General features: G+C 43.1%; 1 protein-coding gene across 2 annotated transcripts; it reads right to left on the reverse strand.

Annotated features, from left to right (window-relative positions):
- Nucleotides 1–35,238: 35,238 nt before the first annotated feature.
- Nucleotides 35,239–37,505, reverse strand: LRATD1 (LRAT domain containing 1). Of its 2 annotated transcripts, none has more exons than XM_032353277.1 (2): nucleotides 37,401–37,505; nucleotides 35,239–36,431 (listed from the first exon to the last, which is right to left on the reverse strand). In XM_032353277.1, the coding sequence occupies exon 2, from the start codon at nucleotides 36,393–36,395 to the stop codon at nucleotides 35,517–35,519; it is 879 nt and encodes a 292-aa protein (XP_032209168.1). In that variant the 5' UTR covers nucleotides 36,396–36,431; nucleotides 37,401–37,505; the 3' UTR covers nucleotides 35,239–35,516. The 2 variants fall into 2 exon arrangements, with proteins under 2 accessions (XP_032209168.1, XP_032209167.1); XM_032353276.1 differs by having other exon boundaries at nucleotides 37,331–37,412.
- Nucleotides 37,506–72,089: the final 34,584 nt, after the last annotated feature.

Raw genomic sequence — 72,089 nt, forward strand, 5'->3', positions numbered from 1 at the left:
ACTGAGCCACGCAGGTGCCCCAAGAGAGAGTATGTGCAACTGCGTCAGTAGCGCTGGGCAGGGGTCGGCAGAGGGAACAGAGGATGAAGCACATTTGGATCTCATCCAAGCCAGCTGCAGCTTTGTTGGTCCACATCTTCCTCACTCAAGCTCACATTTTCATCTTGACTCCTATGTGTTTCTCAAATAGTTCTAAAGCACTTTCACATGATTCTCTGTTGAGGATTGTTTCTTATTCAGAATTGGCTGAAATGTTCTCTCTATTTCTTTGGCCTTCATTGCCAAAAGAACTGGTCTGCAAACTTTCCAATGCTCTGTGCCTGGCACAAGGCTTTCCATCGATCTACCCGTGTTTTTGGCATGTTTTGCTCTGCGAATTATTCTATATATTCACAGAACCCATTCTCCAAGGAGGCTCTGGTCTAGATGGATAGGGAGAATAGGCAAATTCAATAAAGCTAACTTTCCAGAAATAAGAAGTCACAGTGGATACAGGGAGATGGCATGTGAGTGCTGTGAAAATTAAAATATGAAAGAGCTAGGGCTAGATGAGTCCTAGGATGTATCATCTTACCAGCCCAGGTTGCATCTGAGGTATAGGTGGGCCCAGGGTAATTTCAAAGGAATGATTACAAAAGTTTGAGGCCAATCTTGTCCTCTTTTGCTATTTTTGCTATCTTTGTGAAATTAAGCATAGAATTTACACTCTCAGTCTTTAATATTTTATCTGTTATCTGATGCTTAATATTTCATCATTGTCAAATGATGCAAACCCTTACATACCACACTGGGTCTGAAATGGTGGCCTGAAATAATATAAAAACAAATACTTTGGAAAATCCCAGAAAAGTATACAATTTTCAGAATTAATCATTGTTCTTATTTGAAGTATTATAAAGCATTTGGAAAAATATATTCCAAACTTTTACAAAGCTATATATTATTATTATTTTATTATCATGTAACAAATTCAGTTTTAGAGAATTACTTTCTACATTTTCATAGCACTGGACCAGTAAGATGACATTGTTCTTATCCATTATTTAATTTGATCTAGTTGACATGTAGAAGGCTTAATGATCTGGACAGAATGGTAGGAGCATCTCTCCTAGTAATTTCCTTAGGGATGGGCAGGGTCCACTCAGCACAATGGACAAGACATGGAAACTAAGTCATCTGCCATTCTGTGTTGAGTGGAACACCAGGCACCAGTTCCCAATGCCTGAGGAGAATTCCCACCACATGGAGGATAGCAAAGATCCTCACCGTGGCAGCCATTAGGAATTTAAGTCCACATTTCTTCCTCCTGCGTCTTTGTATTGGAAGTGACCAAGGAAAACAAAATGCAGTCACAAACTGAGTGGAACGAGCTTTACCCACATGGGAAAGAGCTAGAGCCAGATCAGCTTTGGTAATGGGGGTTGGTCCCCCATGGTCAGCAGGTCCCCCCAGGAAGGCAATACATGGCAACTAGCTTGCATATATCCCTCTCACAATGCAATGGAAGGAGCTCTCTGCTTATGCTATAAAGTGTGGGCTACTGGAAGCAGGGTGGTGGTCAGGGCCATTGATGCGCATGTTTAACCAGAACAAAAGAACACTGGTTGAGCCTGCAACAAGGAAAGATAGCCCCAGGCAAGGTGATAAGCCTGGCACAGACAGTGTGGGCTCTTTATCTCTTGGCTCTTCCAGACCCAAGGCCCATTCTTTTGTGTCTGAGTGAAGGGCAAAAGACTGTGTATGAGACTGTATTTTCTAACGCTCGGATAATGCAGACTGCACTGCACACCCCTATCTGCCTTAGCATGTGGGTGCTTATAGAGTGGGTGTGAGGAATGGAAGAGCAGAGATTATAGGTCCGCAAGTCAATCTTGGATTGAGCCTTTGTCTCCCTTGCAGAGTGTGGAGAACAAATATGCTTGCCCATGACTGGGTCTTAACCACTCCCTCTCACTTCTTTTTTAAAGGGCTGACCTCAGGGTTTAGGGGCAATAATATTATAGCAGCGGGGTATACTCGATCAAGTCATAACTACATTGCTCTTAAACTTTGACAAGAAAACACTGGGGGTGTTACTGCCTGTTAGCCCAGTAGGGCATGGTAACACTAGGAGTTAATAGTACAGCATAACAAAGTAAAGAGATACTAATAAAAAGTTACTTAAAAGGGCTGTCTAAATGGGGTGTCTGGGTGGTACAGTCAGCGGAGCCTCCAACCCTTAGTTTCTCGTCGGGTCATGATCTTGAGGTCTTGAGATCGAGCCCCCTGTTGAGCCCTCATCCAGCTCTGTGCTCAGCAGGGAGTCTGCTAGAGGTTCTCTCTCTCTCTGCCTGCTCCCCTCGCTTATTCTCTCTCTCATATAAATAAATCTTATAAAAAAGTACTGTCTAAATAATTCCTATGCTTGAATGGATATAAGTATAGGTGCATATTAGAAACCTTGTAAAAATAGCACAAAGGGAAAGATAGAGAAAGGAACCAAAGCTGTACTCATAGTGAAGTCAATAATATTGACAATTTAATTGTTTCAAAGATCCAAATGCTTTAGTGGAGCATGAAATTTGGGGAATTTTAGTAAGTACAGGAACAGTAACATTGAAGAAATTATAGGGGAGAAAAGGCAATGATAAGGAGAAAGGACTTAATTTAGAAAATGAAAGGTAAAATTGGTAAATTCAAAACACAGTTTTACAAATTTAGACTAAGAGTAAATCATAGGAAGCTCTATGCTAACACATTTGATCATCTCATTTTAAAACAAGCTAATTTTCTGTGAAAATGTGAATAACTAAAAGTGATTCCAGAAGAGTGAAAAACCTGAATAAACCATGGAATTGAAAAAAAAATTGGAAAATTCATGCCTTTAAGTGATGCCAGGCTTGGACAGTTTTACATATTTTATCGTTTCATGGAATAATTCGTATGCTATTAAAATTATTCCAAAGCAAGGGAAAGACAGAAATAGTTACAAATTTATTTCACTAAAACCTGACAATGACTGCACAGAAAAGGGAGCCAGAATCTCCCCTGCAATTCTGAAAATAGATGGGGGGGGGGTTGTAAAATGTCCAGAAAATGAAATCTAGAATTGTATTTAATGATTAGTATAGTGTGACTGTATAAGTTTTATTCTTGAGACAAAAAATTATATAAAACGAGTTGTATTGTTTTAATACATCTTATTGATGTATTAGAGAAGGAACATTTTTAATCATCTGTAAAAGTTCCATGAAGTCATTTAATGAAATGTATCACCCACCCATTCCAGATTAATGAGAGAAAGAAGTAAACATCCAACCATTTGTAGTGAAGTGGGTTTATAAAGACACTTCCTAAATGTTACAGAGAATATCAAAATCAAGAATTAATGGAATACTAATGTTGAATCATTGCAGGTATTTCTATTAAATTTAGGAACAAGTCAAACTTTTTTTTAAAGGCCATTATTGTACCTTTTCAAAAAGCTTTAGGCAGTTCAATAATATATGCAGCAGACATAAGAAAAGAGAAGTAAAATGATCATTGGTAGAAGATATATGATTGCTCATATAGTAAACAAAAAAATTAATTATCTTGGATATCCAGGAGAATTAACAACCTATTTAAATGAATGCAAGTTTAGTAATGTGACTGGATTTTAAAAACACAAAGATGAAGTGCTTAAAGATACCAGATATGACTATATAGAAATTACTAGGGAGAAAAATAAGATTACAATAGAAAAAATATTACTGACCCTTTAACATATCATAGGAATAACAAGAAATATGGAAGGCCAAATGAAGTAACCAAAAATATTGTCATGAAGGAGACATGAATAATGGAAAGCCATTTTATGTCCTTGGTTGGAGGGAATAAAATAGTTAATTATAGGTTTAATAATATCCTAAGTTTTAAAATTCAGTGGATTATATTGAAAATTAAGAGTGATTCTAATCTAGAAGAACAGGCACATGGAAAAGGAAGTTTTGAGGTTGGGGGATATCTTGACTATTTTTCCTACTAGATGTTAAAACATATTTGAAAATGACAATGATTAAAACAACGTGCTATGAATGACTCCTTCAAACGGATGCCACACACAAACTGGCTAATTTGAGGAGAGTTAAATAAAAGGACTGTTTATAAAAGGGTGGGCAGATCTTAGAGAAAGCAGAAAGGAATTATGCAGTACTCCAGGCCAGCAAGGGTGAAGAGTCCTCAGGCCTAAAGGGGAGGGGGGAGGGAGCAGTTATAAAACCAAAGCAGTAGCCAGGAAGGACATGGGACAGGAGCTGAGTCCTTCAGCAGAGGGGCAGACTAACTCTGGTCACATGACCAGGAGGAAGACATGTCAACCCATACTCCATCCGGACTCCTCCTTCCTCTGTCTCCCCAGATATCTCCCAGCCAGGGGCCAGGGAGCAAAGAAGCATGTTGATGCCATCCACAGAGGTCAGCAGATAGGGAAGAGATCAAAGTGGACATAGTGGGATCGAGAGAGCTTATCTTGAATGCCAAGTGAAGATATCACACTAAATGCCAAAATTTACAATGAGCCAAAATACATAGTCTTGAAATAAGACTCTAAAATATTCATTTAATCAGTCAGTCAACAGAAATTCATGAGTGCCCACTCACTGCACATGGTCATTAGTATAAGTCAATAAGAAAAGCAAGATTATTCAATGGATGGCCTGGAAAATTGAGTAGCTCTTTTAAAAAATTAGATCAGTGTCTGTGTACCACTAGGCAAATAGACTCATTTACCACTCACTCCCATTTCTTTCTAGCTTGGCTTCTTGTGCCTTAGAGACTGAGAAGCCCGAACCCACAGGCTGTATAACACAGCAGTTAAGAGCACGGATTCTGGAGCTTTGTCAGCCTGGGTACAAATTCTACCTCTGCCATCCATAAGCTGTTTGGTACTGGATGATTATCTTCTGTGTCTCTGTTTTCTCACATGCAAAATGGGGATTCAATCATTCCTGCCTTGTAGGAGATTGTAAAAATTAGGAAATACTGGTAAAAGCACCCAGAGCAATGTCTGGCATGCAGTAAGTGTGGCATCATGTTAACTACCACTATTTGCATTCTCATACTCCCTTACAGCTAGCATGTCACCCAGGAGACATAACTATGTGTTGTTAGGAACACAGAAACGGGCATCATGAAGTGGCAGCCTTGCTAAGAAGCTGGGTCTCATGGCAGAGATGCTTGATAGTTCTGGGTTCCCTGTGGGGGGCAGGGGCAGTTCTGCTCTGTAGTCCCCAGCACTCAACAATAGTGAATTTCCCCTCTATGCTCCCATGATGCTGTGATACAACTGGGAATTTTTTTGTCTATCTGTGTTGCTGTCAACTGTTGGCACCCTAGCCCTCCTGATAATTCAGTGAATTAACTTGAATTTCTTAGTAAATCTCTCTCTGCTTTAAGTTGCTCAACTGGATCTGTTGTCTGCCCAGTACATATCATTGCCTCTGGTCAAAATAAAACTATGATAATTGAGTATTTGATTATAGAAAGTAAAGCCATTTAGAAAACAATCAGACAATGAATGTCAGCTCTTACATGACCTCAGCTTAGGGAGGGGGTAACTATAAATATAAAATTATACACTGGAAGAAAATCTGAAGAGAGAAGTTTGACAATAGTTTATATGTTAGAGGTCATAACTAGAATTAAAATACATATTGAAGATCAAGAAGAAGATTTCAATAAATACAACAGTGTATACAATAAATATAACAACTTTTAACACATTAGAGTTTATGTAAAATATAAGGGACAGATTAAAGCAGTAATAAACATGAATCTAAAAGACATGCTCATGGGTTAGAAGAACAAATATTGTTAAAATGTCTATGCTCCCTAGAGCAATCTATATATTTGATGGAATCCCTATCAAAATACCACCAACTTTTTCACAGAGCTGGAATAAATAATCCTAAAATTTGTATGGAACCAGAAAGACCCCCAAATAGCCAAAGGAGTGTTGAACACCGAAGCTGGTGACATTAGAACCCCAGACTTCAAGCTGTATTACAGGGCTATAATCAACAAGACAGTATGGAACTTGCACAAAAGCACAGAGATCAATGAAACAGAATAGAGAGCCCAGAAATAAACCTTCAACTCTATGGTCAACTAATCTTCAAAAAAGCAGGAAAGAATATGCAATGGAAAAGATAGTTTCTTCAGCAAATGGTGTTGGGAAATTGGATAGTCAAACACAGAAGAATGAAACGACCGTTTCCTTACACCTTACACAAAAACAGACAAAATGGAAGAAAGATCTCAGTGTGATACAGGAATCCATCAAAATACTAGAGGAGAACACAGGCAACAACCTCACTGACCTTGGCCACAGCAACTTCTTGCCAGACACGTCTCCAAAGGCAAAGGGTAACAAAGGCAAAAATGAACCTTTGCGACTTCATCAAGATGAAAAGCTTTTGCACAGCAAAGGCGACAGTTGACAAAACCAAATGACAACCAAAAAAAGGGAGAAGATATTTGCAAATGTTTTATCAGACAAAGGGCTAGTAACCAAGATCTATAAAGAACTTATCAAACTCACCACCCAAAGAACAAATACTCCAATCAAGAAATGGGCAAAAGATATGAACAGACATTTTTCCAAAGAAGACATCCAAATGGCCAACAGACACATGGAAAAATGCTCAGCACCACTTGTCATCAGGGAAATACAAATCAAAACCATGGTGAGATACCACCTCACACCAGTCAGGATGGCTAAAATTAGCAAGTCAGGAAATTACAGATGTTGGTGAGGCTGTGGAGAAAAAGGAACCTCTTACACTTCTGGTGGAAATGTAAGCTGGTGCAGCCATTCTGGAAAATAGTATGAAGGTTCCTCAAAATGTTGAAAATAGGGGCGCCTGGGTGGCTCAGTGGGTTAAAGCCTCTGCCTTCAGCTCAGGTCATGATCCCAGGGTCCTGGGATAGAGCCCCACATTGGGTTCTCTGCTCAGCAGGGAGCCTTCTTCCCCCACCCCCCTCTGCCTACCTCTCTGCCTACTTGTGATCTCTGTCAAATAAATAAATAAAATCTTCAAAAAAAATGTTGAAAATAGAGTACCCTATGACCCAGCAATTGTACTACTAAGTGGTAGCCCCTAAGATACAAATGTAGTGATCTGAAGGGGCACCTGCATTCCAATGTTTATAGCAGAAATGTCCATAATAGCTAAACTATGGAAAGAGCCCAGATTTCCATCAACAGATGAATGGATAAAGAAGATGTGGTATATATATGCAATGGAATACTACTCAGCCCTCAAAAAAATTAAAATCTTGTCATTTGCAATAATGTGGATGGAACTAGAGGGTATTATGCTAAACAAAATAAGTCAGTCAGAGAAAGACAATATGATTTCACTCATATGTGAAATTCAAGAAACAAAACAGGGGGCAGCTGGGTGGCTCAGTGGGTTAAGGCCTCTGCCTTTGGCTCGGGTCATGATCTCAGGGTCCTGGGATCGAGCCCCGAATTGAGCTCTCTGCTCAGCGGAGAGCCTGCTTCCTCCTCTCTCTTTGCCTGCCTCTCTGCCTACTTGTATTCTCTGTCTGTCAAATAGATAAATAAAATCTTAAAAAAAAAAAGAAAGAAAGAAAAGAAAAGAAAAAAAACAGAGGAGCATGGGGAAAAGAGGAAAAAATAAGATGAAATCAGAGAGGGAGACAAAGCATAAGAGACTCTTAATTATGAGAAACAAACTGAGGGTTGCTGGAGGGGTGGGGGTGATGGACATTAAGGAGGGTGCTTGATGTAATGAGCACTGGGTATTATATAAGACTGATGAATTACTTACCTCTACCTCTGAAACCAGTAATATGTTATATGTTAACTAATTGAATTTAAATAAAAATTTAAAAATAATTAAAAAATAAAAGACTATCAAATGATTTCTATCAAGATAAACACAATATATAAAATGTATTTATTGGTACCTTAAAGGTGCAACTTAGAGCAACATGTCCTTTTTCTGCTTTGCCAAATTGGCAAAGGGAAATAAAAAAGGATTTATCCTTATCCTGGCAAGGACATAGTCACTCATTCTCTGTTGGTGGGTATATAAATTGATAAAATTATTCTGGAGACAATTTGGTAATATTTACCAAGGCTTTATGCGTCGTACTCCTGGCTTTAAAAGTAGGCCATTCAGCCATTCTTCAGGCTCTGGCTGGTAGATAGAAAACAGCTCAAAACCAAAATGTATTTCAGGCGGTCACCACAGCCCCTCACTGTGGCTCTCTGCAGCTATCAGAGCTTTCAACACCTACTGTGGATCTGAGAGTTTTGGACCCTCAGATATGCCAAACTGTTCAGATCTCTCCAGTTTTCAGATTAGATTTGACATCTCATCCAATCCTAAATGCCACATGATGCAGTCGCCCCCATTGTCTGCCTCAGTCACAGGATGTCCCCTCCATTTCCGGCATACACAGACACAGCTTCATCTTCCATGACGAGCCGGCCACCCAGTGGGCTGAGGATCTCTCCACCCTTCTTTATCCTCCTACTGCTAGGCAAGGAATATTTGAGCAGCTCTCCGTCTTGACCCAAAGTTGAGTGATTTTTGCATGGAGACTGGGTGTGGTGCATAAACAATGAATGCTGGAACACTGGAAATAAGTAAAATAAAATGGAAAAAAAAAGTTGATATATAAACTTTCCAAATAAGCCTAACCAAAGAAGACTCTTACATGCTAAGTGGTGTTTTTTCCTTATTTAATATTATTGTCTGACTGAATCACTTATGAGCGATCTCTTCTTGGCCACTTTCAAAGGGTAATTTTTTTAACTATATTTTCCATACCTTCTTCCTAAGCTTTTTAGGTGATTACCATTCCACTCAAATATTTTTTTGATTCCCTCCTGCTCCGGAGAAGGAAAATTTTTTTCCCTTCTCATAAATGAATCCGCGGATTTTGTTAAGTCATTGCTGTAGCAATTTTGAAATTTCCTATCTTCATTTTCTCCAAATTTTGATCAAAATAAGAGTTGTTCTTAAATGGAGAAAATAATGGAATAGGCACTTTTGTAACTTCTCTGTTCCTCACTGTAGCTCCACTTAATACAGGCCATTTTGTAATGGTTAATTCTCTGTAGAAATCAATATGAATTTTGAAGAGATGGTGAATGGGTTAGATTAAATGGTGAGTGCAGGCAGCGGCAAGGGGGCTTCAAGTTCTCATTTGAGCACCTTTAATAGCCTTTCTGAAGGACTATATTGGCTGTCCTAGGGGAGAGGCAGCAGCTGGACATTTATCTGGAGACTACCCAGTGTAGAGGTTCAAATAGGAGAAAAATCCCTTACAGATGACTTAACCTTATTTTCCTAATTGCCTAAAAAAATAAGTAAATAACCCAGGGGAAAAAAATGTATATCTGGGTAAAATCAGCTTCTTTGAACTATAGTAAAATTCTTACATGTTACAAATCACAATAGCTAGCCCAGATTGGTTTTTATCTAGGTTTTTACTGAGTAAACATAAATATAAGCCATTAAACAATGAAGAGGCAAATAAAGTGATAAAACTAATTTACAGTCAGCCAGACTATGCAAAACAGGGGTCTGTTCGTTATTGCTAGAGAAATGTTAAGTTCAGTCAACAAAAGTTTGGCAATTTGTGTGTCACTCACTGTGGGCATTAAGGGTTTTCATAAGATGATTGACAACATATGAGGAAGGAGAGAGCAGGGAGAACTATATTGCAGTTTTTGTTACAGTTGAGATGGGCGTAGAGTGTTATCAGAGTGGAGGAGGGTGGTGACCAAGCCTCTGGGGAATTCTGCAACATTTTATAGATGACATTTGAGTTTGGAGGTAGAGCAGGAGGAGTCCATCCAGAGTATAAAAAAAGAAGTTCACTAAGAGGACAGGAATGCGGGAGAGTAGAAATGTCAAGAGCAATGGTAGAGCAGCAAGAAAGGCGTCTTACTGTAGTAAATGGATTGTAGTGGTCCAGCCTCTTAAAGAGCTACTGAGCGAATTAGACACATACAAAATGGACCCAAACACTGTACCCAATAGTGTCATCCTTAGAAGAGTATTTCAAGGAAATAATGCAAAAGAAGAAAAAAACCCAAGATGTGCAAAGCTATTGATAGAAGGTATTTATAATAATAATAATTAGTTATTGGGGCATCTGGGTAGCTCAGTGGGTTAAAGCCTCTGCCTTCAGCTCAGGTCATGATCCCAGGGTCCTGGGATCGAGCCCTGCGTCAGGCTTTCTGCTCGGCGGGGAGCCTGCTTCCTCCTCTCTCTCTGCCTGCTTCTCTGCCTACTTGTGATCTCTGTCTAATAAATAAAATAAACAAACAAAATTTTAAAATAATAATAATATAATAGTAATAATTAGTTATTATAATTATATTATTATATAATATGTTATATAATAATATATTATTAAAATATGAGGAAAGAGTTCAAAATACTACTCAGAAAACTTTTAAACAAACAAGTATTGTAAAATAAAGAGTATGCAGTTTCATTAGAAATAAAAAAAAATTGTCTTACATGTGTCAAAGATGGTATGCCCATTATGAGTATAATTGTATAAAACCTAAAACAGAAGGATTAAAGACAGGAAAGAATGAAAGACATTGCCAAAGTAGGGAGTGAAAATAAATTCCTTTGTTTTTATGTACAAGGTTTTACAGTGGTTTAATAGTAAATATTTTAAATAGTTGTTACAGTCCACAAAAAAAGAAACCAATATGAAATTCTAAACTTCTGGACTTGGACTTGTACATTGAGTCTAAATTTCCCAGTTATGGTAACAGTCAATTATTAGTTGACTATAAACATGATGTGCATATGAGGTATTCCCCAAAGTACACTCTGTTGCTTATAAGTGGTTTTAGTAGATTTCATAGGATTCAAATCACACAGTGTAAATTCTCTTTCCACACTGGAATTAAGCTAGAAATCAGAAGCAATAAGGTATCTTGAGAATACTTGAAAACTAAGGAACATCCTTCTAAATGACCCTTGAGCCAAGGAAAAAGAGTAATAATCCCTATAAATTTCTTACTAGATTCATCAAAGCAAAAAAAGGACAGAAAACACAAATTATCAGGAGTGAAAGGGGCGACATCACTACAGAGTCTATAGACACTCACAGACAATAGATATACATTATAAAAACTTAATGCCGATGAAGAAACAGCTTATCAAAATGGACATATTCCTTGAAAATCTTCAAAGTCTATTGTAATGCACAGTCAATGTGCTAATTTCTAATCAAAAGGATGCCACATATTCATAACCGACCGGTGTCAGACCATTTTTCCAGGCCCTCCCACAATACCTCCAAACTTCTCTTATGTCCTCTTGACCTAAAATCTTTAAAGGCTCTAGTTTGGCCACAGGATAATGTCCTGTTTTTTAAATTTGAAACACACACACACACACACACACACACACACACACACACAGGCACACCAGCCCACACACACACATGCACGCATGAGCACGTGCTTAAGGACCCATCCTTCCTGACTTATCCTGCCTCCTTTGTTTTCATTCTCTTCTGTATCTTATGTTTATTTAAGTACAAATTTTATTTTATTTCATTTTATTTTTAAAGATTTTATTTATTTATTTGACAGACAGAGATCACAAGTAGGCAGAGAGGCAGACAGGGAGAGAGTGAGAGGAGGAAGCAGGCTCCCTACTGAGCAGAGAGCCCGATGTGGGGCTCGATCCCAGGACGCTGGGATCATGACCTGAGCGGAAGGCAGCGGCTTTAACCCACTTAGCTACCCAGGCGCCCCTAAGTACCAATTTTGATTCTAAAGTGTATGTTTTTCATATTTCAACAACTCTGATATTGGGGTATGTTTTTTGATCAATGGAATTGTGCAACTAATTTGCACATTGTTTTTGTCCTAGTGGTACCTATACTAATAATGTAATCCCCATAGATATTATGATTCTTTCATGACTCTTTGATTAAACACATAGAATTTTGTCTTACTTCTTTTTCTCTATTTTATATAACTTATGATCCTGAACTTCCAGCAATTATCACTAATACAGATTCTCTGTTTCAAATTCTCCTTAACCAAAAATTATTATTTATTGAGCATCAACTATGTGATAAGCTCTATGCCATGTGCTTTGCTTCCTGCCTTTTATATTTTGTGACCACTTGGTAAATTGGGTTTTATCAAGGCTCATAGAGGTCAGCTGAATTCCACAAAGGTCACACGAGTCGCTAAAACATGGCAAAGGAGAAAAGAGCACAAGTCCATTTGTTCCTAAATCCTTTGCCTTTACTAGGTCACCATCATTCCTTTCCCAACAGTGTCCCATTACTCGTCACATTAGGCATACTGTTCTCAGAGTTCTTACTGTAACTATCTTGCCATATTGTAATGACTTTGCTTTCATGCCTTTCTGATTTATGAGGTCATGAAATATTTTATTCCTAGTTGCTGAAGACTTAGCAGAGTGCCCATAGCAATACCAAAGAGTAAATATTTTGACAAATACTTTAATAGATACTTAATAAAGAGTAAATATTTTAATTTTAATAAATAATGAGTAAATATTTTAATAGTAGATACTTTAATACATTTACTAGTGAATATCTTCACTTTAATAGTAAATATTTAGGGAAGGTTTCCTTAGCAATGGGATTTTCCTGGCCATTATGCTTCTTCCAACCCCACACAGCAGGAGGTGGTATCCGGGACATTAGAAAATCACATGAGCTGAAGACAGAACCTATGGGCTAGAATTTAGAAGCCTAAACTCTAAGACAGCGACAACAAATGGCTGTGATCCCTGCACTTACTCTTCCCTATCACTAGTTTGTCAGCGTCTTGGGTTCAGAAGGATTCTGAGGCTGTACTAGTCTGGTGAGACGTGCAGGCAGGGTGCATACCTGTGTTGTCTGTCTTTCCTGGGCAGAAGCAGGGAGAGGGGCAGCCTTCCCGTGATTGAAAAGATCTAGTTCTATCTCTCCTCAAAGCCTCTGCAGTTGCTGTTCCCTCAGTTTGGAAGGGTCTTCCTCTAGACAGCCTCTCTGTCACTTTATTCAGTGCTCTGTTCAAATATCGATTCGCCAGAGAGCCATGCCCATTCATTCAAAGACAGCATTTTTCCCACCCCACCCTCCCATCACTCGCAGTACTTTTTCATGCTTTATTATTGTTTCTTGCACTTATGGGTATTTGGCGTCATAGTGTCTATGTTTGTTTATCACTATTGTTTGTCTTCCCCTACATGAGCTCAGGTGGCAAAGGGCAGAGACTTTGTTCTGCTCACCAGGCAGCCAGAGAGTACCCACCACATACTTCATGTTGAGTCTGTAACCAGTTCTGAGAGCAGGAGCCTCTCTGCCTTTTCCTCCCATGGCAGTAACAGCAGACAGGAAGTATGAGAAAAGATGCCCATGTCCTTAAAGAATTTACTATGTTTAAGGTTGGTCAGTTCTGTAAATAACAGAGTGTTGGTCTATACCGCATCTCTAATCCTTTGTAATTATTTGTTTCCTTTCTAACCCTCACACTTCTAGTCCACCTCTCTCTTGCCTGGTCTTTACCATTAGAAACGTTTTCTGTTCCAACAAGAGAGATTTTCAAAACACATTAAACTATCCACTCTAAAGAACCACTTTCCTTATTTTCTTACTGGATGATTTTAATGATTTCAGATGATTAACCCCTACATTTTAAATTGCTCTTTTCCTCAACCATTTCCTCTGGCTTCTCTGAAAACAGACCACCAAGCAGTCCAGCCTATGGTAACTTAACCCATATCTCAAGGTCAGCATGAGGAGCAGCCCTGATGTTGGATGATCTTTCCTTCATTGTTGGGCCTCCTGAAAGATGCGGAGCCAAGTTAGAGAAGAAAAGCAGTCCTGTCGTTAACATCAAACTTAAAAACTGTAGGAAAAACAATAGTCCAGTTACCCCGTTTACTGTCCCTATCATAGACTCACTCCAGTCATGGTGAGCAGTTCCAGTAACACATACATATACATATACATATACAAGGACATATACAAGGAGTATATTAGTTAGAATATAGTTTCTGTACCTTGGGACAAAAATCCAAAGTAACAGGGGTTTATACAAGAGAAAATTAGTTTGCGTTTTCCTAAAGGTGTAAGCTTCTGTGGCAGCTGAGACCTATAAATCCTTCGGGAACCAGGGCCCCTGTTATCTGATCTTCTGGAATGCCTCTTCAACATTTCCAGGGATTTGTCTCTATCTATACTGCAGGGCTGCTCTCTGCCTCCTCTACATTCCAGCCAGCAGGCAAGAGAAAACAGAGACAGAAGGATGTGCTGATGTCCTTTAATAGCACAAAGAAGATGGTGGGCATGTCATTTCTTCTCCCACCTCATTTGACAGAACTCAGTCACTTGAACACATGTGGGCAACAAGGCAGACTTTGGCATATAGTGTTTCTTCTTGGAAGCCACATAAACATCTAAGTGTGAGACCTGCTCTTGCTCTGGAAATTGGGAATTGTTAATGGGCATTCAGTGAACAGGATCTGTCATAGGAAGAGAGGGTGGGCTTTTTCCAGAGTCTGCAGTGCCATCCCTATATAAGGAGCCATCAGCGGATTATTTGAAATTCTTCCCATTGATTTCCCTATGGTCTGGTCAGTGTGATGTAGCCGTGATTTTGAAGACAACCAACTGGTCATTTAAGAGGAATCACTAGAAACTGTTACTTTGGTTTATAGTTCCAGAAATATATGCTCATAAATTTATGCCAAACACTATCGAAAGTTTGATACACAAATCAGATAAAGAATGTAATTTACAATGAGAAAAATAATGATTGATTGGCACAGGCAGTCTGTGTTACAATCATCTGGGAAGCTCGTAGAAAAGCCAAAGGATAATTGGGACAATGTTGGTCGAATATAAAGAAAAACAGGGGCCAGCTAGTCCTCCCATTCAATAAGAGTTCATCAGAAAGAAGAAATGCAGGTGACTTCCTGGACGCTCTTACAGTACATCACCAGAACTGGAGAGTGTGTAAAGATCACTTAATTCAGTCTGCCATTTTTAGAAATTAGGAACAGAAGTTCCAAGTGGGGAAATGCCTTGCTGAAAAAAATCTCCTAGCTCATTAGAGGCAGAACCAGAGCAAAACCAAAACAAGCCAAAATAAAACAAATCCCATTTCCAATAGAAGCGAGTGTCTTTTCCAGTTTAATTTACACCTCATTTAATTCATTGTTTCATTTATTTAGCTATTCATTAAGCAAGCTTAAACACTAAAAAAAAAAAAAAAAAATACTTAAGAGGAGAAAAACACAACCCTCCAATGACCACAATTACCACTGGGATTAAGAAGTAGCAGACCACCAGCCCCTCAGAGTTCTTCCTAATGCTCTTCCCATTCTCTGCTCCTCACCCAAAAGTAGCCACTGTCCTTATAGATAACACCATAGATTAGTTTGCCTGTTTTTATTTATTTTTATTTTTTCAAAGACTTTATTTGAGAGAGAGAAAGCACGAGCCGGGAAGAGGGGCAGAGGGAGAGGGAAAAGCAGACTCCCCACTGAGCAGGGAGCCCGATGTGGAACTCTATTCCAGGACTCTGAGATCATGACCTGAGCCAAAGGCAGACACTTAACTGACTGCCCCTGGTTTACCTGCTTTTATTTTTTTATTTTATTTATTTATTTTTAAGATTTTGTTTATCTATCTGACAGACAGAGATCACAAGTAGGCAGAGAGGCTGGCAGAGAGAAAGAGAGAGGAGGAAACAGGCTCCCCACCGAGCAGAGAACCCAAAATGGGGCTTGATCCCAGGACCTGGAGACCATGACCTGAGCTGAAGGCAGAGGCTTTAACCCACTGAGCCACCCAGGTGCCCCTACCTGCTTTTAAATGAAAAATATATACTCTTCCGTTCTACATCACGTTAGTGAGATTTATCTGTATTATTATTGCATGTAAGCATAATTCACTGACTTCTATTGTTGTAGAGGATGCCGCTATATGAACAGCACGAATTACTTATCCACTCTTCTGCTGATGGTGGTTTGAGTTGTTCCAGCTACTATCAGTATTCTTGTACACACCTTTTCTTACACCTATATTTGCATTTCTAGAGCCTTATCCCTGTGTGGAATTGCTGGGTCACAGTGTATATTTCCAAACTTAGTAGAAACTGAAATTATCCAAAGGGCTTGTATCAATTTAAATGCCTTCCAGTAGAGGGTGCGAGTTCCAGGAGCTTGACAGACTCACCAGCACTGGGTGTAGTCAGTCTTTCTCATTTTATCTTGGGGTTGGTGGATAGCATGAAGACAATTTCCTCAACTTCGAAGAGTTTCTACTAAAAGTCTACAGCAAACATGATATTTAAGGTTGAAATTTCGAAGCTCTTCTGTTCAATACTTGTTAATATTATTTCTAATTAATCTTAATACTGGATGTTCTAGTCAGTGCTGTAAAACAAATGAAATGAAATGAATAAGAGTATTTAAGAAAGTTAGGAAAATAGTGAAAGATGATCAGTTCTACTGGCTATTAACATCACAATATATGGCCCTAATAATGTATAAAGTATAGACCTGAAGCATTAAAAGGCACAGACCATTGAAAAATAATATAAAATTAAGAAATAAGGGTGCCTGGGTGGCTCAATCAGTGAAGCAGCCCACTCTTGATTACAGCTCAGGTCATGATCTCAGGGTCATGAGATTGAGACCTCCTGTGGGGCTCTGTGCTCAGCATTGGAGTCTGCTTGAGATTTTCTCTCCCTTTGCCCTCCCCCATTCATGTGCATGCATGTGCACATGCGCTCCCTCTCTCAAATAAAATCTTTCTTGTTAAATAAGAAGAGTGGCTCGAAATCATCCATGTTTAAGAATATGCAAAAGGAAACAACCATAACATATCACTTTGCTGCTATCATAGTCGGAAAAGTAGCAAGTTGGATCATGCCCAGTGTTGGTGGAGGGTGTGGATATGGGAACTTGTGTGCTCTGCTGTAGAGAGTACAAACCAGAGAAATCACTCAGGGAAACAACTAGACAGTGCTTGATTCAGTCCAGTGAGACAGATGTCTGCCCTGACACCCAGCAGTCTCTCTCTGAATGTGTATCGCCACAGATCCATAAGGGGCAGGAACTGGGAAGTTCCTCCCCGAAATGTTGTAGAACTAAAGGCAACCTGTGGGGGGTCTACTAGGTAGTAAAGAGAGAAGCATAACAGCATGACGCACAGAAGAGAATGTCCCCCAGCACTCAGGAGTCAAGGATTAGATCTACACAGAGCAATATGGAGAGATCTTAAAAACAGTGTTGGCTGAACAAAGTAAGAAACCATATGAGGGGCACTGGGGTGGCTCAGTGGGTTAAAGCCTCTGCCTTCGGCTCCGGTCATGATCCCAAGGTCCTGGGATCGAGCCCCACATCGGGCTCTCTGCTCAGTGGGGAGTCTGCTTCCCCCTCTCTCTCTCTGCCTGCCTCTCTGCCTACTTGTGATCTCTATCTGTCAAATAAATAAATAAAATCTTAAAAAAAAAAAAAGAAACCATATGAGATGCATTGCACAGGGTCATCTGTGTATATTTAAGATATGTGCACACAACATAAAAATGCGTGCTTATATGACCACATGCAAAGAAAAGACTATATAGCAAGCATATATCAGTCTCCTATGGTGAGAGAAGGGGTAAAAAGAATGAAGATGGAAATAAAAGAAAATCCATCAGTAAAGAATGGGAAGTTCCATGGATCCGTGATGATGATGTACACTGAACAAAAGCATAGGGTACATTCATCCTCCACAGCTGAGCACTCTGAATGTCCTTGAGTGAAATTGTGCATCTCTGTGTGTGTGTGTTTGTGTGTGTGTGTGTTCTGAAATTGTTCATATCCATTTACCTAATAAGTCCATCTCCAGAAATATATTTTAAGAAGTAACTCAAAATATAGAAAACGTGTCTACCCAAAGATATTCATTGCAGCATGATTTTCAGTACTAAACAGTATAAACAATGTAAATATTAACAATAAAGATAACGATTAAATAAACCATGGCATATGCTTTTAATATAATACTTTGCAAGCATTAAACTGATGTTTACATGGAGTTCGTATTGGCATTGCTGATGCTTATTGCGTAGCAAGAAGTAAAATATGCGATATAAAATGTGATTGATATAAATACAGCTAAAATAGAGACATGCATTGAAATATTATCAGAAGAAAATACATATAAGTGAATAGTGGCTTTATATGAGTGGTAGGACTTTAGACAATGTTTTTCTTTTTTTCCTGCATTTTTCAAATGTAATTTAATGAATAGTTATTACTTTCAAAAATGTAAGACAAATTATACCAAAAAAAGAGCAAGCATTGTTCCCAGTTTAAATGCAAATTTCCTAAGAAATATGACCAATTATGAGCTGTCAGTACTTTTCCTGAGCACAGGAAAACAACAAATTATGAGGCCTCCCGAGCTCCTGGAGCTAGGAAACAGCTCCGGTTTCTTTGGGGTGAATAACAGGATGTCAAACTGGATTCTTTGACTAAGTCATAACTAGAAAAGAGGTTGGTGAGAACTAGAAAAAATCCACTACAGAGGGCGAAGAGCTCGTTTAGATGACTCTGAAGCACACAGTGAGGAAGTACAAAGAGATCGGGATCTTTGAGAGGACGCTGGTGGACTCTGAGTGCTCCCCACCCCCCACCACCAAGAGGTAGGGCAGAGCAATCCTGCCTTCCCTCACACCTGGCAAGAAAGGCTTCAGGAAACCCTTGCAGAGCTCCACGGATGGGCCGTTAGGATTCCTTCCCATGACTGTCCCACTTATAGGCTTCGTCTACAATAAGGACACCTGAATGTCTTTCTTGCATCAGATCTCATACATTTCCTGATCTCTTCACCAGCCTTTCTCCACCTTCCTCTCCACATAGGCCATCCTGTCCATGTGTACCTGTGCTCCCTACACACACACACACACACACACACACACACCCCCCACACAAATGCTCTAGAGGAATTGGGATCTGTAATTAGGAAGAAAAGAAGAGGAGACAGGGCAGGCTGTCTACAGCTGTTCCCATTTGGAAGAGGCAAGGACTGTCACCTGTAATAGAGTTGGATATTGGCTCTTTCAAGGGTCTGGGTTTTCCAGCTACCAACTGAGACTTTGTTTTGAGCTTAGCATGACAGTAGGACTTTGTTATCTAAGAGAGAAGAGAAAAGGTCAGGGACTTGCCTCACTTTATCCAGTGACAGGGGAGAAACTACCCTTCATGAGTGCACGTAGGAATAAAAAAAAAGATGCTTTTGATTTTATGACTTGATGCCAATTACGTGTGTACTTCCCTGACAGTATGGCAGTTTGGCGGATGGCTTTCTTGAGTGTGAATACTGGAGGCATCTGGGTGGAGACTACTTGGAATCCTGGGGCAAGATCCAAGGTCAAAACTATAATCCCAAGATTTTGGCTTTTCTACTCTAATTCTTTCATGAATGTTTGGCAGAGTTCTGCAGAGGTTACCTGATGTGTGAAGGGACAGATTGAATCCAAAGCAGACATGAGAATCCAGTCATCTGCTGTTTAGCCAGAAGAAATCTGAAAAAATGTAGAACAGCACTGCTCTTCTTACTTTTCTTTTTTGAAAACAGTTTTTTTTTTTTTTAATAAAATTATTGTTGGGGCTCCGGGGTGGCTCAGTGGGTTAAAGCCTCTGCCTTCAGCTCAGGTCATGATCCCAGGGTCTAGGGATCGAGCCCCCATTGGGCTCTCTGCTCAGCAGGGAGCCAGCTTCCCCCAACCCCTCTGCCTGCCTCTCTGCCTACTTGTGATCTCTGTCTGTCAAATAAATAAATAAAATCTTTAAAAAAATTATTGTTTATGTAACATGTAATGTATTTGTTATTGGTGTTTTAAATACCTAATTTTTTTTCTAAATGTCACTGTTAATGCTATCATGGCAAATATTGATAGGCATAGCTTACATCGACAAAAGCTCAGTGGGCTCCCCAGTAATTTATAGGAAGCCAAAGACCAGGAAGGTTGAAAATTACTGTGCTAATGAACTAGGCAGGTATTTCCAAAGGGGAGAGTCTAAGAAAGAGATACCTTTACAGATTGAGGAATACAATATGTATAAAAGTTTCCTCTTTTAAAAATCTGAGTAAACACCCAAATGAAGACACACTTTTATAATAAAGAGTCATTCCTAATAAGCTCCCCTTCCACTATGCACCAGAGGTAAACCATGTAACAGAGTTTTCAGTTCCAAGGTTAGAGAGGTGAACTCTTAAGTTTTGGGCCCATTAGAAGCAGGGAATGCAAGTAAGAGTGGAGCATTCTCCATGAAGGCCTAGAGAAATCTCTGGCCACAGAAACACAAACAAGGTTTATCTTTATAGGGTTCTAGTGCAGCTTAGATGCTATCACTGAGTAATATGGTTCGAGGGGCGGTATATGTCCTTCCCCTAATGGAGCACTTCCTGCTTTCATTTAAAAAACAGCCATTTGCCTCTTCCTCAGAGCACCTCCTACCTGGATGAAACTTCATCAGCTCTTTGATTCTTATCAAAATGGTTTTGAACAAGTATTACCTACTTGAAATTATGCACAAGATCCATTCTCTCTGAAGATTTACCATCTAAGTGTAGATAAAGCAAACCTATTTAAGAATTAGGAAAACTGTAATCTCAATAGTAAAAGAAAATCCGCTTAATAACTTAGATTCATCTGTTTCAACTGACTGCCTTTTATTTACAAAGCACTGTAGGGTGGAAACTTTACTGCCATGAACAGTTTTAACTTTATCCTAACCCTGTGAGTTAGATTTGGTGATTTTTTTTTTTTAAAGATTTTATTTATTTTTTTGACAGAGAGATCACAAGTGGGCAGAGAGGCAGGCAGAGAGAGAGAGAGGAGGAAGCAGGCTTCCCGCTGAGCAGAGAGCTCGACATGGGACTCGATCCCAGGACCCTGAGATCATGACCTGAGCCGAAGGCAGCGGCTTAACCCACTGAGCCACCCAGATGCCCCATAGATTTGGTGATCTTTTGAAAGGCAAAGCGATGGGAGTCCAGGGTAGTGATTTGCCCAACATCATACAGCCAGAAAGTGAGGAGCCACATTTGTAGCCATGTGGTTTTCAAAATCCAGCATCCTTTCCCTTATGCCATCCCCTGCTAGACGATTTACTTACTTAATTTAATTTATTCCAGTCTATTTCAATCTCTAGTGAGTTCATGGTTTACGAGGAATAACTAATCTCATTCAGAAATGGAAATGCCATAGGTTGAGTCACAAGATACTCTTTCAGGAGACTGGCATGGGTAAACATTGATTCGCTGCAGCATCTCACGGTTCTGCTCTCCTAGATAAGTTAAACAGGCCTCTTTATATGCATAAATATGTCCTACAGCCAGGTCTATGTAGGGCCTAACTCATGACATTGCCCTGCCATTAGAACTGGCCAGCCACGAAAACAGGCATTATTTTGTACAGTTATTGCAGGCTGTTGCCAGAAAAATTTAGATCTTGTATACCTTTTTAAAAAATTTAATTTTTTTCAGTGTTCCAAAATTCATTGTTTATGCACCACGCCCAGTGCTCCACGCAATACATGCCCTCCTTAACACCCACCACCAGGCTCACCCATGCCCCCACTCCCTCCCTTCTAAAACCCTCAGTTTGTTTCTAAGAAGCCACAGTCTCTTATGGTTTGTTTCCCCTCTGATTTCCCTCAGCTCACTTCTGCTCTCCACCTCCCCCTGTCCTCCTTATGCTCCACAAGTAAGTGAGACCAGATGATAATTGACTCTCTCTGCTTGACTTATTTCACTCAGCATAATCTCTTCCAGTCCCATCCATGTTGATACAAAAGTTGGGTGTTCATCCTTTCTAATGGAGGCCTAATACTCCCTTGTATATATGGACCATATCTTCTTTATCCATTCATCCATTGGAGGGCATCTTGGTTCTTTCCACAGTTTGGCAACTGTGGCCATTGCTGCTATGAGCGTTGGGGTACAGATGGACCTTCTTTTCACTACATCTGTATCTTTGGGGTAAATACCCAGTAATGCAATTGTAGGGTCATAGGGTAGCTCTATTTTTAAGTTTGTAAGGAATCTCCACACTACTTGCCATAATGGCTGCACCAACTTGCATTCCCACCCACAGTGTGAGAGGGTTCCTCTTTCTCCACATTCTCTCCAACCCTTGGTGTCTCCTGACTTGTTAATTTTGGCCATTCTAACTGGTGTAAGGTGGTATCTCAATGTGGTTTTGATTTGAATCTCCCTGATGGCTAATGATGATGAACATTTTTTCATATGTCTGTTAGCCATTTGTATGTCTTCATTGTAGAAGTGCCTGTTCATGTCTTCTGCCCGTTTTTTGACATGATTATCTGTCTTGTGTGTGTTGAGTTTGAGGAGTTCTTTATAGATCTTGGATATCAGCCCTTTGTCTGTAGTGTCATTTGTGAATATCTTTTCCCATTCCGTGGGTTGCCTCTTTGTTTTGTTGACTGTTTCCTTTGCTGTACAGAAACTTTGATCTTGATGAAGTCCCAAAAGTTCATTTTTGCTTTTGTTTCCTTCGTCTTTGGTGACATATCTTGAAAGAAGTTGCTGTGGCCAATGTTGAAGAGGTTACTGCGTATGTTCTCCTCTAGGATTTTGATAGATTCCTGCCACACGTTGAGGTCTTTTATCCATTTCGAGTTTATCTTTGTGTATGTTGTGAGAGAATGGTCAAGTTTCATTCTTCTACACATAGCTGTCCAATTTTCCCAGTACCATTTATTGAAGAGACTGTCTTTTTCCCAATGTATAATTTTTCCCGCTTTGTCGAAGATTATTTGACCATAGACTTGAGGGTCCATATCTGGGTTCTTTACTCTGTTCCATTGGTCTATATGTCTGTTTTTGTGCTGGGACCATGCTGTCTTGGTGATCACAACTTTGCAGTAAAGCTTGAAAATCAGGCCATGTGATGTCCCCAATTTTTTCTTTTTCAACATTTCCTTAGCAACTTGGGGTCTCTTCTGGTTCCATACAAATTTTATGGTTGTTCTAGCACTTTGAAAAATGCCAGTGGAATTTTGATTGGGATGGCATTGAAAGTATAGATTGCTCTAGGCAGTATAGACATTTAAACAATGTTTATTCTTCCTATCCATGAGCATGGAATGGTCTTCCATCTTTTTGTGTCTTCTTCGGTTTCTTTCATGAGTGTCCTGTAGTTCTTCAAGGACAGATCTTTTACCTCTTTAGTTAGGTTTATTCCCAGGTATCTATGGTTCTTGGTGCTATGGTAAAAGGAATAGATTCTCTGATTTTCCTTTCTGTATTTTTATTGTTAGCATATAAGAAAGCAACTGATATCTGTACATTGATTTTGTATCCTGCCACATTACTGAATTGCTGTATGAGTTCTAGTAGTTTGGAGGTGGAGTCTTTTAGTTTTCCCACTTAAAGTATTATGTCATCTGTGAAGAGGGAGAGTTTGACTTCTTCATTGAATAACTTTTCTTTTTGTTGTCTGATTGCTGTTGCTAGGACTTCTAGTACTGTGTTGAGCAACAGTGGCAAGAGTGATCATCCTTGTTGTGTTCCTGATTTCAAAGGGAAGGCTGTCAGCTTTTCCCCATTGAGGATGATATTCACTGTGGTTTTTTGTATATCTTTTTTAAATCAGAATTTTAGACTTCTTTAAGGAATTAGAGGCAGAGTATGTATTGATTATTTTTTCCTTCTGTTTATTTTTGAGACACTTCCTCCCAATACTATAAGCAACATAATATTTATTATGACTCCAAGGAACTTCCTTGGACCCCTGGGAACAGACTAGAGATTCCTCAAATGTTATCTAACAGGCACATCTCTGTTTCTGAAGTTCATGATGAAAAATAGAAGAACCTCAACATTGAAGTTAATTCCATTGTGACTTTGAGACATGCACTTGAGAATTTCATTCCAGGAGACAGAATATGAAGTCTAGGTGATTAGTGTATGTGTTAAACAGTTGGCCAGAGTTGGACTGTGTTTGTGTTTTTGAATACCCTAACACCTACTTCTCTTAGGCATAGTCTTTTGAAAAATTAAGATTTCTTCTTTTGTTCAACTGCTACCAGAGGCATAATATAAATACTCCCACATGTTAGCTGGAAACAGTAAGTGGGGTTTCCCTATGAGAAAAGGGTGGAAGGAGACATTTGACTATTCCAGGAAAATCTTGTGAGAAACAGAGAAACATAATGGCTTCCGATCAGAACACCTGAATTAAAGTGAAAGATATATCACATTGACTTGGGTGTTTACCCCTGTCAAGCCTCAGTGTCCCCATTTGGACAAAGGGGACATTGAGTTCTGACTGACACAGGTTAGTTAGAAGGATGGCAATTGACTATGCAGGCTGCTCATCTCTGAGCAAATGTCAGTAGTTGTTCTGATGATGATGGGGACTTATATGCCTCCCTAGATTATTTCATCACCCATAGATCTAATATTCAGGACACTATTGTGGGTAATAAAATAGTTTGCAAAGGAAATAAAATCACCCTGGCCCTATAAGGTTGGAGACTTAGGATATACTGTTAGTATTTGTTACTTAAAATTACTCTGATGGATGGATTCTTCCGCTAAGCAGCCTATATTAAATTCCAAATGTAATCCTATTGGAAGAACAGAACTACAACATCAGCAATACTCCTTGAGGGTTCTTGTCAATTTGACAGATTTGACAGGCAGACAAATTTAATTTATTAAAATATTCTGTCTAGCATTTTTAAAAGACAAGGGGTTTTTACAGTGTAAATGAACTGTTTTCACGGCCTTATTAAAATAAATGCATAAAGTCAGCTGTTTTTCTTTGGAATTCATTAACTTGAGATTCAACATATAAAGGAATGGTACGCTAATCATTGACACACGTACACTGCCATTTTGACTATTTCACAGTCTGCAAATACTCTGGGATTTCTCCTTTTTCAAGCAAATGAGAATTCCACACAAGAAGGAAAAACTTGCTTATATGTCAGATTTCATGGATATATTTATTAAAATTATTAGAAAAATTTTGAAGGCCAATGCTTTGAACCAAAGGAGCATGTGAGTGAATTTGGGGTGTCCTTATACAAGGGGCTTAGATTTGTTTTTATTCAAAGCAGTTCTGTTGCTTGCATTGAAGGAATGTTGTCAAAGTTAATAGATTTCTTGTTTTCTTCAAAGGACCATTTTTAAATTAAACATAATGAACTTTGAAATGTTTGTATTGACTCTGAACCAGTATCAATTCTCCAAGTTATCAGTTTCCTCCCAGCCATATTTCCTCCTCAACTACTAATTCTACCTGACAAAATGGTCTTCGTCTTGACACATTTTGCACACTGCCATCTAAACAGTGTCCCCACGACTTCTGACATTTTTTTTTTCTCTATCGCTTATCTTGTCCCTCAGAACTGACCTATGTCCTGTCTTCCTGTCTGTGGTCTTGACCTCTCTCCTTGAGCAAGAGCACCTTCTCAGTTGGCCTAAGATCATCACTGCGCTGGGCCCAGCCCCACTCCAAGAAGTCCTTAATTTGTAGTTTTTCACTAGAGAATTTGTCCTAATAGTTTGAGCTAAATCTTAGGCAACCAGTCCACCTACCTATCAAAAATCTTGCCGGCAAAGATGCACTGAGAGGTGAACTAATTGGTAAATTAAATGCTAATAACCTGCCAATCTCAGTAGTTCCACAGTAAAATGGCTTTCATTCAATATATTTAAACTCACATGTATAGAATTTGTAGGACCGAACTTACTCTAAAAATAGCATTTTACATAAAAATGACAAAAGATGGTCCATTAGATTTAAATAACATGCAGAATTGTCTCTTTCCCCCATCTGATAATAAAGATTCAATGAAAATGTGTAGTTGTCTTAAAAACATCATTTAGCTCTTCTATGCCAAGGACTCCTTTCTTGAAGTTGATGTCTTCTGCCAAATGCTTCTTCCTTTAACCTCTATAGTATATTTTTTAATTGTACCTTGGTAATGACCTATATTCCAAGATGTAGTGAACTGTAGCTAATAGTGAACCTGTCTCCTTTACCTGATAGAGTTCTTGACGTCTAGACCATGTTTTGTATCCACATGACAAAGCAAAGACTTGCCTTTTACAGGGACCCAACAAATGTTTAGGGAGTTGATCTCCCATGAGAACATTAATTTTGAGAAAGGCACTTACTGTTCTTATAGCAGGATTGCTGCCTTGAAATTATGTTAACTGAATCGAGTTAAGTCAGCATTGGTTGCACATCTAATATGACCAGATACTAGCTACTAAGGAACAAAGATCAAAATGCCAAGATCCCTACCTCAAGATTAAAACCCAATTCATCCTGCAATCTGGTTCCCATTAGCTTAAATAAATTGTGTTTGACATAGTTTAGGGGCTGAAAATTGGAATATTAAGTGGTTACAGTAGATGTTAAGCACTCAGACAAAGCTCTATGGGAGCTCAGTGAGAAAGGATTAGTTGGGCTTATTATCACAGAAGTAGAGGTATTGTAGGAGAAAGAGAGGCTTCTCAGAACAGCTCATCAATGAACTGGGTCCTAAAGGATGAGGAGGATTTTGACATGTGGCTAAGGAGGGTAGAAGGGTGCTCTGTGCAGATGAAACAGCTTGAGCAAAGGCATTTGATGATATGACTTTGGAGAAGGGTTACTGGTTCAGTACAGAGGACTCAGGGATAATGTACCGAGAGGAGTCAGGGGATAGAGCTTCAGAGGGTGGGATGTAGTGGCCAGAAGGGGTGTGGCTTGAATCATGCCATGCATCTGGGTTTTGTCTGGCACGTTATGGAAAACCTTTAAAGGCTGCAAGGAACTAACATGGCAGAACAGGTCTGGGCTGTCAAGGCCTTATTTTGTTGGTCTGCAGAGGATGGAGTAACTACCTCTGGTCCCATTTCCTTGTGTAGATCCTGTCTCATAAAATTATACACAAATAAAGCGGATGCACACAAGGGACACTGATTTCTGAAATGAGAATAGTGAGGCTGCAAAATGACATATCTTGTCTGCTGTCTCCTGTAGAAATTGCTCTCTGGACAATAGCAATTTCACCATAATCCATATTTACCTAGGTTTCTAATCCCATATTAGTAATATTTCATTCTAAAGAAGTACTCCATTCTTGAGTTTGGACACTTTTTTTCTCAGCAGGATATCAGGGTTTAAAATCTCAAATTAAAGTAGCTATTCATAAGTATAAACAACCATAACCATGACCAAAACCAGATTAAACAATATTAAATGTCCAGAGGTGCTCAGAGAATAATATTTTGCTGGAAAAACATAGGGTGTTCCTCTAAGACTTCCAAGGAAAATATAAAATATATATATATATATATGTGTGTGTGTGTGTGTGTGTGCATATATATATATATACATATATGTGTGTGTGTATATATATATATATGAAATAAGACATTGATCTAGATACATTTTTAGTGCTCAATTGCACTCCGAATCATTTCCAATTATTCTAGCTGTTCAACCACCTTGGGGGGTCCAACTGTCATCAATCAAAGGAGGCTGATTTTCTTCTGCCCCCACTGCTGGAATATCAGGCAAGGAGATTGTTTCTTTCTACAGATGCTGTAGGTATATTTGCTTATTAGTAAGATTGGGAGAGATTTTACTTTTCCAAAGGTGAAGAGGACCTAGATTTTCAGTAGACCTTTTCTGCCCTGATGGAACATCTTTGTTCATTAAGTGTCCATTGACTAATGTAGCCTATTTGGGAAATGTCTTTTCTCATCCTTACTTCATGAAAGTCAATCCACAGCTGCCTTCTAAATTTGCAGCTCTCAGAGCTACCTCACCTAGATGGAAATTGAATTACTAAGAAAAATCTGCATTTCTAGAGTAATGAAACTCATAATGATAATGTTCATTCATGAAGAAATGCTTGCAGCAGTACAACGAGGGCAGAGAAATCTTTCTGACTAGATATGGCTTATCTCCCACCTCTTTCCAACTAGATACGGCTAATCTCCCATCATCGATAGTGTAATATAGATGCCTCTTTTCTATTTTATACAGTACCATTCTTGAGGAGAATCTTATAGACGTTGACGCAGAGTTTTAGCCCATTACTACTGTGGTTTGGGCTCCGAGAGAAACCATGCACAATATGTCCCACATACTTATGGAAAAGCCAATTCTTCTCCGTTCCCCACTTCTTCCATTCATTCAGTAGACTCTAACCGAGTACGTGTTGTAAGTGCTAGACTTTGCAGGTGCAAAAATGAGTAAGTCACAGAGACTTTCCCCATAGAGCTCATTCTAGAGAGAGACAGATGTAAACAATATTTATAGCAGAGGAGAGTCTGGGGGAGGCATAAACAAATTCAGTGGGAATACACAGAAGAAAACTACCAAAACCATGCCAGGGGTAGCATGACATTACTATGAAGGGGGGAATGGATAAGGGTTTTCTCCTTAGGAATCCAGAAGGGCAGTCAGGTAAAGGGGATGATGTAGAAAGTCACGAAAGCATGACTGAAAATGACATGTTCTGTATACTGTTTTGTGTAGCCTTAGTATAAGCTGTGGGTAGATAGGGGTCAGACCATGGAGGATCCTGACTGCCTCATAAGGAGCTTGGCCTTTATCTCGTCAGCAGGGTGTATATTTAAAAAGATCACTGTGGCCACACATGATTGAATAAAGGCACCAGAGGATAGAGACAGGAGAGGAATTATGGAAGATCTGGGTATGATGTGAGGACTTAGGCTGGGATAAGTAACAGGTGAGATTAAAAAGAGTGATGTAGTGTATTTCTAATTGTATCTGGGAAAACATTAATCATGCCCTCAGATAAAGGATGGCATGTCCTATAAGATAAAATCAAAAGAGTATGAGAAGAGACACACATGAAACACCCATCCCCATCCACACAAACATAAAACCAACTCTCTCAGTGATTATGGTGCCTGTGAACTCTTCCCTCTGAGGCTTCTTCTGGATTATGTGCTTGTTTCTGGACCTGAGTCTGGCTTTGGCCTTCAAAGACACATGAGCAATCTGAGAATATACTTCCATGATGTGGATGGAGGATGCATCCTTAATTTGTCAGTTCCAAAAAATCAGAGGTCTCTGGCTTCTTAGAGATGTAAGTGCCCTGAGTAGGGTAGCCAGTTAATGTACTGGACTTGCAGTCACATTTGAATTTCAAATAAAAAGATCATTTTTGGTATAAGTATGGCCCAAATATTGCTTGGGATACACCTATACCAAAATGATTATTCTTTGTTTATCTGAAATTGAAATGTAATTGATTGGCCTGTATTTTTATTTACACAGTTGGGCAACCCTACCCTAGAGTCTTGCATTTCTCTGGCTCAGACCCCGGGCAGACAATTCCACTGAGAAGCAGAAAGCAGGACAAAACAAAGCATGTGCTGAAGAGCTGAGAGATGTTTTTACAAAATCATTGTCAGTACGATCCCCCCAGATTTGCTCATTCCCCAGGAGAATCTGAAAACAAGGGGTTTGGCAGTGAGCAAAGAGCTGGCATGTCGCAGAACTGTTGGAGGGGAAAATGATTGAGTTTAGAATAATAATGTATTTGTTAAAGCAAATATCAGTATACTCGTAACAGAGAAGCCTTCAAGTTTCCCATTATGGCATGAACAGAACATTAACGTCTATATCATAGATTGATGGCAAGAATTTTCTTGGAAAGCACATCAGCAGTAGCCTCACATGACTGTCTCCTATTTTTTGGAACACTGAATATAGTTCAGATTAACTTTTGAGGCATTTATTTTGTGCTTGAAATTTAGGACACGAGCTCTATTCACACCTAATATTTTACAAGCATCTCCCCTTTGGACAAAATTAAGTTCAGAACTCATGTTCACATAAAAAAGTAATTGGATTGTAAAAGCCAATGGGCATAGCCATTATTTGGCTATTTTATATATAAAAATGAATAACATTTATTTAGAAAAACAACCATGACCAAACTCCCTCAAATCTAATTCTCCCAGAGAGTTAAGCTCATCTTCTAGTAGGTTTTCCCCTACATAACTGAAGAACTGAAGAAAATTCTTAGCAAGAGCTTTAATAATTTGCTTCTTTCTAAAGGAATAATATTATGATTTCATGTGAGAAAAATTTCCCCTTGATGTAAATGAGAGATGAAGTTATGAGAAGGTATAGTCAGAGTTATTTATTAGTTTGCTTTCCTCTTTCTGGCCAGATGACAAGAGAATATTTTATCTTTGGATTCTTTGATAGTTTTTTTTTTTTTCTATTAGCAAACAGAATATTCAGAATACCTTTTACCTGGGATCAGTCTTAAGCCTCATAAATTACACTTTTGTGGTTCTTCTGAGATGGGAAAAGCTGCCAATTTCAATTAGAGAAATTTAGGTTTGCTTGTAGAGAAGCTGAGTGGTGGGATTTCTGGTTTTCCCAGTGATCAGGTATCACCGAGAACAGTTGAGGTAGAAGGATGCCTTAGCCTTGTGTTTACTGAACATCCACTGTGTGCCTCGCACTGTCAACCAGAGAGACCGACCGCACCCCACAGCACGGGGACTGTTTATTAGGTGCCGCCAATGAATGCAATAGTCACAAATGCACCCCCCAGCAACAAAGGCAGAGAAGACTATCTTTCCTTCTCCCCCAACATATTCAAATACCTAAATCTCTTCCATTGTAAGTTCAAATGAGGTCAACATACAACATGTGAGTGATGAAATCAAGGAGATTTTATAAATTATTAAATGGTTGGAAAGTAAGATCTTGGCTTTCCTGGCTTTGGTGAGAGAACAGGTGTTCCCCATTGAAAAGCTCATTTGTTTATTTTATCACATTCTAACTTTCCCACTTCATCTTGTGTCTTATTTTGTAATTACTTCCTTATCTTCACAGCTTTCCTTTGAATCTTAGGTCTTTTTAGTTAGAGAAACAAGGAACATACCCTTCTAAAATTGAGACTAAAACTAACTGCAACTCCCACATTTTCTTTTTGTTTATGCTCAGTTTCAGGCATGGCTTGCCTTGCTGTCGGGTTGCTCACTAGCTGTGAGGACCCCAAGAGTTTCTCCTGTTTTTTTAAGTCTTCAGTAACTCTCCATTTGGTTCTAAACAGTCGGTATGTGCGCATGCATCTATACCCATCTTTGAATGAAAACATAATTATTAGCTATAGGTAGGAATGTATATATGGACGTAATATACATGTATATATATGTAAATGTGTATACATAAGTGTACGTGTACATAAATGTACATGTGTGTATGTGCAAATGTATACATACATGTAGATATGCGTGTGGATGTATGTATATGTATACATCGTAACTGTCCTGACAATAGCTAGTCATTGTCAACAAAAAAAGCCAAGTTGTATATTAGACAGCCATTTTCTAAAAACAATTCTTATGTTTCAGGAAACTTGCAAGCCTGTAGTTCTCACCTGCTGCAGACTGTTTATGCACATGGAAGTCTTCTCTGAAAGCCAAACCTAACAAGATTCTCTTCATCTGTTTAAAAATGAGAAAGCAGAAAGCTTTGAGGGTATGCATATAGATAAAAGGAAATTAGGTTGCTGTATTATGTTTTTGTAGTTAGTGTTAATTTCACTGAAATTTCACCCTGCTCCATTTATTAGATAACTAAGACATTGAACTTTGAAAGATGTTGAAAGCACACATGAAACTAGGTAATCAATCAGGTGTAATGTTTGAAGTCTGTTAGGATATACTAATTATTCAGATAATTCATCATTTTGTAAACACCAATTGCATGCTTTTCTGAAGACAAAATATTCAGACAAAAATGTTCAGCATAGAAACATGACACAAAGAAGAAGATAAACATCCAGATTTTTTTAAAAGGTAGTAAAATCAGGTAGCTCAGTCGGTTAAGCAGCTGGCTCTTGATTTTGGCTCAGGTCATGATCTCAGGGTCCGGAGATAGGGCTGGGCATAATGCTCCATGCTCCTCCTTTTGGAATAAGGTTCTCCCTCTCCCTCTGCCCTCCTGGCCCCCAACTCCTGCCCGTGCTGTCTTTCTCTCTCCCTCTCTCTCTTTCTCCCTCGCTCCCCCACCTTTAAAAAAAAAAAAACATAGTTAAATCATGTAACATCGTTGGACTTTCAGCTGCTTCTGTGTTTGTTCTAATCTGGCACAAGTGTTAACTATAAGAAAATATTATTAGTCTCTTTTCATATAAAGAAGTCAGGAGGGGGATTTAAAATTTTTAATATTGAGTAACTATATATTTATCTATATATCTATATATATGTATCTATTTGGCTCATGGATATACTTAAATTTTTAAAAAATAAATATATATGTTGTTTCTACAGGATTTTTTTTTTTAATGAAGTAATACACTTTGGGGCTTGGTTTTGTTTAAAATATGCCTATCCTCTCTTCTCCTCCCTAGCTTTTTTTTTTTTTTTTTTTTTTTTTTTTTTGTAGTTTGCTTTTTAGAGTCACCGTGGATGGATAAGGGTCTTTTCCTCTATCCCAGATAACCCACATCCCAGACCTCCAGCTGAGCCATATTCAGCATCATGAAAGGTCTTAGGAAGCTTTTCTCTCTGGAGAACTACAACCAAAACTAAATTTCTGACCTCTGTGAAAACGTTAGGAGGCTTCTGGCTTTAATTTTTAAAACTCTGATAAAATCTGGAGATATTACATTCACTCAAAATAAAAATCAAGTCCATCCATGCCATCTCCTAAGGGAACTTCCACCTTTTTTGTTTCACTGACATTGCTAATGATGCCCTAAAAATACTATTTGGGGGATCAAGATGTATCTTGATAATATCCTCTCAGTGATGCACTGTGATCTGAATTATTTTGCCACTGGCTCTTACTAACACGGACCAGACCGGGAATTCCCTTGGTAACAAGTGTTTTCCTATTGTAAATTTGTAGGAGTCTTGTCAACCCGGTCCTTAACAGACCAGTACAGGAATAAATGCTGCTTTGGCTGCCAAACTTTTATTTTTTACCACCAGTCTAGTCCCAGCAAGTATAAAGCTGCTAAGACAGCGCTGTTACAGTGACCCTCCCGGTAAAAGAAAAATCAGATTATGTGCCATCAGAGGAAATAAATGTTAGTATTAGGTGTGACCGACCGACTCATTTCTTTTGCTCGAGTCGCACCCTCTGAGTGACAGGTGGAGGACAAAAATGTCAAGGAGTCCTGCTGAGCAAGTACTTAGGATAGTGTTTAATACAGCAGAGAGCCAAGGTACAGTAGGCGGGGGCACAGTAAAGAATGTGGAGAGGGTAGATACAATAAAGAATTTCGGTTTATGATCTGCCATCTGCTATTTGAAAGAAGAGTAAGTTAGGGAAATAAGTGGCTTTCAGTTCTCCATACATGCAAAGGTAAGTTAGTTATTACAAAAGTTTTGCTGTTGTATGTGCTGAAAGAAAAGCATATGCATTTAAACATTTTTTAAAAAATAAATCACTCAATAGGCTTAAGAAAAATACTCTAGTTCATATATCATTGATCTGACCTTTTGATTCAAGATCAGGGAATGAATCCAAGATGGAAACTAAAACCAAAACCAAAACCAAAAACAAACAAAAATGAATCATTTCACCATGAAAAAGGCATTTCCAGTCTCAGCTAACCTCGACTAGTTTTTATTGCATTATTTTTGAAATGCCAAGAAACTGGCTTTGGCCATATTTGCCATCCAACTGAATCACAGCTGTCAATATGCAATTGCTTGCAACAATTAGCTCAACACCATTATTTGACAAATCCCCTAGAAAGGGACATAGATGCTCTCGGTGTCTAACACGGAATCAAGTAACAGTCAGGTGGGGCTGCAGCACAGGGAGAGAAGTGGGGACGTCCTTGCCCAAGGAAGGGGCTTCAAACAGCCTTCTTTTTTTTTTTTGGAAAAGACATACTTGCCCTGATCCTTCGAGTCCTTTCTGTTTTTCAGGAATGGATGGTGGGACTGGCTAAAGAGGGTGGGCGGGAAGCTACCACATCTGGATTCCTTTCTTAAGGACGTCAAGGGGAGAGGAAGAAAAATAGAAATACAGATGTGAAATAGTAATGGTATACAACATGGAGAAAAGAAACCTCATGGAACCTGCTAGCAATTTCCACCAACGCAGTAAAACCCCTTAACTGACAGAAATTCAGTACAATATACACATTAACAACTTCACCATTACTAGGGCTGCCGTTTCAAGCCAAAAAATTAACTACAATATTCAAAAACAGAATTCTCATAAGATTTGAGAAAAATAGAGTGAAAAGGCAATGTTAGCTAAGCTCTTAGCTAAGTCCACTCTTAATGGCCCCCAGGATTTAAACTATCATGGATTAAAGCCATGAAAATAAAAATTTCAATTTGAAATTTTATTAGCATGTTGCTAAAATGGTCAATAAAAACATCAACACGATAGGCTTTGTTGACATAGTTGGAAACCTGCTCTCCCACTTTTAAAACTTTATTTCCACTTCCCCGCCTTCTAAGATTTCTATGTTAGGAAAAGCCAAACTAAATATACTGGCTATGGTGCTGTAATAATGCTGGTTTCTGGAATGTTGCCATGTCTTCCCCCTCTTCTCCTCCAACCCTTTAAAAAATATGACTGTTTTTCAAATGCAGCCCAAGGAAGGAGCAATCTTCGGTTAAGAACAAGCGACCTTCTGCACAAATTCAAGTTCCCAGACACCAGGTGAATCTTCTCCCTCCCGGGGGCAGGGCCCGCGCTCCTCACCAAATTAGCTGCGCCATTTTCCTCTCGGGACCAGAAAGGCTTCCCTGCGGCCAGCTAGCGCGACTCACGGGCAAATGGGGGTGGGGGGTGGCTTTCGCTTCCCTCGGTGGAAAGGACTGGAAGCAAACCCTATAGCTTTGCCTGCAATACAATGTCAGGAGACTTGGGGCTGGAGAGCTGGAAGAGTGCCGGGCAGCCGCGGGATAACCTGGAGTCCCGAAGTGCTGGCTGGTGGCATTACTCACAAGTGCCTAAAGGGACAGCCTGGATTTCTTGGAAATCCTGCAGTCTGGGGACACATTCATACAGGCACTGAACTGTGCCCTGAAAAGATCATTTCTCACCTCCGACTGGTCTGTGTGTGCGCGTTTGGGGGTGGTGATGGTTCCCTTTACAGGAGGTCGGGTGACAGTCACGGACTAGTGACCCGCGGGGAAAGCCACGTCCCCTGCTCCCCTCAGCCCTTTCTCCTTGCCCCCGTTACAACTCAAGGGGAGAGCGCACGCTGCGTTTCCCCCACACCGTCGCTACCACCGGGGGGCTCAGCCGGGGACGCGCAGCTGCCCTTTGGTCCCGGGGCCAGTTCCTGAGACTTCCTGCCACTTGCCGGAGGGGTGCGGGGGTGCAGGCTGGGCACTGGCCGCCGCAGGAGGGCGCTCGAGGGGGCGGGGGTCGTGGATCGCCGGCCGGGAGGCCCGGGTGCGGGGGAGGGAGCGGGGCGCGGGGAGACAGGAGGAGCAGGCGGCCCCCCAAAAGGCTACTCCTTGTCGTCCACGAGGTCGGCCAGCTCCTGGAGCACTCGCAGGCGACCACTGGCGTCGATGCGGCGCTTCTCGCGGATGAGGTCTTCCAGGCTGTGAAACCTGGCCGTGTGCACCTTGTTCTCGCCCAGGTGCACCTTGAGATAGTACTGCTGCTGCGGGGGCTGCGTGCCAGCCGGCACCTCCCCTCCCGCCTTGAACTCCCGCTTGCCAAAGCGGCACCAGGCGGCGAAGCTCTCCGAGTTCGTCCAGCAGATCTCCTCGCTCTTGAGGCCCAGGTGGCCGCAGGCGTTCTGCACCACCAGCTCGGCCACTAGCGGGCGGTAGCGGTACCAGCTATTCACCACCCGGCCCACGTTGGCCGCGCCCGCCTCGTACAGGCTGTCCTGGCGGATCTCGCCCTGGTGCAGGTGGATGATCTGCCCGCCACCCACGTAGACCGCCCAGTGCGGGGCGGGGGCGGGCGGCTCGGGCGCCGGCTGCAGCCACAGCAGCTCCAGCAGGTCGCCGGGCTCGCAGAGCGCGGGCAGCGCTGTGACAGCGTAGACGCTCAGGTCGGCGCCCTGAGGGCCGCCGCTCACTTTGGAGAAGATGCATTCCTGGCCCCGGAAGGCGGAGAACTGAGTTTCGTTGAGGACCAGCTGGTGCAGCAGGTGGTGGTGGTGGCGGCTGGGGCTCTCTGGGCACGGAGTGCAGCCCGGGGGGGCCTTCACGCCAAACTTGTCGGTCTGGCCGCGTTCGTCCAGGTCCTCCTCCTCATCCGAGAAGAAGTAGGCGACCCCGACCCGCAGCTCGTCCTTCTCGATCCCCGACGGGTCCCCTGTGGGCAACTCGCTGTAGTTGAGGTGGGTGATGCGGTCCAGTTGGTTGCCCATCAATGACGCGGCGAGGCGAGGGCCAGGAGCGGGGATCTGCGGAAGCACAGACGAGAAGCGGAGACAACGATCAGAGTCGGGCTGCCCCTCCCCAGGACGTGCAATGGCCCCCGGGACCTGCCCGCCCGCCTACGCGCCGGCACTGGAGTCACCCGTTCCTCCCCAGCGGCAGGACAGGTGCAGAAGCCGCCGGTCCTTGGGGCGAGAGCGGACGCCCGGACCACAGCCTCGGATCCCGTCCCGGAACCCGGTCCAACTCCCACAAGAGGAAAGGCCAGCGGCGGGAAGGCACGCGGGGCCCCAGTGGGGCGGACAGCGCGGGTGGTGGCAGCGCGGGAGACGGACACCCCGGAATGGACCGAGGAGTAGGTTGAAAGGAAGACGGACGCTTAAGGCCTCGGAGCTTGGAGCAAGCTGCGCTCACGTTTCTGTCCCCACCCTCGCCAGCCCCTCTCTCAGTTTTGCGCTAGGTCGCACTCTTCCCCTGACAGCGCCTCACACAATGACAATGGGACACATTCGCAGACACTCACTTCACACCGGGAAAATTTTGTTCACTTAGGAGTCCAGACACTGACAGGCTGGCTGGTGTATCGGTGTGATCATGTCACATACAGAATGATAAACCTCCGCGACGACACACTCAGACCCCCACATTCGCACAGTTCTAACGCCACGCTCGCACGCTCGCCAGTGCACGTACACCCACGCACCCGGGCACACCTGCCCACACAAGCAGGTGCACTCTGCCCCTCACTTCTCTTGCCTTCTCCCCAGCAGAGCCATTCGGGCTGCGCCCGGGCGAGGCCGTTCTGTCTAAAATAACCTAACAAAGAGGAAAGGGAAAGATGGGGGAAGCTAGTGCGGTGCCCGTGTGCGGGTGCGGGTTGTGTAGGGAGGTCCACTTTCAGCCAAAAGACCCCTTTCCCTCCTACCCGGCACAGGGTCCAAACAGTCGGACGAAGAAAACCCGTTTCGAAGGCAAAGAAAGCCGCCTCTCCGTACCCGTGATTTCCCTGCTCCCGAAACCCCAAACTCCTTTAAAGTCTCCTGGTCCCCATGGGTGCTGCGGAGGCGGCGATGGCGAGGGAGTCCTGGGCGGCTCGTGGGGTTGCGGCTCCGCTCTGCCCCGCGCGGAACGGTGCGGTGCTGCTCCCGGCGCGATGCCCGTGCGCCCGCCGGTCCGCGCTGGCTGGGGCGCCCGGCCGGTCCACCGGTGCAGTCCCGACTCCGTTCTGCTTTCCTACAGTGGAGCCCGAGACTCTAAGTAGCCTGAGCAGCTGGTTCCAGGGCCCGCCCCGGGACGCGCTCATTGGCTGGGACGGGCGCCCCAGGCCCCGTCAATCTCCGCGAGAGGGGGAGGGGAGCAGGGGCGGGTCTCCCGTGCGCGCTCCGCCCCGGCCCTCCCGGCCCCCGCGCACCAGAACGCGCACAGCCCCGGGGAGTGGAGGTGTGAGCCCCTGCCGAGAGCGGGCGCGGGCCGCGGCGCTTGTGGGTGGCGCCGCTGCGGGCTTCCGCCCTCGCCCCTCACCCGCGCAGCTTTTCGGAGCGGATCCAGACTGACGGCGGTGCGCCCGAGTTCCATGTTCAGGAGTGCAGACTCCAGCGGCGAAGCTGAGTCTGCGGGTGGAGAAGACCCCCAGAGTAACCCGCCACTGAGGGCGGCCCGGGGCGGGGAGCGACACTGTCGGAGGCGGGCACCTGGGCCCTGCTGGGAGCCCCAGGAACCGACGGCCCTGGGCAGATCCTCTGCCCACAGACCTTTCCCTGCCGGCACCCATGCCTGTCACATTGTTCCTACGACGTTCTGTTCATCTCCCATCCCTGTGAAACTGCTGACCCAGCACCGGCGCCCGGTTTAAAAGGAGCACCTTTGACAAATGCTACTGAAAAATCGGAGCCTTGGCCAGCCCTTTCTGTAATTGGGCCTATGATTTGGGGCTGCGATTTTTTATGAAGGAGAGCATCACAAATGCCTACAGCCAAGCCCCGAGAGCTGCCTTTGCCTAGGGATTTTTGTTTGGTTTTGTGGCATAAGGGTGCACAGCAGTAATTAACGATTGCATTTCTGGATGGAAAGTTAATGAATGAATGAGTTCTGGATATTGGATGTTGAAAGGGAACTTTTCTACGTATGAAATTCTAGATGAGTAGTTTAAAAAAGGGTATTGCACTAAGCCTTGAAATGTTCTTAGAGATCTGGTTCTACTCTCAAGAAGCCTCCTGAAGCTTTTCCGTGAAGCTTACTCTCTTTCCCCAGGGCTTCCTTTTTGTGCCCCTTTGGCAGCTGGCAGGAACTCTTACTTTTTTTTTTTTTTTTTAATTGCAAATTTGTGTTGACTTTCTTGCTCTTTACAAAGTGAATGCCTGAGGATTGGCCTGCCTGCTACAGGGTTTTGTGTTCTAGACCTCTTTCACAATGCTGGCTGCACAGTGTTCCATCAAGCAATCATAAGGATAGAAAACTTGTCAGTGGGAGGCACTATGCCAGGAGGTTTAAGTGGGTGATTTCATCTTCATACCGCCCACTGCCACAGAGGAGGAAGCTGGGCCCAAGTCCCAGGGCCAGAAATCTCTGGAGGGCCTGTGGGACTCCAGAGCCATTCTGTAACCCGGCTCTACTCTTCATTGAGTAATAAAATCTTGTTGCATGTAGTGAGAAAACTGGTGTCCTAGAGAAGTTACCTGAGGACTGATGGCACATTATAAAAACACTTATTATTTTTTTTTTTGCAGGCTATTCTTAAATATTGTCAGACTGCTTTCTGAATGTCTTTGTGTATCCCATAGCCTCCAAATGCAGGGATTTCTCAAAATTACATGCTTAATAAGTATTGCTGGAAGAAGTGGTTTCAAAATGACCATCTGCATATGTTTGATGTACATATATCTTTTTGGAAATTTGGCAATGTGCAAGTTATAAAAATACAAGTTACCATCCTTGGAACCGGCTACAGATTGTGATGATCTTTTTTATACTCTCTATAGATAGGAAACAATTTGTTTTGGCCCTAAACAAGTGACTTCAGAAATCAAGAAGCGAGTCATTGGTCTGGTTGTAAAATGGACTTAGTGATCTCTGGGAGGAAGTATCTGAAGGGTTCATCACTGGTGTCTGAGATGAACTCATTCAAAGTAGCTCAGTGCTTGGTGTTGAATAACCTCTTTCTCTCTCTCTCTTAATCTCCTGTCCACTCCAAGATCAAATCTTGTACACACTATATGCTGGCTAGCTGAACATAATAACAATTCTTTATTAAAAAATCTTGTACTCAAACATTTATAGCATATTTGCTGAGATGCCATGTTTGGTCTTACTTGGCCTCTCTTAGACTGTTCCAGACTAGAGAGTAAGTAAGTTGTTTCTCTTTGCTTAGCCCCCCAACATTCTAAAGGATAATGAACAAAATATATTGTCAGGACTTCAAGATGTAGTGTCAAAAGTTTAAAACTTCCACGTGCAGGTTTTTGGACCTCTTCTCTCCGCCTTCCTCCCGCCAGGGTAAGCAGCTTATAGCTTCAGTAATCCCAAAAGAGAATAAATAGCCTGAGAGCCCACCTGGGAATATAAAGCCGAACACACTGGCTCTGAGGTATGGAAAAGAAGGACTTCAAGTAAAAGAAGGAAAATACATCTCCTCTTTGTAGCCTTTTGGCAATGACAAAGATAATAAAGTAAGAAGTAGGCCAGTCAACTCATGGATTCCAATATCAGAAAACCTAACTTTTATTTTCATCACAAAATATTGTTTGGTCATTGTTTTGTCTGTCACTCCTCACCCCATCTTGCCTTTTTACACCGAGGAAATACAGTTTTCCAAAAACACAAATTCTGGATGCCAGTTAATTGCATTTTCCTACATTTTCCATGTGGGTAACTTTGAGTATGTTACGGAACCTTTCTGGGCATCAGTCTCTTTGTCTGTAAGATGTGATAATACAGTATCTACCCGTTTAAGTTGTGCGAGACAGAGTGCCTGGCACATAATGACCTTTCAGTAAATGCTGCCTATTCTTCAAGTTATTGGTGGAAGGGGGGGAGAGGGTCCCCTGTCCTGCTTGTTAGGACAACTGCCCATGTCTGTCTGTCTGTTGCCCCAGGGAAAGGCTAATCAAAGATGGAGCGTCCAAGGCTGTCCTTGCGGGGGTGTGGGATTGCTTCTTTCTTAAGTGGCGAGAGCCCCGTCTAGCCCGAGACTAGTTAAACATCTAACGCTCTGTATTGATTTCTGTGTGCAAGCCCTGGGGCCGATCACATCCTGTGTCCTGCAGTATTTTGAATTGTTTATACATGAGCATTTTCTTGTGTGAGGAAAATGTACAGAAGAGGTTTGGCAGAGGAGTGATTAGGAGTCAGACACATGTGTGTGTATATATAGCTGGTCCTGTTGCCGTAAGCTTGTATACAGTCTTTCTTCTTCTCCTCTTGGTTCCCTTAGCACCACATGAAAGGCTTTTCCCCAAATTTTGCTGACCACGTCCTTGGGTCAACTGCCATCCTTTAAAATTGGCCCAAGAACAGAAGGAATGTTTATTGTCTGACATCATTGCTTGCTAAGAATGTTTTTTTTTTTATTTTTCTGTTTTTAATTGTATGTCCTACTTTAGCATTTAGTCTTTCATGACCTGTCCCCTCTCCTGTCCTTGACTACGTTAGGCTCTCAGCTTAATCACCCTGATCTTGGCTAAAGAACATTCTGTGCCTGTCTGGGGCAGAGAGAGTACCGTGGGCTCACCAACCCCATTTCCATTGCTCTGGGCACACAGCTAAAGGACACGTCCTGCCTCACATGCAGTTCACTGGATACCCTCTGGCCGAATCTGACCAGCAGAATGAGGGCGCAGGCTTAGTCAGCCACACGCAGGCTTGGCGCCTGCAAGTAAAACCACTACCATGATCTTCTGTGCATTTGTTTCATCCCCTTTGGTCGTAGATGGAGGGTCCCTGGTAGAGCTCCAAGAATTTAAAAGATGGCGGAACCTCTAGATGGAAGCAGGCAGGGCTTCCTGAACAACTAAGGAGAGAAGGAGATCTCTCCTCTCAGACAACCTGCATCCAAGTGTGATGTGAGGGAGAAAGAAATCTTACTGAGTTCAGCCACCAAAATTTTTGTGACTGCTTGTTAGAGAAGGAAGCTATCCTGGTCGGTATACGCTTCTTTGTTTTCGAATTCTCTCAGAACAACAAGTGGTTTATCCCCCTCCCCTTTTTCCCTTTGTGTCTGTTCTCACCGTGAAGATCCCCTTCAGCGTGTTCCTCCATCACCCAGAATTTAAGGAATCAACAACAGACCCATCTGTCTCCCTAGGTCCTGCCCCGCATCTCCCTACTATTTGTTTCCTCTAAGTTCACCTCCGTGTGACTAACTTACCTGCCTTCTACTTTCTCTCTTGACGGCAAAAATGATGGGGTTGTTTCCTTGCAACTAGGACCAAAGAGAATCCAGCTTCCCCTTAACCGCTCATGTTCTAACTTATTATTCCTTCTCATGGGCCCTCTTCTAGGTTGGGATTCCACATCGTCACATTTTCCTAGTTCCTTCCTATAACGTGATATTCTTATCGAAGTTTCTTCCAGTGGCTTTTTATCATTTTGTCTTTAAATACTCCTAAGGGTTCTCTGGACAGAACTTTCAGCATCTGTGGGCTTAATAGGCTCTTGGATGTGGATTATACAAAGGTGTCTCAGTATCTACCATTTCTTTGTGTTCTTTTCAAATTTTAGGAGGGTACATGAATTTGCATATGGCAACTTCCATAGCATAGTGATGGTAGAGCTCTTGGTAGGTCTGGGTCACTATGACCTTTTCTCCTGTTTGGAATATCCTTCCGTGCCATCCTCATCTAACTGCTAATCAAAATGTTGCATCCATTCAAGCTTCAGTCTTTCCCATGTGTCTGTCTCCTCGCCCATTCTGATGGAGACCATCCTTTATGCTCCCAGAGGACCATGTTAATACTGGTCACGAATGTGGCAGATGTCAAAATACTGATCGAACTGCACTAGAATCATTGGTTGATCTTCTTTCCTTTCTTCCTTAATAGACTGAGAGTTATTTGAAGAAAATCTTCGAATCCAGTTCAAATTTATAATCCCTTTGCTTGAGCCTGGGGTTTGGTGCAGAGGACACTCTGAGTAGATACGCCTTGCCCACTTCAATGCGTGCACGAGCCACGGTCACGGTTTTATTTTCTGAGCTGTCGGTGTTTGTTTCTGTTTCAGCTTTCACCCATCGCAGTGCCCCAACACCTCGCTCATGCTCTGAATTCCATGGTGCGTGAGGAGGTTTATTACGTGATAAACAGTATTGGGTTTCCAGATAGTTCTCTGGCATCATCAGGAGCCTGGTAGAAGTACAGCTTCGCAGGCTCTACCCCGGATTTAGTGCAACTTAACGTTGGGATGTGCTCTGGGAATCTGCATTTTAAACCGTCTCCCCAAGCATTCGAGATGCCGTGTGGTAGTCACCGGTCAAATGCTTCTCACCTGGAAGAAATGACTCTTACTCTCTTGGGTACAGTGATGTTCTGGAACAGAAGGCGCTTAATAAACACTTGGAAGTGGATTCTCTCGGCATTCTGTAGTCTGTCTCTAACAGAAGCAAGGCTCATTTTAGACTTGCGTAGACTAAACTGGTAAATGTATCCTTTGGCATTCAAAGGTGTGTGAAGTCAAGTGGTTTTTAAAAAGTCTTATTATAGCTGTGCGGCAGAGCTGAGGGTTCTCTCTCTTCTGTTAAACTCCATGCCCCAGCCCTCACTTCTCTCTCTTTCTTTCCCCCTCCCTCTTCCTTCCTTCTTTCCTTCTTTCCTTCCTTCCTTCCTTTCTTTTTAGGATTTTATTTAAGAGCAGTGGGGTGGGGGAGAAGTAGACGTTCCACTAAGCAGGGAGCCTGCCTCTGGGGACAGTCCTAGAACGCTGGGATCATGACCTGAGCTGAAGGCAGATGCCTAACCGACTGAGCCACCCAGCCCGCCCACTTTTCTTCCTTCCTTCCTTCCTACCTTCCTCCCCTTCCCTTACCTCCTCCCGTTCCCCTCCCTTCCCTTCCCTTTTCTCTTTTTCTTTTTTCTTTTTCTTCTCCAGAGAGGAAGAAAGAGGATGGGGGGTTAGGGAGGGACAGAAGGAGAAGGAGAGAGAGAATCCCAAGCAGCTTCCATGCCCAACACAGAGCCCGACACAGGGGATCTCGTGACCTGAGATCATGACCTGAGCCGAAATCAAGAGTCAGGCTGAGGCACCCGGGCTGCCTCCCACCCCAATTCCCTTTTCTAATAGGCTGTGGGGCGACCCACTGGCACGGAATGTGACCGATGCTTTGGGGTTCTTGTTTTACTCGCCGCCCCAAAGCACATGGCACAGAAGACTACGTCGTCCTAGTTGAGGTACGAGCTTTCTTCACCTCCCACTGTACTTTGCTCTCCTGGTTTCCTTCCAACTTCTCTGGCTGTTCTTACCATGTTTTGTGGGCTCCTTTCCTTCACCTTGTCCTTTCAATACTGGCTTTCTTCAGGATTCCGAACTCCGGTTTTCTTTTCCATGCGTTCTCGCTGCATAATCTTGTCTGCTTTTTGACTTGCATCATATTCCTTTGCGATGATGCCCTCATGGGACTCTCCAGCTCCGTCTCTCTCCTGAACTGCAGACCCAGATATCCAACAGCCTGGAGGCCCGTCCTGTGGCTGTCCCACAGACACCCAAAGGGCAGGATGAAGCTGAAAGGGAAAAGGGAAAGGGAAACCTGTGTTTCCCTTTTGGCCTGTCTTTTTGTGGGTAGGCACCATTGCCCTCCCCATTTTGCAAGCCAGTGCCCGGGCACCAACCTCGCCCTCACCCTCAGGCCCCCATATAACCCTTGGGCTTTCTTTCCCCTGCATGGCTTTCTCGTCTCTCCACATTAGTCCGTCCCTGTGCTGCCACCCTGGGCCCGAGTCAGCCGGAACGCCCATCAAAATTGCTGCAGCAACTTCATTGATTTCCCAGACCTGGTGGTTGTTGCCCCCATCATCTCATACTGTAATCAGAGACACTTGGAAAGCGTACATTTTTTTAGGTCCCTTTCCTGCCCTGCTCTCTGTAGGGTCCTCCGTCACTTTCCATCCATGCTGGGAAGACATCCAAAGCACCCACGTGGCCCCGGGATACAGCCCATCGCAGCTCCACGGCCTCTCCTCTTGCCCGCCCTCTTGCTTCTTGCTTCAGCCTTCCTGAGTCCAGCGATTGTTTTCACCTCTTGGCCTGCTTCCTTGCTCTTTCTCAGGTTACGGCTTTTGTTCCCTCTGCTAAGATTCTTCTCTCCAGTCTTACCCCTGGCAAGAGAGTGCGTTCTTCAGGTCTCAGTTTAAATTCGCTTCCTCCTGGCAGGCTTCCGAGACTTACCGAGCCTGCCATAAGGGCCCTTCACAGCGTTGTCATGGAAGCCTGTTTTTTTCCCTGTGGCATTGACATTGCCTCGTGCCCCGTCTATATGACTGCAAGGCTGTGAGCTCTTTAGGAGCCAGACTGTATCTGTGATGACCCTCCAACCCCCACCCCCAGCAGAATCCCCATTTCTGAGCTCTTTCCTTACTACGGGGTGGAAATTTAATGCATATTTGTTGAACCGAACTGCACTGAGAGTGATAGCACCTGTGAGTCAGAGGAACTGTCTTTCCCTCTCCTTCCATTATTCCTGTCCCCCTCCCCACTTAAATTCCCCATACAACCTATGCCATAGGGCAGGGCATCTACGGTAAACTTGTAATAAATACATTGATAACAGGTAGAGATGCTTTAGAATTTAGTAAAAGGGGGAAAGTGCTTATTTTAAAACAGTAAAGCGTAAAGTAGCCACTCACATTGATATGTCACTTGTTCTAGGCGTTGCCTTCTGGTGTCTTGGCGCGTTGTTGTAACTACCAAGGCTGATTCATTATGTTTTCCTTGCCTGGTAATTATATATATATCTCGATGAGGTATTTATTTATTTATTTTTATTTTAGTTATCAAAAGTTTGGATCTAACCACAGATATTGTACATTGCTAATCAAGTATGGTTTCTATTTAAAAACACATACTTAGCATTCCACTCCTGCTAGCACACACTCAGCCTATTTCTGAATTACGGAGGGCAGGGAACATGATGCGTGCGTGTCTCGTTGCTCCATTCCATCATCCCTCTGGCTTTAATGTCCTAACCGCTCTCTGTGTCATTGCCTTTGTTGTTAATGTCCGAGCTTGCCCTCTCATCACAGGAGAGGAGTTTCACGGATGGATCCTATCTTAGAGGGCCTGGATTCACATCCTGGCTCCACTCTTATTAGCTGTGGGTCCCTGGGCAAGATGCATATTGGCTGTGTGCCTCAGTTTATTCATGTTCAAAATATGACCAATAAGAGTATTTTTCTTTAAGAGGTTTTGGTAACTATTAAGTGAGATATAATATATTAAAACACCTAGCGTAGTGTCTGGACCAGAATAAGGTCTTAATAACTAGTAGGTGTGATTAAAGAACTCTGCCCTATTGAGTCCAAAGTACTTTATTTCTCCGTATTCCTCCTTTATAACCCTCTATCTATTATAGATATTATCTAATAATAGATCTATCTAATCTATTATAATGATTTTTATTCTACTGGAGATCACAGTGTTAAACCTGAATATTAGGCCCAAAATATACCTTAGATACTGTCCATAATATTAACTTGACATTTGATTTAAAAGCATTTATTTTGGGGACTCCTGGGTGGTTCCATCAGTTAAGCATCTGACTCAGGTCATGATCCCAGGGTCCTGGGATCGAGTCTGGCATCGGGCTCTTTGCTCAGCAGGGAGCCTGCGTCTCCCTCTGCCCACTGCTCCCTCTACTTGTGCGCTCTCTCTCTCTCTTTCACACACACACAAATAAATAAATAAATAGCCTCAAAAAATTAAAAAAAAAATTTTTTAAGATTTTATTTATTCGTTTGAGAGAGAGGGTGCAAGTTGGGGGAGTGGCAGAGAGAGGGAGAGAATCTGAAGCAGACTCTCTGCTGAGCACTGAGCCCTGAGACCAGCTTGAGGCTCAGTTCCACAACTTTGAGATCATGACCTGAGCCGAGATCAGGAGTCAGTTGCTTGACCCCCTGAGCCTTTCAGGTGCCCCTTAAAAGTATTTATTGAGCTTATGCTCTGAACCAGACCTACGGTTTGGGCCTGGGGAGTTAAGGTGAAGAGGGCACATTTCCTGTTCGCAGTGGCGTTCACACTGAACTTGGAGAGCTGATCGGGATATGAGTGAATGCCAACGAACAAGAGCAATAAAAGATTTAGAAGCGTGTAAAAGTGAGCACAGAGGAGGGAATTATTAACCAAGGGAGGGATCAGGAAGAGGCTGTGTAGGACGAACATGATTTTTCTGAGCAGGAAGGAGTGAAGGCTTCCAGTTCGTAGGAACAGCATATAGAAATGCTCAAGAGTCGTGACAAATTTGATGTTTTCAGAAAACCTCAATGCGTTTCGGTGTTGGAAGAATGTGAGATAGACATGAGCACGTCAGAAAGAGGCCCTTATGTGATACCATTTAGGAATGGGTGTTACAGGGTCCCATCTGGTCTGCTGCATCAGGTTCATACTGAAGAGGAAAGGGGCCAGAGGTGGAGAGATCACTGACCAGGCTGTGGCCAGAGATGGCATCTCAGCCCCTCAGGACACTAGAACAAATGCCATGGACTGGCTGGCTTCAACACAAGAAATTTATATCTCACAGCTCTGGAGGCTCAAAGTCCAAGATCAAGGTGCCAGTCTGGTCAGGTTCTGGTGAGAACATCTTCCTGTCTTTCAGGCAGTTGCCTCTTTGCTGTGCAGTCACATAGGGGCAAGAGAGAGAGAGAATCAGCCTTTCCTGTCTCTTCTTACAAAGGGCACTAATGCTATCAGGACGGCTCTCCCTCCCCCAGGCTCTGTTTCCAAATACCATCCCACTGGGGATTAGGACTTTCACACGAATTCTGGGGTGACACAGACATTCAGTCCATGGCAGTGGGTAAACAATCCTGAGGGCCTGGCATAAGGCAGAGGTGGTGGGGACATAGAGGTGGTGAGGACATAGAGGCTATGAGATGGCCACGGGATGTGCATCAGTAGGGATTAGCGACTATCTAGATAATGGGGATGATGGGATGAGTTGGGTGCCTTCCCGCTCCCTGGATTAGACATCCGAGTCGTGCCTGGGGTTACCTGGTCAGACTGGCTTCACGGACCACAAGTTGCTTTATGAGAAACTAAACTATCCCTACTCCTTGTCCTATAGCTCACAGCTCTGCAACATATGAGCCCCCCAGCTGCTTCCGAGTAGCCATCTTCCATTAACGGTCATCCAGCAGGCCTTGCTTCCTTACTGTTCTTCAAATACACGACATGACTTGTCTTCGGAGCTTTGATCACAATGTTCCCTCCACATCGCATGTGCTCTGTATTCCCCACCTAATCTGTCCTGGAAGATGACTCTAATCTGACTTCTGAAAACTCCCAGCCACTCAGAAGGGTGCTGCCCTTTGCTCCATTGGATTCTCCACCACATTTCATTGTTGTTCTGGGGCAGATGCGGTGCTGTGTTCTCATCATCATCATCTCTCTTCCCAGGGACACAGGAAAATTATCTCCAGCTTCCCTGCTCTTAGGATTTTAACTCCATGTGACCTAGTCCTCACCTGTGGGGACAAGAGCTAATGTAATGTGTCCCCTCTGTCTGGCCTGAGGCAGGGAACAGCATTGAGAACTCCCCAGGTTCCACCTCTTCTGTCCCTGCATTACGAAGGAGGAGCTCTAAAGTGGTGGGGTTGAAAACAGAAGGAACCAGGCAAGAGAACTGCCTTTTAGTTAGATTTTGTATGTGACCCAAACCAGCAACAACAAAAGCTTACTTGTGGTGAACTACCAACATTTGGGGAACAATTTGTTAATGCGGCGAAGCACGGTCTATCCTGACCAATATGACCACCAGTATTTGGTGTCTCTTATGGTGCAGGAACAAAACCAGGGATCTTTTCATTTATTTATTTGACAGAGAGAGAGCACAAGCTGGGGGAGCAGCAGACAGAGGGAGAAGGAGAGGCAGGGTCCAGCCTGAGCTGAGAGCCCGATGTGGGGCTGGATCCCAGGGCCCTGGGATCATGACTTGAGCCAAAGACAGATTAAACTGACTGAGCCACCCAGGTGCACCCCCCCTTTTTTTTTAAATCTCACACTATACTTCTCATGGTTCTTAATAAATATTTTTTTTTTAATGGAATTGAAAAGTTTTGATGGCTTGGTGAAAAAAGACTTTTCTCAGATGGGAGAGAAAGTGGTAAACCCAGTGTCAGCAGTTCCGTCCACTTTTGTTCTCCCCTCCCCTCCCCTCCCCTCCCCTCCCCTCCCCTCCCCTCCCCTCCCTTCCCCTCCCCTCCCCTCCCCTCCCCTCTCCTCTCCTCTCCCCTTCCCTTCCTTTCCCTCCTGTCTCTTTCTTTCTTCCTTTCTTTCTCTCTCTCTCTCTTTCTTTCTTTCTTTCCTTCTTTCTTTATTTTTTTAATATTTACCTCCTTTCAATCAATGCCTTGTCCTGTACGTCTGGATTTGTCTCCTCGGGCCAGAGAACGAGCAACGTTCATTAGCCAGGAATCGAGAATCTCGCTTAGTCATGTTCTACTGAATCATCCTTTTCATTCATGGGTGGAAAAGAGAGAAAGGGAATGAAACTTGTCCTTCTGAGTATCAACATTCTTTGTAGAAGTAAGCATGCACCTGCTGTATTATTATCATTACTATTATTATTATTATTGTGAGGGACGCAGGAAAGCCGACCTCAGCCAGAGTGTTAAGTGTGATGCTGCCAGTGAGACTGGGTCCTCCTAGTCTCACCTGTGTGAAACACAGTCTTTTACTGCATTTTCCCTTAATATCTCTGTTTCGATGTGGTGCCACCGATTTGAAATGTGTATATATTGTCTTCTGCCCTTGAGGACCTTCATGAGAATGAGCTGTTTTAACTAAAATGAGACTTTTAGTCTCACTGACAATTTCCTCCTGCCTTGCTATTTGTTTTGTCACAAAAACCCTGGGCATCCATGGGACTTTGATTTTTCAAGTTCATTATCTCAAAAGAGATTTTAGAAATATTACAAATAATAACACATGATAGAAAAGCAAAGGAGAAATGCCATCTGCATGACAGTAGCTATTTACGAAATCCTGAGGTCATCTTCTCCTAGGTTGAGATACGAGTGGAATTTCTTGCTCAACTAATTCACAGGGCTGGTTTCAATAGAAAATTTGAAACACAGTGCTTTCTGTTCTGTTTCTTGTTTTTAAGGGCAACTTGCTGGGTGCCTGGGTGGCTCAGTGGATTAAAGCCTCTGCCTTCAGTTCAGGTCATGATCCCGGGGTCCTGGGATCGAGCCCCCTTATAGGGTTCTCTGCTCAGCGGGAAGCCTGCGTCCCTTCCTCTCTCTCTCTGCCTACTTGTGATCTCTGCCAAATAAATAAATAAAATCTTAAAAAAAAATAAATGCAAGTCGCGTGTTGAAACTAAATTCTCTTTTTTTATTTTAAAGAAAGTGTAACAGGAGACAAAAGGTGTTCATGAAGCAAGGAGCGCACACAATGAGGTCATAACTCTAATCATCTTTATGCGACAAATAAACTATACTACATAATGAAATGCGGAAAATACATAACAATTAGTAGAAAGCAGATATTAATTTATATCAATAAGGCCATGAAAAATCCAGTAATAGTAATAGAGAAAACATGTAATATTTCTAAATATATACACTTATTAATGTGTATGTACTTTTATATGTATATGTTATTTAATTATAGACTTGTTTCATTTGTATAAATGTAGATTAACATCCAGATCAAACTTTACACCTCCCAAATAGAATATATGTATTATTATTTTTTTAAGATCTTATTTATTTATTTGGGAGAGAGAGAGAGACAGAGTGAGAGAGAGCATAAGAGGGGAGGTCAGAGGGAGAAGCAGACTCCCCATGGGGCAGGGAACCTGATGTGGGACTTGCTCCCAGGACTCTGGGATCATGACCTCAGCCGAAGGCAGTCGCTTAACCAACTGAGACACCCAGGCGCCCAGAAGATATGCGTTCTTTCCTAGAATCCACATAATATTTTTAAAATTAACCATATTTTTGGACACAATGGAAATATTTATATATTTTTCAAAGTGTATGTAGTACCGACAGTGTACTTATACTTCAATGTAAATATTCTTTTTTTTTTTTAGGGGCCCCTGGGTGGTTCAGTTAGTTAAGCGTCTACCTTGGCTCAGTTCATGATTCCTGGGATTGCGCCCTGCATAAGGGTTTTTGCTCGGGGTGGGGGGTCTGCTCGGGGTGGGGGGTCTCCCTCTCTCCCAGCTCATGCATGTGCTCTGCATCTCTCTCTCTCAAATAAAATAAATAAAATCTTAAAAAAATTATTTTTTAATTATGTAAGTGTCAGGTGTACACCATTATAATTCAACATCTGTATACACTACAAAGTGATTGTTCCCAAAAGTCTAGTTTCCACCCATCAGAAGAATTCTCTTTTTTGATTATGGTAAGTATATGCTTATTATGCTTTGAAATATCGCCCCCCCCCCCCCCCAACCTCTTTCTGGAATGAAGGGAGAAGGACTAGGAGAGTTGTTTTTTTTCTTTCTGTCCACTCTGTGGTGCTAACCAGGGCAACTTGGACCTGCCTTGGGAATCCGGAACCTTGGCTTAGCCCTGACATCTTTGTTAACCCTGACATCTCTGGGTGGCCTTGAATCAACACATGCCTTCTTATGGGATCACTCTTGAGTTAATGAATTACCTAGGCTCTGACTCCATTATGGGTGTCAACCAGGAGTATTCATGAGAACCAAACCAATATTCCTGGTTTTCAGAAATACTGAATCAGAATGGGGGCAGAAGGTGGCGGAGGTGGGGCAGGGGCAATATATCGGCCGTTTAAGGAGCTTTTCAGGAGACCACGTTGGCGTGGATTCATCCGTTGGCCTCCTGTGGGTGGATGCAGGCCTTCAGGAAGGTGTTGGTGGTAAATGGGAGAGGCAGGAATCTGGAGCCAGAATACACAGCCTTACAGTGAGGACTGAGAGAGAGCCCCCCGTGGCTGGATGCCTGCGGAAATGCACGGAGCAGGGCACACCTACTTCTTGATCTTCACCAGGCTCTGCATTTGTTTGTTTTATGATGTGTATGTGTGCATCTTTTTGCCATGATGATGATTGCTTTTAAAATAGTTTATCTTTTCTTTTTCTTTCTTTCTCCCCCCGACCCATGCCTGACTACTGGAGTTTCCCAGCTGCTCTGGGGGGTGGGTAAGGGAAGACCCTTGTCCTGACCACCCCCCTTACACGAGCTGGTTTCCTTCCTAATGGATTAATCTAAGAACAAGACATTACTTTCTCGACCTTCCTGGAATGCTTGTGTGCGCCCCGTGGTGTCGTTCTGTTTTATTCACATCGTCTGTCATTTTGCCTGGGAACTATCTGCTTCTTGAAACAGGGACTGGGTCTGTTGCTTTTTCCTCGTGCTTCTCCTCATTGTGCTGCGTATACAGTAGGTGCAACATGAATGTGAGTTGAATAGGTAATGAATCAATACATGTAGATCGACAGAATAGTAACGATTAGTTGGTGAGGACATTGGTAACTAGAACGCATTTTATTTGGAAGAGATTAGGTTATGCTAATACCTGCACATGTCTTTCTAGCATTGCTTCAGACTAGACGCTGGAACCGGGGATCTTCCTTTTGCAGATAGAAAAACTGAGGCACAGAGAGCTCTAGTGCTCGCTCTGATTGCAGAGCATGCAAATCCAAGAATAAATACTGGTCACTAGCCTCTCCCACTTGCATATCAGTTTACTGTTCACAACGCTGGGGGCTAGGAGGCACAGTTTATCCGCATTTTGGGGATGAGGGCCTCATGCTGGGAGAGGGGATGTGTCAGGCAGGAGGTTGCTGAAGGAGATGGGCTCAGTGAAGTAATGTTACAATGAACAAGACAGACTTATCGGTCCTGACAAAATGCTAAGTACAAACTGCCTAAGAACGCATAAGGTAGGGCCGTGCTCTGACAGAAGACAAGGGGATTGGGGCGGGTTGGTGGGTGAACATGGAAATGGAACTCAGGAGACTTGAAGTTTCTCCTGGCTCTCATAAATTTCTCATGTCAGGTGGGGAAGGTTAACTCCTTTGTTTTGGCGCCAGGTTCGTCCCCCCACAGAATGAGAGCAATGTGCCAGGTTATTCGGAAAGTTATCTGTAGCTCAACTGTACTGACTCAGATATATAGGGATGCCATGTTAGAGGCTGAACAGTTTTAGAATAATGGCATACTTGACTGATTTTCATGATTCCAAAAACGTTTTATGGGTAAAATTGTGTTTAAATCAGATTATGCCCCCAGGTCCTTCAGTACTGGGGACACATAAAGATGACTGAGAGATGATTGAAATACTGAGTTGGTAATTGGAGTTGTTTGTACAGTAGACCCTCTCCTTACACACAGGGTATGTTCCAGAATGTTCGGGGATGCCCGAAACCACAGATAGGAACGAACCTCGCGTATGCCATGGTTTTGCCTTTATATACGTAGCTATGGTAAACTGTATCATCTAGGTACAGTCAGAGATTAACAACCAATGATAAAATAGAACCGTTATAACAGTCCACTGTCATAAAAGTTGTGGGAATGTGCTCTCTCTCACAACCTGTCTTATTTTACTGTACTCAGCCTCCTTCTTGTGGTGATGGGAGATGAAGACATGCCCCATGAAGTGGTGAAGTGGGGTGAGTGGTGCTGGCAGGTGACCTAGGCTCAGGCTCCTGTTCACCTCCTGATGCTAACCCCTCTGCTTCCAATCCCCGTTGACCGATGACACTTGCCTGAAACCAGAGAAAGCAGGACCGTGTCGGGGAGGAGCTACTGGGAGATCTCCAGAGTCACATGATCCTGGAGCAAAGCATGAAGCACAGGTGACCCTCTCTCAGGCTTTCTTCTCTCCTGTCACTGAGGGCCGGGATGGAATAAAAATCCAGCACCCCAGCTCCACCAGTTTTATGATCCTTGATCAAAACTCAGTTTCTCCCTCAAAAATTAGGAAGAAAATGACCGGCCTTGCCCCCTCCCAAGGACGTGCATGAGGGTCATGTGTGGTCACCTGTGAGAGCATTCTGGAAACCATACAACGGTCCACAAAGTGTCTTGTGGGTGTGAGGGATTCTTGATGATGACGCCAGTGACTTCTGGTCTTCTATGTGGCTGCGGGGACAGTGACCAATTCCCCTTGCCTGGCTCGCTTAAATCTGGCCTCAGAGTTGGACTTGGGAAAAAAGTGAACTATTCTACTTTGCTTTATCTAAGTCTCCCAAGGTAGCTGGCTTATTTCCCAGAACCTCATCAAAATGGAGTATGAGGCAACTCGGTTGGCCAGCTCAGAACAGAAAGTAAAACCCTTAGGACCTCACCTCTGCCGAGTGCTTCCTTTACCTACCCTCATTACCGGCACCTGCACCTGAGCACAGTGTGCGACCTTGAACAAGTCCCTTTCCTCCCTGGGCCTGGCTTTTCTGCATTTTCAAATGCTACTGGGTTTGACAGGGTGATTTCTGGCCTCTGTCCAACCTCTTGATTTAACCAGGTTTTTAAATGAGGTTTGCTCGTATATAAAACAGCGTCAAGGACCCTCTAATGTTGAGTATGCTTCAAGCTCGCAGGACACGTGCCGGCAGGGGAGGGGCGCACCAGCTGGCCTCCTACGGACTTCTTCCTTTCTCTGTTTTTTCCCCTAGCTGAGTCAAATGGGCTTGATTGGAACATAAGTCTGTTGCCAGATGCAAGCACGAGTCCCACTGTGCTCTCCACTGAGTCCCACGGGCTCAGAAACCTTGACTGTGAGCTCTCCAGCAGCTGGGGATGTGAAGGCTCTACGCAAAGATGGGGGTCAGGTCCAAATGAGCTGAGGGGTGAGACGGCACTCCCCGAGGCTCCTGGGAAGGCCACTCTGCCTCTTCTCCCCATGCAGAGAGGCAAGACCTTAATACTGAGCCCTGTACTCCCGACGTCCTGTCTCTAGGACACAGAGGGTCATTGCACACACTACCAGTTAAGGAACTTTTGTAATTAGGTGAGACAGTGCATAATGGGTCAGAAGGTGAAACCAAAAGCAAAACAAGAATGTTATTATCGTAATGGTGGAGCAGTGATTTCCACAGGGTAGGAAGGATGGAAGCGACATGCTTCTCTCTCGTTCTGGTTCTGGTTCTGAGAATGTTCCTTACATTTTCACGCGGGCAGCATGTCTGTGACAGACCAATTCCTGAGAATTCATTGAACATTTACTGTTTTATGCACCTTTCCGGGTCTATAATTACTCCACAGATTTCAAATTAAAAAAATATATATATTAGATGGGGCATTACAAAGCATGTAAAACACATGGCAGCATTTAGTTTCTGTTGGGACAGCTGTCCCCAGGAGCTTTGTGGTCAGGCCACAGGTCCCAGCTTATCTGTGGTCCCTACTGTCCATTTGGACAGCTTGTTTCTGTCTGAGCCTCATTCATTCTTTCTCTCGCTCTCTTTAACAGATGTTATCAGGTCCTTGCTCTTTGGCAGACGCCACTGGGTGTAAAACCAAAGATGAGGTAATGAGGGACCCCCCCCCCCTTCTGAGGGATTAGAAGCCCACCCTGGGTGATGTGGGCACCACGGGTCAGTTCCGTGATGTTTTTGAAGAGTCAGGCTTCAGTGTTCTCATCTGTAGGTCTGAGGGTGTGTTTTTAGGCTCATGGCCCATCTTTGGTAATGGTAGCTGTTGGCTTAGTTGTCATTGCTGTTATAAAAGAGTGCGGTCGGTGGGTCCCAGCTGGCCAGTTTGTGGGACTTGGGATCTCTAAACTGGCTTCCAAAAGACAGATGTGGTTTCAATGGACAAAGCAAAGCTGGGAGGGTATTTCAAATGCAGTTTTTGCAATATAGAGTGATATTTCTCCTCTGAAAGTGCCTGCGAAAGGGCCAGTGCTTGGGCTGAATGGGAAGAGGTGTGATGTGCTCTCACACTGGGGTCCACCATGACTCCTTAAAACCTGGCTTTGTATCCCTTTATAAAGAACCTCCTGGGATTCCAGCATAAACCAATTTCTCGTTTTTAGAATACAAAAAGGAAAACTATTTCAGCCTCCCCAAAACATTGCAGTCTTCTGTAGTATTGGGAATTAGTTGTGGGTTTCTACCTTTGGTAGGGTAGCATTTTCTTTTAACATAATTTCTTCTTTAAATGTTTCATGTAGTTTGCTACATACATCGTCCCTTCCTTCTGCTTTAGAGGTTCACCCTTTCATCTTCCTGCCCATAAAGGGCAGGTCTACCTTTCACACAATGAGACTGTAGGGGATGATTTCTTTACAGTTAATATGCGAGTCAACATGCTAAATAAATCACAGGACTGATTTAAAAAAAAAAAAAAAACAACTTTGGTGCATATGCTAATCCCTTGTTCCAGAAGATTCAGTTAATGTGTCTGGATGCCCACAGCCAGACCTCTTCTCACCAGGAACTCTGTGTTAAGCAAGCTCTGGTAGCAAATCTACTTATCCAGGGATGGGCGAGGTGATCTTTCCCAGCTCTTTGCGAAGCACACAAATGGTTGTCTTCCAGATAGCCTCCTTCTCCTTTTGTGCCCTCATTCTGCTTCCTGGCTCCTTCCCTCTAAGTCATTAACGCCCTCCTGCTGGACCCCTGAGCGAGATCCCATACCGCCAACTGCTGACACCCATGTAAGCATTTTCTCTAGGACTCCTATTCCCTCCCAACTTCTTTTCCAAAATTCCTTCGTCAGCAATCTGTTCTGTCCACTTGGCTGTGTTGGCGTTTGGCAGATGCTTTGGAAGATGAAAAGATCATCTGGACTGTTTCAGCCTCCAAGGACTCAATAGACCAGTAGAGGGAAATCTTTGAAAACCTGCTGGCAAGTAGAGACCCTCTTCATAGGAAGCAGGATGCACACATGGCCTTAGATGGTCCTTGTAATCTCTGAATCACGGCACCCAGATTGAGAAGCCCTGTGAGAGACTGACATAGTGGAAATACACCTGTGGTGGGGTGGAGACACTTCCCAACTGAGTTCCTACTCATGTGGAGCTTTATCTCTGAGTGACAAAATAGAAGAAAACATGGCAGAATAGAATAGAGATCGAACAAGATAGAATAAAAACTCATGAGAGAAATCAATGGAAAATTCTTGGTAAATGAGCATTCATCCTATCAGAGTGAGGTATTATTACCAATAACCATTAAGCAGTTGAAGTAAAGATCAGTGCACTTAATCTTCTGTGATAGACAAGACGTTAATAGTTGTATTTATCATTATCTGCTTCCCTTTCTCTTCTGGACACATAAGGGACTGTATGTCTTTGTCTGCTTGCAGTTGAATGGGACTAGATGACTCGTCTTGGATGTGACGTCTGTCACCCCACTGACACTGTGGAAGGAGCACTTGCAATTCCCCAGCCTGTCTCTCTCCCTCCTAGGCTGGGGGCTCCATGTGGAGATGGCAAGCCACACAGTTGACGCAGACTGTGCTGTTGAGTGACAAGAATGTCACTCAGACGTGCATGAGAGTCTGCATGAGTGGACACATCCGCCTTTCTGGGCACGCACGGAGGGTCGGGAGTTGTTTCTCTTGCAGCGTATCCTGCAGGAAATACTAATGCATCGACTAACGCATCTCCCAAAGGCACTGGTCCTGAAGAAGAGGGGTGAGCCGATTTCCGTGGGTCTCTGATTTGTGGAATGGAGGGTTTTGTACAGGAGGGTCTCCTTGTGTCTACCGCTCGTTGTCTTCCTTTACAAAGAGCAGAATAAAAACGTCAGCCGTATCTGTCGGTCAAAATAAAAACAGCCACGTTTTGACCTCTCCTGTCTGAAATGTTGGCGACTTCAATTTAAAGGAATAATTGGTAGCAGAGTGCCTCGCAGGCATTGCTAGAAGTATGTGTTCTAGTTGGTTCTTTCCCCAGAAAACTGTGAATGGCATGTGGGAGAGAAGAGGGTCAACACACGACCAATAATGTGATTAATTAAAGGGCTTAGTATAAATGGCCGGTGGTATTTAGTGGTACCTTGGAGGGATTAATCCTGGTTAAACAGAGGGGTGGAGGGGGCAGATGAATGAATAATTCAGCGGCTGTGACAGGGTTGGAACATTTTTCGATGGAGCAATTAATAAACATCTCTACCTCCACAGTACATGTGAGAGGACTCTCCCTAATCCTGTAAATGCTTTTACCCTCTGTAATTAGGTAATTAGTTTAGGAGACAATATAACAAATACACAAGGAGAATGAGAAACAACAAATTTGTATGAATAAATAAGAACTTTCTATCTTATATCAAATCGGCCCTTTCCATTTCTTTTCTTGTTCAGGTGTAGCAATCTTCCAGGGGTCTTACTGTCTTTCTGCAAGGGCAGGGGGCCTGCTGGGCACCACTAAGCAAAAGCACTGCAGGGACCGTGGAACTGTGAGCTGTACTCAGTCAAGTGACTTTTAGCTAATTTTTGAGCAGGCCATCCAAGGAGACTCAAGGACAGAAGCCAGGGAGGCTGTCTACAAGGAGGACACACCAGATCTTTAACCTGCCTTGACTGACGCTCATTGATAAGAGAACGTCTCCGTATATTTTTGTATTGCTCCATTTTTTATTCTTGCCCCTTTTCCCTTCTTCCTTCAGCTACCTTCTTACTAATGTTCATTCTCTCTCTGGGACCTTTTCCTGTCTCCATAGCCGGGCTAGTTGATGTGGGATGTTCAAGACCTCGTCTCTGAGAAGTCCACAGTTGACCTGGAGTTTGAGGAATGAGATGTAGACCTAAGAGAGATTAACAATTCTGAGACAACACACACTTTGTACAATCGAGGGGGGCCTGTGACAAGGCATTCACAGCTTTGGCTCCAGAGTTATCTTTTCTCCTTTCCATTTCTGATCTCCCCCAGCACATGCCTTCATTCTCTGCTCCAGCTCCATGGCCGGCACCTGTCCTAGGGGATCTCTGATCGTTGGTGATCATGAGGCTACGGATTATTTTTTAAATGCATCATTTTGTCTCTAATTAGTGATGGGCGGACAGCAGCTATTAACCCAAAGTGATAGTTTTGACAGATTCAGTCTGATGAAAAAGTTTGAGTTTCAGAGATGGGACACCTTCGGGAATGTGAACAGAAGAGCCAAGAGAACCTCCAAAATAAAGAGGTTAGAAGACTTGGAAAAGCAAGGACCATGGAGAGAGGTTTGGGGTTTACCCCACCGGGGGCTCTGGTTTCGGGTAGAGACCAACTTCATTTTTCAGGTCCTTCAAGTCTCCTATTTAGTTATTTGCTTCCCAAACAACTCTGAGAACCTTTGCTGGTTTCCTCCTTTTTGGGGTAGGAGATGAATTATAAATGTTAACGTTTACTGGTGCTTACTATGTGCTAGGCATTGTTTCAAGAGATTTACTTTTCCTTCTTTATTCCTTTTTTTCACTTACCTTCTTTCTGGTTTTAAATATGGTAAGTGCACAATACAGTATTGCTAACTGTGGGTACTATACTGTAGAGAAGATCTCCAGAGCTTGTCTATTGCCTGAAGAATGGATAAATAAAATGTGGTATATATATATATATATATATATATATATAAAAAATAGAATACTATTCAGCCTTAAAAAAAAGAAGGAAATCCTACCATTTGAGACCACAGGGGTGGGTCTCGAAGACATTACATTAAGTGAACTAAGCCAGTCACAGAAGGACAGATGCCACATGATTGCACTTACATTAGGCATCTAAGACAGTCAAGCTCATAGAAGCAGGGAGTGGACTGGTGGTTACCTGTGGCTGGGGAACGGGGAAATGGGGAGTTGCTCCTCAAAGATTATAAAGCTTTCTTTGTATCCAAGCAGCAGCCTCTTGCTGGGGGCTTGGCCTGGATCCTCAGCCTCCAAACCCTTCTCGGAAAGGCCAGTGCCCCCTGGGAACATGGTGGATACCTCAGGGACCAGTCCCCTCCTCGAAAGCTTTCTGTTCCCATCTGTAGTTCGCATGGCTCCTCTCCCAGTGGTTTTGTTTCCTTGACCCTGGAAGCCTCTGCTGTCTGGAATTATCCACTTCGCCCTCCAGCCTCCTGCTCATAGCTCCTTTGGATGTTAGTCTATCTCTTGACGGTGAAAACAGACTCTTTGAGACCGTGTGATGCCTGGTTTTGCCGCTGTCGTCTTTGGCATGGAGATCAGCTCCGCCAGCTTCTGTCTCTCAGCCAAGTCCTGGTTCTCAGGCTTCACGTGTGATCGGAAAATCCCTCCCCCAAGATCAGGAAGTCCTCCGGGCACCTCTGCAAGGAGTTTCCTTCTCTGGAGTTTTATTGTCTTATTTCTCATGAGGTCTCTGAGTCTTTGAAATGTGTATTTGTTTGTTTTAATTTATTTCACTTTTCTGATGTTTTTTGGGGGAGGGGCGAGGATAATTGCTGTGCTTTGAAGGTCTGCTTCTTCCTCAGAAGCAAAAGTTTTCACAATGTATTATCCAAGTGACTGGAAGTGGAGAGCCACCATTCCTACCTCAAAATCATTATTAGACGGTTGGGCAGAAAGAACCAACCAATGAGTAAATAACTTTGGGCAGAGGTGTCAAGGTTTTTACAACCAGTTACTAGACAGCTAAGTGGATATTTTTTAATCAACGAACAACATATAACCCTCTTTACATAGCCTTGAACCACTTACTGGATCCAGTGGTGGAGATGTTACTAATCTCCACTTTGGAAAGATTGAAATGTCTTCTCTACTTTATGTTTTAATAGGAAAAGACGGGGCACCAAATATCACCTGTTTGGTCAGTTTTTAAAAACATCCAAAGGAGGGGCGCTTGGGTGGCTCAGTGGGTTAAAGCCTCTGCCTTCATCTCAGGTGATGATCCGAGAGTCCTGGGATTGAGCCCCACATCAGGCTCTCTGCTTAGCAGGGAGCCTGCTTCCTCCTCTCTCTCTCTTTCTGCCTGCCTCTCTGCCTACTTGTGATCCCTCTGTCTCTCTGTGTCAAATAAATAAATAAAATCTTAAAAAAAAATAAAAATAAAAACATCCAAAGGAAACAAGGGAGAAAAATTAAGCTACTGAAAACTTCTTGAAGGAAAACAGTCTTGCTTATTTTTCTGATTCCTTTGTAAGACCCACTTCTGAATTATAATCCCGCTCAACATTGCTACAGATGGTTAGGCTCGTTTCGTGAAGAAAGGCAATTTCACTTTCCCAGTCTGAGCCTCAGGGTGCGGATCCCCAAAACGAAAGGGTTGGATTAAATGAAAGCTAAACTCTCTTTTCTTTGATTCTCTTAATGACATGAGATTTACTTTTGAGATTCCTCCTTTTTTTCCCCACAATACATTCCTCAATAAATCAATTTGTAAAACCACAGTTACTCTTCACAAATTCTGTATTGGTGAGGATAATGCTTCCCCCTTGTCCCAGGCTCATCCGTTACGCAGAATGTCTCTAACTCAGTAAAACGACGTTAGTACAGTCCTAATACAGAAAATCTGCATCATTATCTTTTATTCTGCTCTGTATGGCACGATCCACTTCAGAAACTTCGAGGCTATTCTAACTAGGAGTCATGACTCAACAAAGCTCCATTCATCCAAAGCTAAGCCAAAGCTGCCTTAGACTTCAAAGTTAAGTTCACTCACTGCTCCCTCCCCACCCCACAGCATCCTTGCCCTTTTGCATTCTCCTCCACCACACCCAGGGTTGCCAGTGTGATTTTTAGCACTCATAGTCCTGTCTGAAACCTGGTCCTGTGTAGTTCTTTCTTTCTGGGTTTATGCCTCAGACCCTCCCCTATCTTTATCTTCCATCAAAGGTTTTATCTTAAGAGTTCAGGAGTAGAAGGCCGCTCTGAAGTAATCTGAAGTCACCGCTTCGTTTGACACATTAGACCAGTGCCATTGCTAGAAATACAAAGCAAATCCCGTGTGTAATTTAGAATTTCCTAGGAGCCACGTTAACACAACAGAGTAAAAACAAACAGGTGAAATTATATTTACCAACCTAGTCCATCCAGAATAGTATCATTTCAGTGTGAATTCGTTATAAAATTTCTTAGTGAAATAGTCACACTCTTACTCTCAGTTTATATATCTGAAATTCCGTATGTGTTTTATACTTCAAGCATGCTTCAAACCAAGCTAGGTGCATTTAGGGTGCTTGATAGCCACCCGAGGTTAGTGGTTTCTGTGGGGGACAGCACAGTATTAAAATAACAATGTTTAGGGGAGCAAATGCCTTTGCCTAAGGTTGTACAAGGAGCTGACAACAGAGCTAAGTCTCCTGATCCTTGCTCTAGCACTTTTCCTGATACATTGCTTATATCTGATGGTGATAATGCTTGGATGGCTTTGAACACCTGGGAAAACAGATCATAGGAATCTATAGTGATTTGGTAGTGAAAAAAATAAGCATAATGCTAAAAAGGAGGTTATACATTCAAGAAATTTTTGTTTTATGGAGTTGATATTATATGAGGAATATTTTAGACAGACAGAGAGAGACAGTGCCCAAGTTGGGGGAGGAGCAGAGGCAGAGGGAGAAGCAGACTCCCTGCCAAGCAGAGAGCTGATGCAGGACTCCATCCCAGGGCCCTGGGATCATGACCCAAGCCAAAGGCAGACCATTACCTGACTGAGTCACCCAAGCACCTCCATTTCCAGTGATGTTGACGGAAAAAAGGCGTTCGCCTGAATTGCGCTGTGACTATCTTTCTTCTATCAGATCTATTTTTTGTGTTATTCTGATAATATCATCTATGCTAGTATCTAGGTTCTAGGAAATTACTGTATGCAACAGTAAATCTATAAAATCTATATAAATGTCTATTTTAACAAGAACTCTCATGTGGGGATAGGTCACGTCAGTGCATTTTCCATCTGTCATCGTCTACTCTTGCGGTCTAGCCCAAGGACTTGGCTCGGGCTTTAAAACTCCTGTTATGTTAGACCCATTTCAGGGTCACATGTGCACTCTAGATACACTCTAGATAAGGGACTCTAGAGATAAAGCCTTGGGGGTCTAAAAGTCCCACTTCTTACCCTGAAGTGTGAAACTTGATTCAGGCCCTAGTAAACGTTTCCAAGATTTAAGTGCCTCTGGTACTTGGCTTTGAAATCCTTCTTTCTCCCCATACGCCCCATATCTTTAGAGCATCAGTGCCCTTCTCCATCAATAGGGAAGGGATGACATCTACTACTTAGTGGGCAGGACTTGATTTTCTAAGATGGACTTGATTTTTTAGAAGGAACACCAGCCTCAGGGGATGTACTGGGATTCTCTGGTCCACTGAGTTAGGGAAACTGTGCATACTCTTAGATATTTAAAATGTGTAAAACAGAATTTAAAAAGCTTAGGTAGTATTGTAGAAAAACCATTAAAAAAAAAAAAAACTTAATGCTTCCTAAATTTTTTTGAGCAGGGAATTATTTGATCTCTTTCTCCCCACCTACTTATTCCATAGAAGAGGCTTAAAGAAATGTTGTCATAGGGCCACCTGGGTGGCTCATTCATTTAAGTGTCTTGATTTTAGCTCAGGTCAAGATCTCAGGGTCCTGAGATCCAGCTGCACATAGGGCTTGGTTCTGAGCATGGAACCTGCTTAAAAGTCTCTCTTTCTCTCTCCCTCTGCCCCTCTTTGCCCAACCTTGTGCTCTCTCACTCTCTCTTTCTAAAAACAAAACAATAAATTGTTGTCAAAGAATATTTTGGAGGCCCGGTGGACAAGAATATGTGAAGGATATTTAGATATCTAATAATATTTTCTCAAGCGCTCTTTTCACTCTACTTTTAAGAGTGTCTTGTTGTCCATAATCGGCCTATGGGTCCCCCAACACTGAACTTTCTCCTAGAAACACAAAATTTTCATACTGCTGTCCTATTTGCTCATCTATTTCTGATATCAGTTAGACAACAGATGTGAACCCAGAGGCAAATTTTGGCCACAATAACCAGAGTCTAGGATGTGGAAACCGTCATCCTTGAGCATGTCTACTGGCCTTCCCGTCTCGTTCCCCCACCCTGCTTCTCCACTCTCTCCACCTTCCCTTCCTCCCTCGACTTCCCCTTTCCCTTTTCCTTCACTAGTTCTGATGACTTGACAAACTCTTCATCCAGGTCAACTAAGTGTCATGAGTCCTTACGTTTGCGGAGAGCACTGTGCTAATTCTGGAATCAAAAAGAAATTAGTCTAGACATTACTCTCAAAAATCTTGCTTTCTCATAGAGAAGAGGTACATGTGACACATTATTCAGCTAGAGTATGACTCACGTAATAACACGATTCTCTCTAACAGGATTCTCTGTAGCATAGACAATGGACTGGTTGGCCTTCCGGGGGAGGTGGAAAGGGCTATGCTCATTGAATCCTTTACAAAGTGGAAGATGTCTGAGTGGGTGAGTCAGCGCTTCCTAAGCTAGAAATGGATAAGAAGGTAGTTCCAGGGGAGAGGGCAGAATATGAAAGGCCATTGATAAATGAAAGAAAAGCAAGGTGTATATTGGGACATGAACATCACCCAAGTGAGCAGCAGGAAATATGGAGAGAAGAAACCTGAGGCTAAGGCATGCGGAGGGGGGGGGGGGTTGTATCTACCCCCTCTTGCACAGTGGCTTTCTAACATTTTTAAGCCTTGCAACTCCTTGACATTTTACATGGAAGCTCAGAATTTACTTGGTACCTTGTCTAGCTGACACGGGACAAAGGACCTTCTAGGGGCAATAGGACAGGTTCATATTTGTGTTTTCTAGTAGCTGTTCAATAAATTTTTATTAGTGACTGCAAGTTTCCCCCCAAAGGGAAAGGGGCAAATGAAAACATTCACTTTATTGGGTGCTCTTTTTGATGAAAGGCCAGGATCCATCTTTTTATTCAGTAACACACGGAAGCAGCTTTCAAGAAACTGCAGTGCTGACATACATTAGCTCGCTCTGCTATTAAACGTGCTAGAATGCATTTTAAAAAACAGTTTAGAACTAAATTTATATCCATTTGTGTCTTCTAGTCTTTTCGAGGCCTTTTAGTGATAGACAAGTCCGGACTGCATTTATTCACGTGGGAGCAGAATTATCTTTGATTACCAAGTGCTCTCTGCTTGCAAGGAGGCTATAATAAGCTGCTGCTGGGACCAGTGGGGCAGGTGCGCTCTTGTGAAATCAAAAATGGGAAAGGCCTGGGTGAAAGGAACTTTTTTACAAACACTGTAAAAATTGGGTTGGCTTCCATCTCCATGGGTAGCCTTGGCTTTAAATTTGAGCTTCAAAGCTGTAGAGAGAAAAAGGTTTAGGTTACTTTTATGGACAGTCCTAGCTTGGCAGGCCTCAAGGGACAGCTCCACACTTACCTGAATGTCTTCCATCAACCCCCCTACCCCCATGTGAAGGATTTTTAAATCTTTAGCCCTGCCCCTGACAATGGCACAGACAAACATGGGAGCATGTTCTGATCTGGCTTATCAGCCTTTTTATCCATATCTTGGCGTTTTTCCTCCCACATAGACCGAAATGCAACACTGAGACTTCAGTCGGTTTTGCCCGTTTTGTTTTTAAATTCCTTTTTCTTTTTCATGGAGTAATACATCTTCTCTATAGATACATTTTTAAACACACGTATATTCATTTTTTTTTAGTTTTATAGTTTTGTTTTATTTTTGCAAAAAAAAAAAGCTTCAGGTGTTTATACATTCAATGTTCATTTAGGTCCCACTCTGTGCGGTGTTCTGAATACGGTCCTTTTATTCTTTTTTTTAATTGTGTTATGTTAGTCACCATACAGTACATCATTAGTTTCTGATGCAGTGTTCCATGATGCATTGTTTGTGTAATGCCCAGTGCTCCATGCAATCCAAACCCTCCTTAATAGCCATCACCAGACTCACCCATCCCCCCACCTCCCTCCCTTCTAAAACCCTCAGTTTGTTTCCTGGAACCTGTAGTTTCCCATGGTTCATCTCCTACTCTGATTTCTACCCCTCCATTTTTCCCTTCTCCTAATGTGCTCCATGCTATTCCTTATGTTCCACATATAAGTGAAACCATAAGAAAATGACTTTCTCTGTTTGAGTTACTTCACTGCGCATAAGATCCTCCAGGCCCACCCATGCTGATGCAAAAGTTGGGTATTTATCCTTTCTGATGGCGGAGTAATATTCCATTGCATATATGGACCACATCATCTTTCTCCAGTCATCTGTTGAAGGGCATCTTGGCTCTTTCCACATTTTGGCTTCTGTGGGCATTGCTGTTACGAGCATAGGGGTGTATATGGCCCTTCTTTTCACTACATCTATATTTTTGGGGTAAATGCCCAGTAGTGCAATTGCTGGGTCATAGGGAAGCTCTATTTTTAATTTTTTGAGGAATCTCCACACTGTTTTCCAAAATGGCTATACTAATTTGCATTCCTACCAACAGTGTAAGAGGGTTCCCCTTTCTCCACATCTTCTCCAATAATTGTTTCTTGCCTTGTTGCCATTCTAACTGGTATTAGGTGGTATCTCAATGTGGTTTTGATTCGAATTTCCCTGATGGCTAATGATGATGAACATTTTTTCATGCAAACACACATATATTCAAAAAGTAGAAGGTAAAAGCTACTGGTAGTACCTTAGTGCTAGAATAACTACCATTAACATTTTAGAGTATATCCTTATATCCTTCTATATTTTTTTCTTACATATACATTTTTTTATTTTTTATTTAAGAAACACACAATTTTTTTTAAAGAAACACACAATTTTTACACCCAATTTTCTCATTCTAAATACATAAGATACAGAAATAACTGAAGTTAATACAGTTTATAATATAACTTTTACATGAATGCGTGTTATTTCATTATAAGGATGGATCTCAATTTATTTAAACGAACTCCTATTCTTGGATATTTGGTTTCCAGTCTTGCCCTATTGTGAACAGTGCTAGGTGACATCCTAGTAGCTAAATGTTGCCCTCATTTACACTTGTCTTCTTAAAATAATCTATTCAAGTGGAATTTCTAGGTCAAAGGCTCAGAATGCTGTTGGCGTGCTTTGTAAAACTGTCTTTAAGAATGAAGGTTTTTGTTTTTGTTTTAAGAATGAAGGTTACTCTTACTTATACTCCAAATATGAGTGTATGAGGGCACTTATTTCCAACCGACATTACCAGCTCTAGTAAATGTTGCTTTGGTCAGTTTAGTATCATTTAAGATCCCTGGGGCTTGCTATCCTCCCCAGCATGTTGGGTGGAATAGAGCATCTACCAAGGAAATAGGAGAGACAGATACGAGCTGCGTAGGAGAAACTCAGGAATGTGTTCACTGGCTTGAAGTTCATGATGAGACCCCCCGTCACAGAAATAGCTTTTCATTAGAACTGTGGAAGTTGCAGGATAAGGATGAGCTTATTTATAAACCAAGACCATTCTCTGCATCCTTGGGGGGGGTCCCTCATCTGGTGGGGAGAAAGTTGCCTTTAACAATTCTTTTTTTAAAAACATTTATTTATTTATTTGAGAGAGAGTGAGCATGCCCATGTGGGTGATCATGCAGTGGAGGGGCAGAGGAGAGAGAAAGTCTTCAGCAGACTCTGTACTCAGCGTGGAATCTCGCATGGGGGCTCCATCTCATGACCCCCGAGATCATGACCTGAGGCAAAACTAGGAGTCAGATGCTTAAGCAACAGCCACGGCCCCATGGAGTGCCTCAAGAACTCCTAAAATCAACTGAATGTAGTGCGAGCCAGGGGGCTTGAGGGCTGTGCGGGGAACCCACAAGGGTGCATAATGTAAAAGTCAACATCATCATTGGCCAAAGCTCAGGAATACTAAAAAGTAGAAAGAAAAAAAAAAAAAGATCTCCCCCAGAGCTCTTTTCCCTGAACTGCATCCTGGCCTTGGGCCACTGGCCTGTATGGAGCATTGTTTCTTCCCCGGGTTTGGGGAGCCGTAGAACTGACTGGTGAAGCGTGGCAGGCATGTGGAGAGAGACCTGGGCCCCGCCATTTGCTGGCTAACTGGATTTGAGCTGTTCTCTCGGCTGATTTCCAGGATACCTTGTCGGGGTGTGTGAGGATCAGATGAGACAATGCGACCACCACTGCGCATGGAGTCTGGGACTAGGAACCATCCCTACGTGGTGGCTCTTGCTCTTTCTTGTGCTCTGCCCACCCCACCCCTCCAGAAGCTGGGGGGAGCGTCTACAGGTGACTCACTGGGTCACAGGGGGCAACACACATTGCCCCGCCACTCCCCACCTTCCGCGCTGTCCCCTGGAGCAGAGAACCACGGGAGAACTTTCTTTCCTGTTTTCTTAAACAGAAGCATTTTGCTTTATTTTCTTGCTCATGCTTTGTGTTGTGTTCATGGGTCACATGGTCTCCTGCATCTTTCTCTCTCTCTCTCCGCATGTTGGTGTCCAGAAAGCTTAGGAGTGAATTTGTGGTCAGTCTCTACCGAATGTGTGGGGATTCACGGAATGCCTTCTACCCACCAGCCACCCCGCCGGCTACGTCTTATCTTTCTCATATTTATTCCTCACTTGCTTATGTTTTTTCCAAATTTAATTTTATCTTGTATGTGTGCTGTAAACAACTTAAAATTGTTTTTAGAACAGGCAGGGTAAAACTAAAGAAATAAAAATGAAGGAGAAAATAAAATGCAAGCATGGTACAGTCACTCGGAGGTAAATCTTATTTATATATTGCTATAATGTTCTCCCCTCTCACGGTCTGTCTCCAACTCTCCACCTGTCCATCCGTCTGTCTACCTTACCTGCAGGCATTCCGTGTGCAATTTTCATGGAGTAGTAATCACATTTCCTTTCATCATAAAAACTTTTTCACAAAATGACTTCTAGTGGCCATCCAGTCTTCTATAGTATAGATAAGCCATTATTTATTTACCTATTCTTCTGTTGTTAAAGTTCAGGTTTTGTTTTCCTTTGCTGCATAAAATTTATCTTTGTGACCATGATCACTATCAATTCCTTATACATCCGTGGAATGCTTTCCTTTTGTTCGTTACAGAGCACTTTCATATATACTATTGGCAAGAATCTTCCCCCTATTAAATGAAATTAAAGCCTGTAATAATTCGTGCTCACCCAGCAGTGTTGGCAGGCAGGAGAATGGTATTTCCTGCGTCAGCTTTCCACGAGTCAAGCAAGTCTATAAAACACGGAAAGAAAATCTCTTCTCCCTTCGGGCCAGTGAAAAGCTTCACTAGAGAAGTCTGTGAGGAATAAAGTGAGGGTGGGGGTGAGTCCCCGCCGCCCACTTCCCCTTTCCCAAACTCCCCAAGGCTGTCTCTGACCATCCCTCCAGGGAGGGGAGAGAATCCTCACTGGGCGCCCCTGGGAGCCTGGCCCTCATACACATCAGCAAACCTTCCTGAGAGACCTGGTCCCTCATTACTTGGTTTTCAGCAAAAATACTAGATTCTGACATCCCCAGATATTTCCAAGGTTTTGAGTTGGAAATTTTTTTCCACTCAGTTGGGCAAAACCTGAAGGGCATTTTTAAATAGAGGCTCTTTGAGCTTTCACCAGAGACTAGGAGCAGCATTTTAAATTCCTCTGCCTGTGAACTCTGGGCCTATAGCTTCCGTGCTTGGCGGCCAAGGTTGAATCCTCTGTCTGTGTCTGCGGGGATGGCAGCCTGTTCTATGTCCAGCTCTGAGCATTTTGTTTCCCGCTGCTGTTGGAGTCCAGCTTGGACCCCCTTCAAAAACCACTGCTTTGTCTTCCCAGATCCTCTTGCTTTAGGTGGTATCTGTGTTAGCAACCACAGCCCCTACTTGCGATATTTTGCGAGAAGCAGGTCTTGGTCGACCCCAGACAGGAACACTGACCAGCTGGGTCATCTTGGACGCTCACTGTGACTCTGGTTTTCCTCTCTCAAATAAGGAAAATGCTCCTTCCTCGCCGTGTTGTTGTACAGACTGAAGCATGCGTGATTAAATGAGATACTGCTTGTGATCATGCTTCGCACTTGACCGACCCCCGTCCCGTGATGATTACTGGATTTCCATTCAAGTGTTTGACCTGGGCACCCCTGGACGGAGTTATGAGCACAAGCAGTTACCAAACGCTCAGCACGTGGCCGTTACCATTCTCAGGTCCTTCTTGACAAGCTGGCCAGCAAGGTGGGTGCTGTGATCGTGCCCAAGTCTCTTGAGAAGTTAAGTGACCTGTTTAGGTCTAGAGTCAAAGGAAACAAGGCCTAAAGCCTAACAAATGGTTAAAGATGTGTTTCTCTTTAAAGATTAACTGAAGATGTGAGTGCAGCTGTCACGGTAGCCCTGGCCTCCTGGCGCATCCCACTGCCAACAACCCCCCCCCCCTTTCGGTCCCCGCTGGGCACAGTCCCATCCTGGATCTCATTCCTGTACTGGCAGCTCTGTTGACTCCGGAGCCGGTGGGAACAGGGCATGTGATCACACTGTGCGACCAGGACATTGACTCCTCAGTAAAACCAGAGGAATCATCCCTCATGTTCCAAGGAAGGGAGATTGTGACCAAGGGGATGGGCCGTCTGATCTGGGTCTTGTTCCATACAGGAAAATCCCATATGGATCCTTCCAGAAGGGACTGTCAGATTTTTTGCTGAACTTTTCAAACTGTGGCGTTGAGGGGCTAACTCTTCCGTTACAGAGCCCTTCACCTTAGGTGGCAGCCCGTGGCTCATGGAGCATTTTCACTGCCTTCTCCCTGGAGGTCAGTATGGTTAGTTTACGAGGGAGGCCTTTCCTACCATCCGTGGCTCTCTCTTCCTTTCTCTTCGCTTGGCTGAGCTCCTGCACTGGGCTAGGTTTGAAAATCAAAACTCAAAAGACAAGTCTCCTCCATTTCCCTGTTGTGTAAGAAATAGGACTGTGCTTTGGAATGTGGGTCTCCTGACGGCCAGCCAGGATGTGTTCCCCATGCAACATGCTCTTTCCAAACGGTCACCAAGGCAAAGTTCAGCACTGAGTCCCAGCACTGCTCATACAGGATGGGCCTTAGGAGAGCCTCTCGCAGGGCCAGTGGGCGGCAGGGCCTGACCTTCTGCCTTCCTAGGGAATGGCCCAGATCAAAGCACTGGCATCTGATCAAACGCTTCTGAGCTTGTAGCTAAGGCGGTCAGCAGCTGGTAGTACTAAAGTTACTTCTTGCAGAAAGAGGAGTGGCTAAAGGTCACTGTGTCTGGATAGTGCCTTTAAAGCAGGACAAATCTCCTATAAACATAATTAATCCATTCATCCATTAATTAATTTGTTCGTTCTGTAACAGGTATGTCCCCTACATGGTAATGGAGCACACCTGCTGGGCCCACTCTATTTCTAGAATACAAATGTTCATCTTCTTCCCCTCTCCAGGCTCACTCTCCCACCAACAATGAGTAAAAGCCTGACCATCAGTAGTCCTCCCCGTTTGGTGTCTTTCTCCTTGCTGTTAGCAGGTCTTGGGGGAGAGGGAGGGGAAGCTGGGGTCTATTTCCTCTTGGCAAATAACCACTGGTGGCTACGAAGGAAGTGACCTTGGTGAGTTGCATCCAAGCACAGTAACTGCTCCAGGTCTGCTCCTATAATGGTCGCAGACCTAGGACATTGTTCTGTTCTGCTACAATGAGTCTTCAGTTCACAGCGACTGCACTCCCCAGTGTTGCGCTTAGGGGAGAAGTGGCAGCCAAACTGGCAAGGACATTTGATTTATTTTTTATTTTTTTTAAGATTTTATTTATTTATTTGAGAGACAAAGATCACAGGTAGGCAGAGAGGGAGGCAGAGAGAGAGGAAGAGAAGCAGTCTCCCTGCTGAGCAGAGAGCCCTATTCGGGGCTCGATCCCTGGACCCTGGGATCATGACCTGAGCTGAAGGCAGAGACTTTAACCCACTGAGCCACCCAGGAGCCCCAAGGACATTTGATTTAAAGGTCACTCAGCAGATTTGGGTTGAGACAGGCCAGTGGTGACCCTAATGCTTATTCCCATGGGAAGTTAGGGTTGCTGGAAGATGGGAAGGGGTGGTGAGCAGGGGTCTCCAGTAGAAGGTGCGTGCTAAAGGCTGAGCCAGGCCAGGGTGCTGGTGCACACTGGTCTGTCGTGCCATCAAGTCAGAATACAAACATTTCTAGCACTACCAGTTAACTTGTAGTTTCCAAACGTAGCTGTCTTCCCAGTGTTGGAGCTAAGACATGTTCAGGCATCTGTACTTCGGGAACCCTGGTCTTTCCCTTAGTTTCCCTTCCTGGGGAAGGGCTTCTTTTTTTTTTTTTTTTTTTTTTCCTATGTTAAAGCACAAAGGGTCCCAGCAGATATCTTTCTCAAGAGGATGAGTACCGTGATCACCCTCCTGAGTGAGTCACCCCACGGTTCCACAGGGACTCTCGTTCCTGCCAATATCGTGACGTGCTTTGTCGCAACCTCATACAAAGAAAAAAAAAAAAAGGAACCCTCTTCTCACAGATGATTGGCCATCATCCGTCTCTCCATTCATTTGTGTGGTGAATCCCAAAGACCAGGAGGTTGTAAGTAAACCATGCATATCCTGGTCCTGGGCCCAGTGATGAACTTGATTTTCTCACACTTCTCACATTCCTGAGGATCTACTTGGTTTTCAGCCTTTGGACTTTGTCTATAATATCTGTTAC

The sequence above is a fragment of the Mustela erminea genome, chromosome 7 (assembly GCF_009829155.1).
Source record: "Mustela erminea isolate mMusErm1 chromosome 7, mMusErm1.Pri, whole genome shotgun sequence".
Classification (NCBI taxonomy): domain Eukaryota; kingdom Metazoa; phylum Chordata; class Mammalia; order Carnivora; family Mustelidae; genus Mustela; species Mustela erminea.

What these genes read in the sequence shown, in the direction of transcription:
- LRATD1 (XM_032353277.1), bottom strand. Translation starts at nt 36,395, where the DNA reads ATGGGCAACCAACTGGACCGCATCACCCACCTCAACTACAGCGAGTTG.